The sequence below is a fragment of the Arctopsyche grandis genome, chromosome 11, assembly GCF_051622035.1.
Source record: "Arctopsyche grandis isolate Sample6627 chromosome 11, ASM5162203v2, whole genome shotgun sequence".
NCBI lineage: Eukaryota > Metazoa > Arthropoda > Insecta > Trichoptera > Hydropsychidae > Arctopsyche > Arctopsyche grandis.
This window is the reverse complement of record NC_135365.1, coordinates 18,882,696-18,954,784: the sequence shown is the minus strand read 5'-3', so window position 1 is coordinate 18,954,784 and position 72,089 is coordinate 18,882,696. Positions and strand designations below refer to the sequence as shown.

The following is a 72,089-nucleotide window of genomic DNA, read 5'->3' as shown; positions in this document are numbered from 1 at the left end:
TTTTAGATTGAGTCTCTTTTTTTTAAACACTATGCATATTTTTAAATACTATGCAAGGAGTTAATCGTCATACATAATAAAAAAATATTCTGAAATTTGTTTTATTTTAAACGACGCATTTTCCGATTTTCCACCTGTTTAACCCCAATATACATAAGTACATATTATATAACTTGTCGATTAGTATATAGTCAAAATTCACAGACAGCGAGTATATTTTTAACATATTCCTTAAAACTTGTCTAATAATATACAGGTGATGTGGTCGCCTTTGAAATTTGAGATATTGCGGTAAATTCGGGCGTAAGTAAGTTTGTCTACGGAGGTTTCGCTATTCCGTTGGATTAATTTGGCAAACTGTGTAGAATTATGGGTCTGGCATAGTGTAAGTAGTCGGTTGAAAGATGACCCGCTTCCACAGCTGCTGGTTGTTGAAGTGAGAAAACGGGGAGCAGGAAGCAGGTGGACAGGAAGTAAGGTGGCCTGAAATGGACCCTCGTCATCCGCCAACTCTGATTCGCTAATTCTACAACTTTAAATATACTGTCCACGAATCTACGACGAGGGATTGGATACCCACTCCAAAAATATATTTTCATATCCTCTAAAACAATCAACAACTTTGTTTGTTACATATTTTATGAATTATATGTATTATATGTACATTCGTATATAATATTGATAAAAAAAATAAGTATCAGTTTGATCTTTATAATATTGCAGATAAATTTGCTCTACAGATTAATAATTATTTATCAATTATTTGAACCCATTAATTTAACGACATCTATGGTCAAACGATTAACAGCCACAGAGACATACATACATAAATATATGGACAATTTTTTGCGGCATTTTCAAATCAGCGACAATTTAAATGATGTTGAATATGTAAACTTTTTGCGAACGGGACAGGATAGGGTTGTCAATTTGTTAGAACCGTTTCAATAAAATCAGATATATTGGCAAACTGATAAGAAACGATTGATCTTGGAATCACATATTCAAGGTCTGGCCAGCAGCAGACCCGTGACCACACAATTAAATTACATGCTAACCATTGATTTACATATGCTATGGTATGATTCCTATAATTTTTTGGTAGCGAACAAACAAACACTAGTCAAACATATGTAGTAGATACACATTCCCATAACTTTTGTCCTTTACATATAGGGTTGCCAGATATCCCTATTTGAGCGGGACTGTCCCGAGTTCAACAGAAAAATCCCGAGTCCCGCATTGCCTCTGAAAATCCCGACTTCACAAAATTTGAATATGTACAAAAATGTACGTAAATTGAAATGGTTCGACTTCAAAAGTAACAAATTTCAATTCATTAAAGTCTTGTCCTTAAACCAAACATGAAAATCGAATTTATTTCAATTGAAGAATTAACAAACTTATTTAATATTATTTGAAATGTTGACCTTCTATATGAAGATGTCTGTTTATTAAACAAATTTTTACTGAAGCAAACGAGAAAAAAAACAGAATGAGAAATGGATAATATTTTTTTAAGATCATTGCGCTTGCAATAATTTGTATAAAATTGTGGCCCACATCCTCTCAATTCAACTTCCATTGCAATTTGCGAAAGAATTTTTAGTCTAATGAGTGCAACCTGAAGAAAGGAGAGAAACATTATTATTAAAAACCGTAGAAGCTGAATTAATGCGGTTGTAATGACTTTTTATATCAAGTAAAGTTGGCGAACATATTTTAAAACAAGCTTAAAAGCTAGGAAAAAAAACATTTAGTAAAACTATTATTATTGTATTAAGTTTTGCATTTAAAACAAAATGCAATTCCTGTAATTGTATTTAATATATTTTAATAACTGATTCCTGTGGATTATTAACTATTTTTTTATGTTCTCATCTACATAGATTTTTATGTACACATATTATACACATATTTTTTTCATAATTTCTTCATTAATTCTTAAACTTTTTTTTTTGATCATTCGAAATAGTGAATGTCCCGATCTGTGATTTTGGAAATCTGGCAACCCTGTTTACATGACACTTCTTGTCCTTTAAATGTGCAAAGATCATGTAAGGCTGGTACTTTCAATATAGCTTCATAGGTCAGTGGTCAGTGGTCAGTGGAATCACGGACTTGAGCCCTGATCCAGTGTTGCTGGCCAGACCTTGGATATGTGACTCCAAGTAAATCGTTTCCTACAAGATTTTACCAATTTATCTGATTTCATCATTGATGTATAATACACTAGATGAGCCCTGACGTGTGATTTTGGTCGGAGATCTTGTCTTCACTAACTGAGGGGTGCGGGGGGTTTAACTAGCGGGGAAGTTGGGAAAAAAATGTTTTTTTTCCCTACGACGCAGCGGTACCTACCTACCTACTGAGAGAAACTGTGCATGCGCCATGTATTTTGCATGCGCCAAAAGGGAGACCAGTATAAAGCGTGAGGGCGGATCTAGTGTATTATACATCAATGGATTTCATTGTTGAAACCGTACCTACCAAATTAGCCACCTACCTTCATTTTCACCATTATTTATGTATATTACAAATGTACAAAGTTGACCATTGGCGTCGCCTTCAAGCAATCCCGTAATGATACCATGGTAAAAATATGACAGTTTTATCTTACAAAAAAAATAATACTAAAAATAAAAGATTTTGTGTATGTACATACATATGTACATAACGTATGACGACCATCATTATCATATTTCAGAACAATCTTGATTTACTAGGAACGGGTGAGCAACCAAAAGACGTTATGTATCGCATTATTATATTTCGTGAATCTAATAATAATTCTAAAAAGGTGAAAGCTACTTAAAGTTAGATGATATATGAATTCAGCAAAAACCCGTAAGGATAATGGGTATGTGCGTTGAATAAATTTCTGATATTCTCTTTTATATTCCATGTAAATTTCACCTGTGCCTAAGTATACATATATAATAGTGTATATCCAATATCTATCAGATATCTACTTACAGCCAGTCTAATACGATAGTTTCCACTATTTTCACAGCAGAAGCGAAATTCAGGGATTCGTTAAATAGCGCAGGATTAACAATTTGAGGACGGCCAATGAGCCAACCGACATTTTTTTTCCGTCGAAAATTCATTTTACTCTTCTTCTGAAAGTGGCTGAAAGTGGCCACAGATGGCCCAGATTTATTTTCCCACTGAAATTTAATAAGAAACTCGTCCACAGCGACTCAGGGGGCCTTCCTGCGCAGCTGAAAGTTGAGACGTCTTCTGATTATGGTTTTATGATACTTCCGGTCGAGTTTACCCGACACGCAATGCGAAAATTAGAGCAGATGGCAATTGGCGGTCCCGTCACGGACGACATTGTTTATTGGGCGTGCACGGGTGAAAACGTTTAATTGTTTTAGGCCTACATATATACACGGGTATCAGATATTAATTTATATGTGTACATAGATAAATACCATATCTTAAATACCAGAATACGAATATCGATATATAAATTCGAATCTCAACCATTTTTCATTTGAAAACTAAGTAAAGTTGGGACTTGTTAGATGCTTCACTTGAACGCTTATCTATATCTTTCAATATCGATTGCAAATATACTTTTGTACATGTGTGTGTAATTTAATCTATTTTGTGTATGTAAATATTTCTATATCGCACCTCAACAATAAAAAAACACGATAAAAATTTTTGTGAACCGAAAATGACAATAAATTATATTTGATGTGTTTCTGAAGACACAATCTGATAAATCAATAGTTTTTGGTCAAGTTAAAAATTTAAACTCAATTATGTTAAATAAAAGATTTCATACCACTTTCTCCACTTGATTGGAAAAGTTCGTTTTAACTCTTTGAGTGCTGACGTCTTTTCTGTTGAGAGCCCGCCACGCTGAAAAATTCCCCAACTAGAAATATTTATAAATCCAATAGAAAGCAAGTATGAAAATTGTAGATAATCCAAACAAACCCTAGATAACTACCGCTGAGGATTTCGAGTTTTGTAAAGGTGTGTTAAGTAAGACTCTTTTATATATCTTGCAACAATATTAAATAAACAAAAGAAGTCTATTAATGAATGTATTTTTCTAGTTTCAATATTCTTCATTGTTTTTAAAAATGAATGCTCACAATCTAAATGCCAAGCCAGAATCTAAAATACTCGGCAGTTTGGGTTTCGTGAAATTCAGCTATTGTTATAAATTCAGAAATTCCTGAGTAAACCAATATTTATAAACGTTGACAAATAAATGACACGGATTCAACTCATTTTTTTTTTCAATGCTACCTGGAAAGGCTTAGCGGGCAGTTTTCTTGTTTACTTTGTACATGCTCAAAATACAACGCCTATCGGCGTTTTTCAGACCCATGGACTTGTTGGCAAAACGCCGATCGGTGTTGGTCAGCATTCAAAGGGTTAACGTTACATAAATTTTCTTGACGGGGTGCAATATGTGACAATATTTGATCTTCGTCTTCAAATACATATGTACATACATACACAGTGGCGGATCAAGTAAATGGAGGGCCCAAGCCGCATTTGAAATTTAAAGCCCCTTCAGTAAAAAAAAATGCTATCATCATTTTTTACCATGCTTTTCAGTATATGGTTTTTCATTAGGATTTTACAAAATCCTATTTTACTTATTTATTCACTATATGTACTTGAAACACTAGCAGTTTTTGGAATAAAATAGATACTATTTTAAAAAACTATTTAAAATGGGTATTAATTTCGCTTACGAATTTGGCTTACGAACGTATTGTGGACAATGATAATATTTTTTAAGTTGCAACTTTTGGTAGCAAAGGCCCATATCATGGCCCCTAAGAATCGGCAGCCCTAAAGCGCAAGCTTATTTTCAATGTATGATAAACCGCCGCTATACACACTTATGTATCTACATACATTGTATGTATAACGATAATCGATAAGATAAGGAAGTAAAAATGACGAAAATTGCAAAATATTCAATATATGTATGTACATATGTGCATACATATATACGTACATAAGTAATAATTATAGCGACGTAAAAATGAATTTTTCAAATAAATGAATTTTTCATTTACTTAATAAATATTGTCTTTCTATTAAACATGTTATATCTATGTTTGTATGTGTGTACAAAATGGTAATATGTATATATACTGAAACTTTGAGTCCCACAAATTTAATTTGAATTTATTGTATTGTAAATAAAATATTGTATGTACATAAAATAAAAGACCAAAATTTCATTTTCAATTTTTTTTAATCAATCAAATTAAATTTTTATTTAAAAAAAAATAATAGATCATAGTTTTTCAAATACATATATACAATGCATACAGAATAAATTTGAAAAAAAATCATAAATTTAAATTATCCCTGTCGAGGATTATCTGTATTTAAGGCAATCCACTCATCATCACTTGCAATATCAAAAATCAAACTAAAATTTTACCTTAACAATAAATATACTGTCTGTACATACTATTAGTAATAATTACACAAAACGAATCATCTTTCAAAATTTGTGGCTTTTCCATTCTCCGCTAGTCAAATAATCTGCACTTGCGTATTCTGTAGTTTTTTTATCAATATAAATGCCATGCAGTCTCTCCAAATGTCTTCCTAATCCACTGGTATTAGAATACTTACATAAAATGTCTTTTTTACAATATCCACACTGAGCTGACAATTTGTCTAAGGACTTTGTGAAATGCTTCCACACTTCAGAACGTTGTCCACCATGTGCTAAAATGTTTAACAAAATGTTAGAAAGTCAATTAGCATTGGATATACATACATATAATACAAACAACATTCATTATTTAGATACCCATTGATATTCAAGATTAGATGATTGATAGAAAAACTTCATAATGCATCAAAATAATGATTCAATTATAACATTATTAATACAATAGTTTACATTTTACATACTGGTAGATGTACATACATATGTACACACATAGATGTTCCCAATGGAGTTGACCCACATGTGTAGTTGTTTTATTGCACTATCAAAGCATGTTATTAAATTTAGTAAAGTGTCAACAGAAGTAAATTTATGTACTTATTTGTATTTGTTTATTTATATTATACTAGTGGCCTGTGTGAACTCGGTAAAATATCGCAATTCGGATCAACGGAATTAATAATTTAAAATTTAATTCATTTTTTTGAAAAAAAAATCGCATTTTTAATTTATTCTTTCGTTTTTGTCGGCCGATCATGTGAATGAAGTGATATGCCGCGTCCCTTTCCACGATATACGATTCCATGGGGAGAAAGAGAGATGGAGCATGGTGAGTGAGTACTTCGTAAACACTCACCAAGCTTCATCTCTTTCTATGATATACGATTGCAAGGGGAGAAAGAGAGACGGAGCGTGTAAACGAACACACGCATTAGGCTATTATTATATATACGATTATATTATACAAAAAGTATCATGTGGGGTAGTTCTAAAACTACATTCATACATATGTATGTCAAAATGGGGTCTACCTCACGGACCCGAATGTGAAACGCCGGAAAACGCAAATATCGGAAGGCAAAGATCGAAAATCGAAAGATCTTAAGTCGAAAGATAAAAAAGGGTGCATGGTAAACGGTACATACTCACGTACATGCTCACTTAATTTGCGCGAGCAGGATACAACAGGAACAAGAGGAACAGGCTTTTCCTCCCGTATTCTGCGCGCGCATATTAATACGGGAGAAAAAGCCTGTTCCTCTTGTTCCTGTTGTATCCCGCTCGCGCAAATTAAGTGAGTATGTACCATTTACCATGCACCCTTTTTTTTGATCTTTCGACTTAAGGTATTTCGATTTTCGATCTTTGCCTTGCGATATTTGCGTTTTCCGGCGTTTCACATTCGGACTATACACTAATTTAAATCAAAAAGTGACTTAAACGATTGGTGGCATGGACATCCAGTTGTTAACTCAAATATTTAATCTCAAATCGTACTGGTGGAGTTAATGACGCTGACTACAATCTAGCTCCAATTGGATTTGTAAACCAACCCATTAATTCGAATAAAAGCCTCCCAATTTCAAAGTTACTTCCCCGGCTATACATCCACGTCTATTTTACAATGCGACCATAACCACCCTATTAAAGGTGAAAATGGCGTATAGTTGTATCAGGCGGCGCAGATTAGCGGTATTCGGTTAGCGTCGCAACAATGGATCAAATGAAGTGAAAATACCCTGGGTATTACGTACGTGCTCTGAACTAATCTGCTAGGAGCATTACGGGCCACAATGGCGCGGCCTCGCCGAAACAAATATTTCGGCAGTCACCCTTAAAGCCTTACGAGGATCCAACAAGGAACAAAGGAGCTTAAGCTTCGACGGATCGTTCCGGTTCATTTTGGAGCCCGTTTTGAAATTAAGATTAATTTCGCACAGCAACATCTCCCTCCACCTTCGTTTCGCTCTTCCGGTGCCGGACATTGTAATATTTCCGAGCGAAAGCTCCCTTGTGTAAATTTGCGTTTTGTTGTACCCCAATATTATTCACCTATCGACCATTGTGCCCCCCCCCCCCCAGTGACGTTGATTGATTCGTTCTTTGCGTTGACTTTCTTTTTAAAAGTCAAATTCTTTTGCTATTAGCTTATAATCAACGTTGTGCGTGATGACTCAGGCTAATTTAAAAATAATTGACCTTCAATTATAATTGGGTTAAACTTCAGTCATTTCCCATACAAATCAGTGTAAAAATACATAGTGTAACCCCACGTTTGTCAAATTATAACCATTGTGAAAATAAACGAATTTTCCGACAGGTCACAAAAGAAAACGTGTTCGATACATAGAATTTTTTCTTTAACATTTGTTGTGTACTGAAGATTTACGTTCATTCGCCCATTGAAGGAATAGAATAAAATTTGATTTACGACAAATCCTAATGATTTGATTCAAATGAAGGTATAATATAATACATTCTAAGCACAATGTGCTACTAAAAAAGTGGTACAAAGGTAAACAACAAAAATTATGAAATCACACACATCATCAAAGAAAAAAGTTAAGGACGCGTGAAGTTCGTGAAATTGGTCAATGTGTGAAATAGGCAAAAATATTATTCTCCTGTGAGAGGTCTGGTAAATCGTAGAATATATGTAGTTTTTATTGAACTATTTCTAAAATGAATTTGGATAAAATAAAAGTGGACAAGTTCAAATTCTCAATATATATGAAATGTGAAAAAAAATATAGATATAAAACATAAGTATACCTAGTATTATATATACATATGTATCTTTAATTAGTTATATTTACAAGTTTTCATTGTGAAGATTGTGAATTTTCTCCTTCACTTAGGAAATTATATTTTTTACCGGTCTCCCTCACGGGACCGAAAGTGAAACACTCGAAAACGCAAATTTCGGAAGGCAAAGATCGAAAACCGAAAGATCTTAAGTCCAAAGATAAAAAAAGGGTGCATGGTAAACGGTACTATGTACATATATATATAATATATATGAGTGGCATGCGGTGAAATTATCTCTCTTTTTGTCATACAGCCTTGTTTAATGCGTGCGCGCAGAATACGGGAGGAAAAGTCTGTTCCTCTTGTTCCTGTTCTATCCTGCTCGCGCAAATTAAGTGAGGATGTACGGCGGGGGGAGAGACCCTTTTTTTATATTTCGACTTAAGATCTTTCGATTTTCGATCTTTGCCTTTCGATGTTTGCGTTTTCGGGCGTTTCACTTTCGGTCCCGTGAGGTAGACCCATTTTTTACATATAATCGTATGTAACATGTAACCATTACAGACAATGCAATAGAAACTATAACAGGAAATTGAAGGGATTATTGACGAATATACTAACTGCACTACACAAACTGTAAAACATATTTTTGTACTGATGCACATTGTACATATCCACACATACATACATAAAGTATCTCTTTAAAACATTAATATAATATAATAATTTGGTATAATACACAAAAATTATAAAGTACAATCTATATATAAGTTTAACAATATTTAAAATAATATTAACAGAAATCAGCAACAATAACGCGTTAAGAGTAGTAAAATAAAACTATATCTCAGTAAACGTTAAGTATCAAATCCTTCTTATACGACTACTCAAAATGTGACAAATATAACAAAAGATTATTGAAAGACGCCCGAGGCCATACCTGAGCCGTATGCCCTTCGCAGCCGAGTTGTTTGTAGTTTGTTCAAAGCCGGTGGGATCGCATAATCCGGGGGCGAAATTGAAAAACAATCTGGCGTTGTGTACGCACCCCTAGGTACCGGCTGTATCCCTGGGTATTTTCGAGAAGGGGAGATTCGTAGGCAAATGGCGAGGAACGTTCACGCTTTTAAACTTGAGTAGACAAATAGATGGCTTTAGCGGATATACATATGTATATACAATATAATAGAGGCCTAGCTTGCAAAACCCAGCTTTCAACTTCCGCATTCTCTCGGCAACAGAAAATTACCCAATGTCAAAGGTAAGTAACCTTTGGGGCATTTATTCTACATACATAGATGTCTACACATACATATGTACTTGAAGGCTTATACATATGTAAACACATATACAACAGAAAATGTATTAATATGTATATTTAAATCAATTTGGCATTATTGTCTATGCCTAAAGAAACGGGAATCCATAAATGTCAGGTTTTTCTTATAACAACATATAATGGAAAAAAACACCAGAAAATATGACTATTATTTTTAATACAAAAGTATTATATGATATTTTTATAACCTATAAAAATATTAAACCTCATTGTCATTAGAGTAATGGAATTGACCTATTCGAAAGAGCGTCTGTAAAATTATTTCAGTAGTTTTATATAAACCAGTGGAATAAAACATATTTTTGATTGTTGAGATGTTTTCATATAAAACTACCAAATATGAAGCTATTATTTATTTGAATTATTATTCCAAAAGGCTACGAAAAACCAATGAAGAGTACATAATAAAAATACTCGATATAAAAAATTAATAACACGTAAAATTTGTCTAGCTATATACAAATGTATGGTGACATTTGATAAAAATACTAAATTCAAACATTTTGCAGTCTATTCTAACAATTCTATTAACTTTCTAAATTACTTTATTGCTTTATTTTTTCAGTCAAATTAGTTAATTGTTAAATCTTATTTATGGTTTCTTATATCAAAAAAATGATACAAAAGAAACAAATGAAAAATTGAAAAAATATATACAATAACAATTAAATTGTACGTTTTTTTCTGAAACTAAGTATTAATACATATTGATATTGCAAGTGCAAATAATTCATATTTGGGGTGCTTAAATTTTATAAAGTTTTCCAAATTTAACTTTTCAACATACTAATCAAACTTATGATACATACATAAATACGTACATATGTAATTTTATCTCTGCCAAATATATCTAAGAACATATAAAGTATAAGATATAAAAGGTGTTTATAGAGATAAATTTAGATATAAAATAAATCACCCATACAAAGTGACTTTGTATGGGTGATTTGAAAGTTGTTTTGAAATAACAAGTAAATTCTAAATATTACAATAAGACATGGTTGATTTCAAAAATGTTTTTTGACAAAACATAACACTATCAATAACAGTTATTAAAATTTGTATTTATAAGAAAACTATGGAATAGTATGAAACCTTTTGATTGAAGAACTTCCACAATGATTAACATAAATTCAATTAATATCCAATTTAGAACAGTGGTCGCCAACTGAAACCCGTAAGTATGGAGTAAGTGTGCCCCTAGGAACGTTAATTTAATTTTAACATATTTTATTCTATAGATGTACCAAATGTTCTCTCATCTTTCTCGAATCATTAAATTATAATAAAACCATGTAGTATATACAAACATACATGCATATGAATGCATTAGCAATTGATGAACACAAATAATAACACATCATATCACTGAAGACAGAAACAGAAGTGTCATTAGCTCATATCGATGAAGCAATGTTGAACTTCCACCCCTTTAGTTGGTTTCCAATGGCATAAGATGATAACACCATTAGACAAATTGTCTCTAAGAGTCTGAAATGGGCCTAATTTAATTTTCAAATCATTACAATACATCTAAAAGCAAAATTTCGTTAAAAATTAAACAAATTTCGAACTAAAATAAAATGAAAGATATCCATAGAAAATGGTTGATACCTATTTGCATTGACATGAAAGAGCCTAAAAGGAAAAATGGACAGAATTGATTTAAATTGACTAACGAAAATGCAATCGGAAATGAATCCATTGCTAGTTAATATGAAAAGTAATGAAGTGTAACTTATGTACCTTATCTATCAAACACATTCACTGAAAGAAAGACAGCCTTGATTCCTATCACAAATGTACAATCAGATAAAATATCAGAAGTTATAAAAATAAAACTGAATTGATGTGTTCGCTAGAATGGTGGATTGATACTCCAAGCCATTTATCAGCTTTGCATAACGTAAGCATTCAAAGTATACATAACATTGTGAAGAATACTTCCTGTTTGAATTTGATATTGAATATAATACTGGAATTTCGTATCCAGTATTACAGTTTAGGACGAAAAACTTTCAATCCTCCAAAGACACATTAACATACATTAGATTCAAATGTATAACCATAAAACAGCACATAAATATACTAAATAAATAATATAAATACGAGCAAAACCAATGTGAATTGTTATCATGAGCATATCAGTAATCATATAAATTAACAAGATATACATGTTAAAAAATGCTTATCATACGACAGCGAATGTAAAAAGTGTGCAAAATAAATTATAACATCAATTAAAATTAATTTCCATTATGTTTTAAATGTTTATTAATAAATCAAAATCATATGTCAGAACAAAATGAAACTAAAATTATATAGTAATATATACATGTAGCACGATTATCCACAAAAAATAAAACAACTATATCAGGCTCATATTCATAGTGCACAAGTTGGAAATCTCATCAAATTTAAAAGTAGTCAAAACCGTTACCACTATAAATGTGAACGTTAATCAAATGAGATAGTAGTTATAGATTAAGGGATATAATAGATGATACAAAATGAGAATATTGTATTTTATATATATATAACAAAATAGAATTGAAGAATATAACATGAAAGATTACAGACTTATTATAATTTTAAAAAATCCAAATTAACAAACTCCATACCAACCAAGTCGCACTTTATAATTTTCAACAAATTGTGAAATAGTAACACAAATTAATGATGAGTAAATCCACCTTAACATAAAAGTACAGAAATACGAAACAAAAAAGAAACCAATGACCTAAATTTGAAGATAGGAATTACGAAAGAGTTTTACATATAGATAAAATTTGATAATTTCTACTACGCTCTATGTTCTCAGTGAAATTTACAACTTGAAAAAATTGCATTTTGTGATTACTCCAACCTGGCAAAGATATAAAAAGCAGTACATTTTTATAGCCAATATACACAAATTTTATGGACAATAAAGTGCAAATGTGTGAACTCCTTTACAAAGACAATATATATTATATTTTGAGAAATAATTTAATTGACAATTGATATCTCCACAAAACAGTTACGAATATTTCAAATTAGGGGGAGGGGGTAAAAATGTTTTCGATTATTTTTAACATAACAATACCACATAACTTGAAATATCAATAAGAAATATTAAATTATATATTTATAGAATTTATGCAAAAAATGTGAGTATGCGTGTGTACTTTCGGTAATCTATATAAATCTTGCGTTTTTATTCATTTAAATTTTTACTTATTGAATGTGTGTTGATATTTGCATGCACAACAGTACGAGAAACATCCACACGCATCATGTAAACTCGTTAATAATAAATACAATATGTATAATATTATAAATGTATTGTATCTACTATAAACTCATACACTTTTTAATACATATTAATCGTTGCATATATACATAGATACATACATACATACACGCGCCCACAAACATACACATGTCTGTGTCTGCATGCTAAAGTATTTTGTATAGTAGAATTCACACGCAAAATCACAAACATCAATAATTGTTTCGTTTTGAAAGTAACAGAAGAGTCAAAGGAACTAGACATTCAAAAGAAGACTGATCACATCATCATACTTTCATATTAATAGAGTTGAGATTTAAAATCAAATTTCATTAAAAAGATATCTTAAAACTTTATTCCAAAGTAAAAGCGCAACCCGTAAATGAAATAAGGTGGATACAGATCAGTCTTGATTTGAAAGAGTGACATAAATATATAGACATACGCGCACCACAAATTAAAACTTGCGTAAAAAAAATGGCTTGTAAAAAATATACTACCGAGTGACATGCACTATTTTCATTTAGCCGATTTCAAGACAGACTATGTACAAAACAAGACATACGAAGTACATTATAAAGTGCATGTCATTAGCTCATTATAATACTCAAAATTAATTTTCAACATTTAAAAGGAAAATATCTATAAGCTTTTCCAAAAAGAAAATTTACATTTTTGGCATTGGCGGCAAAAAATGCCAATTGATGAGGCAAATGTATTGCTTAACATGCAAAAGTTACAGTCTTTGATTGCACAATAACCTGTCTTCAAATATGTTTGTCTTTTGTAGGACGGCGTCCAATCAATTGTTGAATTCTACCAAAAATAGTTATTTTTATAACACTTCACCAAACAAAAACTAAAATATTGGCATAGCTAAAACTATACAAATATAATTTTAATAATGGTTTAGTTAATATAAATATATTGAATAAGCTTTGTTTCTAGAAAAGTGTGACGGCAAAATAGGTTAGGTTTATTAACGGTGACAAAACCTTGGCAAATGGTGTTTTATAATACAATATATGTGTATGTAATACAACACCATATAATGTATTCCTATTGTAAGCACAAGTCTTCCTTTCTAGAAACACGCCATTAAAATTTATAATAATTGTTTAATTAAACATGTTCAGATAATTTCTAAAAATGTATTGACTTGTTAAAAACAAAAGCAATATAATGAAATCGAATTTAGAATCAGTCCATGTTTGTAGTTCAGCCTGAAAATGAAGACACCAAATTGTCTTTCCCAGTCTCATCCAAATACTTATTATTGTTATCGCACAAAGATGATATTAGTCTCACATATTTTCATCAATTTTAATATTTTAGGCTAATTATAACACTCACTTCGTCATTGTTTATTATTTTCATTTTATCAGTTTATATAACACATATTGGTATAAGATCAACCCTGAAGAATGGTGGCCCACACGAAGACTGAGTCAGTTATTAGTTCTATATAACTGAAGAGACAATTTTAGATAGATATTATATATGACAAAAAATTATCTCGTTCCAAGAATTTACACACACTGTACACTTCACCTTTTTTTACTATTAACATTTATACTAGTGTTACATGTAGTCCAACGCAGTACTTGTGTATAATATTTGTTTAAAAATATATTGATTAAAAAAAATATACATAGTTTTGATAGTACGTCTAACAAAAATTCGCTAAAAAAACCCATCTAAACATTATTAATATATTATGATGTAGTGGAAGAGCTTCAACTCATATTGGCAATAAATAAACTAAAAGATACAAGCAATTTGTCAAATTTACAACCTTCCTAACGCAAATATATACATTTATGTATATATTTTCTTTAAGCTAATTGCTCAAAGATGGCACTATGTTTTTCAATTTTTCAAATATATTACTTAAAATATGCAAAAATATGTACGTATATATGCATTTAGTCATGTGCAAATAGGTTTGTTTAAGTATTCTCTGTATTTAGAGTATAATTGGTAAATATTAATGAGTAATTCACAAATAATATTCCAGCAGAACAAACTCGATTTACAGTATTGGAATCATTCTAAAATAAAATAAAATCTTTTTGAGCATATTTACAATAAATTATTTGATTATATTTTATTATATATTAGAAAAATATTATTTATTTATTTTGAAAAATTACTCGACAAAATCGCGATGTGTAAATAAGTTAAGCATAGAAGAAACATGAAATGAAATATACTATATAATAAAAAAAAAAGAAACTACTTCAACAGTCGGAACAAAAAACTGTCTTTTTCAATTGCTTCTACGAATAAAGCATTTGTGAAATAGCAAACTCATATATGCAACAAAAACACTTAAATTTAAGGACATTTAAATAAACAGTAAATCTATATACTTCAAGCCAATATGAATTTCACAATTTACAAAATTTTGAAATTGATTATATAGGGTAGAATACTAAATTTTAACATAATATTCAAAATAATCAATACAAATACTTCTATCATTGGAGCGTTTTTAAACAAGGAATTATGTAAAAGCTAGTGTGGGCACACCGTTAAATGTTTCCCTAAACATCTGACACTACACACGAAGTGCAACGCTGTCAGTTGCTCAGATCTTCTGAATCTTCTCTCCTACCACGACAGGGTTGTTACGACGAATTTCCTGGGCACCTAGCTCTCGATAATCAAATGTACAATCGTGTTTATCTGAATATCGATGCACTGAACAAAATAAGCCATCACATCTGCATTCAAATCCTGAAACGAATACCAAAAAAACCCATTATAGCAAGTGAAACAACTCAAAATATCGCGTATCCTGAATACAATACTGAGACTAACCTGTAAGACCAACTTTTTTGCGGCATACTGCACACCGATTTTTCTTTTTCTTGTCTTTACCGGGGTCTTTATCTGAGGAATCTGCCTCCTCTTGTTCACCAGAGGACGTCGCCCCACTGGTACTTCCACTATCTCTTTCTCTTTCTTCTAGTAATTTCTGTGAAATTCAAATTGAAAAATTAGTTGCATTTTTGGATAAGCATAATAAAATAATCATGTATACCACACTTGTCAGCATTTTGATAAATCTACTTGAACTACAAATTGAAATATTTTGATACATTAGTAATAGTTTTTGAAATAAATTAAAAAATGTAATATGTTCCTTGTATATGTATGTATTTAAGGAAGTTAGCAGAGAAATAGAATAACCGCCAATGTTTCAAATTCATCCATACAAGACTAATGATGTTTGGAAACATAAGCTAAGCTGGCAAAAAAATGTATTTTGTCGTATTAAACAAATTATTAATTTTTTAAGGAGTTGTGTGGGAAATGGAATTACACCACATATAAACAGCCCCCTTACAAAAAGTATCTTTTCATCTCATAACGAAAAATTTAATTTATAAAATTAGCACATAACACAACAAAGCAAACCTTAGTGACTCAGGTCAAAAAGTTATTTGAAAGATATTAGCAGTAATGCAAAATCAACTAAACAAATCACAATTTGTAATGAATACTTGAAATGTAATGCCATACCCCTTAAACTCATTATAAGTCATTCATCTGTATAACTTAAGCATCGAAATTCTTTAAGTTATTTTTAAAAAATTGCCATTTCAGATTTTCATAATATTTTTATACTTTCACTCATTGCAAGCCATTAACTTCAAAAATTATGAAGTTAAGATTTTCATAAAACAATACAAACTTGCATACAATTAGTTTCTTTAATAAAAAAAAAATGAAAGAAATAATCAAGCGTGCTTACTTCAGCATTTAACTGTGTATCTGGTTGAGCTGTAGTGGAATTAGGAGATAGGTTAGGCAGGCGGGTAGGAGGTACGGCCGACATTGGTGCCGGCACTGGTGTCGGATTATATGAACTCGCAGACGCCGGTGCTGACACAGGTGGTTGTTGTTTCTTTTTCAGTGCTTCCTGGAATACATACCAAATACAACTGGTCACTATCATATTGTATAATATTAAAGAATTACAATTAGCAGACATAACGTGGAACCTATTGAATTAAATTAAACTAGTCGTTAAACCATAACAATTCGAGAAATTCAATTTTGGAAATATACAATTCCTACTTTACATTAATGGAATATCAATTCCTTATGCAAATTTTGAATTCCCATTTTTAGACATACATGTATTCCGCAAACGTTAAACCAAATTAAAATGTTAAAAAAAATGAATAGGGTTACCTTGAAGCAAACTGAACACAAGCCATCTGTAGCGGGATTCCCGTAGAATCCGCAGCCCGACCGACACAAGGCCTCCATGGGATTTGATTCTCTCTCCATTTTGTATATTTTTTAATTAAACTAAATCACTCGATTTATTTTCAAAAGCAATTGCTTTCGATAGTCAATTTTACACGTGATGTTCACCGATATTGCACTTCACCATTTATTTAACAATAAACTCAAGAAAACACTATGCACGTTAAAAAGAAGCTAAATACAAACAACTATAAAGTTGCTAAAATAGGAAAACCATATACAGTCTGCTAATATATATAATATGTATATATTCACAAAAGTCTATCACTTTTCCACTTCAAATCAGCAACTACTTTCCCAAATAATTAAGAAATAAATTCACTGATCCCGCTAGATGTGTCAGGAGTGAAATGTCACCTGAAAACAAAAACAGAAACTAATTATTATAGAGCAAAAATATCAAACAAATATTAAAAAATCATATTACGAGTATTTTACATATATCTAGGATAGGTCATAAGGACTCTTAGAAGACCTAATTCTAAACAATTGTATTATATTAGTTAAAAAAAAAATGCCAAAATAAAGTGATCTGAAAGGCAGATAAAAAATTACTAAGAGGTTCTCCTATATTTTACTACAATTACAATAAAATATCTCGGAAGATAGCTATGCACATACTCGTCAAAGTTTCTAATCTTTAAACATACATATTTGTACCTCAAAGTTCACAGATTTGTTTATCGCTACTAAACACACTTTAAAGACTGTTCTTTCTATAAACGTTTAGAGATCATTTCTAATTAGTGTATCTACATGTATATAAAGTTATGAATGTATAATAAATTTTGGTGTACAAAAAAAAACTGGAGCCACCGGGCACCCTTTCGAAGGGTGCACCCTATTTACCAAATCTAAAGATCAACTCGAATCTGAAGGCACTAACACTCATATACTGCCATACATATACTACCAGCTTAACGAACTAGGTCCATAACATCAATTAACAAGGTCCATAATTGAATATAAAATAATAAACAAAAAAAAAGGGAAGCGAAAAATTAAATTCAAACATGGTTCAGACCAGATCACTTCGAACGCACAGAGAATTTTCTTTATTATCATACACTGGTGTACCAAAATATATGTACACACGAACGGCAATGAACAGCTGGGCGGCACAAGGTCACACCGCCTGCGCCAGTGGCGTGCGACCTCCGCACACACAAAGTCTGCAAAATTAATGCATAATATAAGCGGACTCTTGCCACTCTCAGGAAATACGTGTATATATCACACGCAAACACCCAGTACCGTCCAGTGCAAAACACATCGGAACACATTCTGAGAAGCGTGATCAGAGCGTTAGAAGCACATTTAATATGTATATATATAAGTGCATAATGTGCATACTCCAATCGCATCGGTCAGTTCAATGATAGAGCGCCATTCTGATCACATCACGCTCGCGAGTTTCGCGACCTTCGCCTATCCGACTAATTTGAATGCGTGTTATGAAAACGATTCAACCCTCAACAATTTTCAATCGCCATTACACAAGAAAATCTTACAAAAATTACACAATGTCGAACGAAGGCCGCTTTCTCTTTCGGCGAGAAAACTTTCGTCTACTTTTATAATATAATGCATATTACCGAAACGAACATACATGTATATATATATATATATATTTTCATAATTTTAAATGGAGTGTGAGCGTTCGTGACAGCGTCGGCTGACGGGTATACGAAATTTCCCAACTTTTGAACAATATCAGTGCCATATAGACCTAGCCTACGGTGATTATCGACGAAATAATCGCAATTTAATCGATGCATTCTCGGCCAGGCTACGTGGACACACACCACATAAGTATAATTTGAGTATAAGTTTATATAAATATACTCAAATAGGTCAGTAGGTGACGTGTGATAATCAGACACACATACACACAGTTGGCGCAATCGGTCCGTTTGCAACTGCGCACGCGCGGACCTACCTCTACCTCTACCTCTACTCCACTGCTTGAATGGACCGCGATTTTGAACACGTTTACTTCCAACATTTTCTCTTTCGATCTTACAATACGCAAACAATGCTCGCCAATTTACAATATACATGTGACGAAGTTCGAATCGGACGGTTGGGCAGTCGACTGCGCGCGTCGTTTGGTTATCGCTCTCGGTCGCAAGCGGCGCGAAACAAATAATAATAAAAAGGCGAGATTGATAAGCGCGCGCGCTGGTTTGTTTCGCGTTATAAAATTATATGCCAGTTACAAAAGAGTTGCAAATATCGTAGCTAGTGAACGGATAGAGCCGAGTGAATTGTACGCAATAATAAAACGTCACAATGCATATTCGAGTCGAGGTTTGGCACAGCGTTGACGCGCAATAGTGCGTGAGTGATGTGTTCGAAAATTACGATGAACAAAGACTTCGCCAATTAACAACTGTGCCCGATGTCTGAAATATCAAATGTAAAAAAAAAAAATATATATATATATATATATATATATATATATATATATATATATATATATATATATATATATATATATATATATATATATATAAGAGATTTACAGATGTCAATTCTACGAAGACTCTAGTGACGTACTGATAAATAAAAAACAATGAATGTGAATACAATGAATCGGCCGAACAATAACAAAATATATTCTAACAGTGAATCGAATCGAACCTAACCAAAGGACCGTAACCATACAGGGGGAGAACCATATGGTCCCCTAAAATGTTACCACTTCCATAATTTTTTTAATCCGATCACATTTGTATTATAATAAAAACCAGCGCAGGGGTGGAGTCGCTTCAAAATTTACTCCAACTTTATCTTATGGGTACCATTTATCGGCCCGGCAAATAAAAAGAATGCCCCTCTATAAAATAGCTCGCACGACAGATTCGGTTTTCGCCCGGCAAATCAAACATCAAATGGGTTGCCAGTAACAAAAAATAAAATTTGACAAAAAAAAACGACCCTAACAACCCAACCTTAATTCTTAAATGAATAGGGACCCTAACTTAACCCTTAAATAAGTGTTGGCTGCCAAGATATTAAAATTACCCAGTGGAAATGTAACTAGTTATGATTTAACTGAAACGTCAAATTTTATTTTTGTTACTGGCAACCCGTCTGACGTTTGATTTGCCGGGCGAACGCCGATTCTGTCGTGCGAGCTATTTTAGAAATGTTAATTTGACATTAAATGTCGTTTTGACATTTGTCGTGTAATAATTTATTTTTCAGCCGTGCCAAAAATATTTTCCCTTATCTTATGAATCGACTTTAACTCACGACTCCAGCTTGCAACGATTTTGGTAAGATCGAATTTTCTTGCCAACGTATAAAATTGTTGGTAATAAAAATAAAAGGGATTTCTAAAATATAAAAAATATGCTATTCAAAAATACTAATTACTTAAAATTGATATGTAACCTAATTTATTGTATTATTGGTAATAAAATAGGTACAAATAAAATGTCAGGACATTCGGTATGAATGTGTAAATTTCATATACAAACAAATCAATTTAATAAAAAAAAGGATGAAACAGAGGGAAAACAATCTGTTTTGGACACAACACCGTATTGGCAATCCAATGATTTTATTTAGTATGCAATTTAAATTCATGGTTTTTATAAAGAAATTATTACGTTTCAATTTATGAGTGGGTAATAAATAATATTAATTATTAAAGAAAATAACAAAATAAAACAGAAAAGCCGTGTGAAAAAGAGTTGGAGTGGTTGATTTTTTTTACAAATCTCTTTTATGTTTCACTTATTGTTATTACGACTTTGACTACGCTTGAAAAGCTACGACTCCACAGCCCTGACAAAAATTGAATAACTTCGTTAGTCGTGATTTAACCACCCCCCCCCCCCCCCCAAAACCAAAATAAATTTAACAAACGACAGAATATATCATTTGAAAAAAGTGATATTTGGTAGGAAACTTGGCATATAATTGAATCGAAACAGCCCGACTATGTATATTATTTGTTAAATAGTGCTTCCCACCAAGAAAAAAATCACTCATTGGCACCAATACTAGCACTTTAATACAAAAATGTATAATTTGAATAATCAACTGCGTACAAAACAAACCAACCTTCCTTCCATATGTACAACGTTCAACCTTCGTCGCATCAAAACGTGTTCAGCTCTCAGTACCCTCATTTCCTGCAATAACTTGACTCATAACACCAATCGCATACTACCTTCTTTGTTTGCAAAACGCGAAATGGCACGTTTACCTACGAATTCATAGAATAATCTAGTATGTACTCCGACACCACACATAAGGTGGAAAAAAAACGGAACGATAAATTAAATCATAGCACCCTGACCCCTGATCATACTCGATTGAATCAATAGCGCTAACAATAAATATATACACACACACACACAGACAATACGAATGTCCTTCAGAAAAGCAACTATCGCGAGAGAAGAGACACGCTCACTACGGGACTAGAGAATTACGTGTTGACACACGCATGACGTATTACACACACATACGTCACGGTGATGTCACGGAACCAATCAACTGCATTATTCGAGAACAACGTCTGCAGGAGTCGTGAATTCGACACCAAAAACGATGAGTATCAAAAAGGGGGTGGGTTGGTGGGTGGTTTGAACCCAGAGGGGCGGCCAGCTCGGTGGATACGATTATGGAGTCGGGGGGTGTTAAATAAAACAGCGGGAGTCTGGCCGAGGAGAGACGGGGGAGGGGAGGGGAGGGGTGGTGGTCCCGGTTGCAGTCCCGGTGGTGGGGCGCATCCCTCCGAGGGCAATGCACCCGGTCTGGGGGGGTCAACAGCCCCGCCGCCACACCACGCACATGCTGCATGCACGCACACGAACAAAGTCCCCGCAATACAGACAGACAGACACACGCACACATAGACTCGCGGTCGAGTGCACACATTTTGGCACAACGAACCCCCTTCGATGGCGACGGGACACCCTTCTCCCGCTCCTCCACCTCCTCCTCGAAGGCATTGCACTCGCGGATTGTCCATTACATTCGCCTGTACAAGTTCAAATACTCCACGTATCGAGTGCCTATGTGCCATAGAAATATTATATTTAATTTGTATGTATAGGATGTGTGTGTGTGTGTGTGTGTGTGTGTGTGTGTGTGTGCGCGCGCGCGTTCCTATGAATGTACGTTGCCGTTATGCATATACCTATCGCAAATTCAACTAAATTGGGGATCTGCGTAGAAGACGAACGCGTATGACGCGCTTCACGTGTGTGTTTGTTTCTCTTTGTTTAGAATATTTTCGACCTTTGTTCAACATTGGACAGTTTATGTAGACGCACGTCAAGCCCCCCATAAAATAATCCGAATATACCGTTTTTGGAGGTGGCTGAACTAATATTTTCTAAGAATTTGTTTCAAAAATGTCAAGAATGAGTTAAAATTTTACAAAATTAGTATCTGTAATCGTATAAATTGCATTTTAGCTATAATCTTACGACGATAATAATCTTCTAAAATAGCTAATAACCACACTACTGGCAGTTCTGAATTATTGAATAGTATTCTTCGCCATCGACTGTTATTAATCTCCTATTGATAACAGTTCGAAGTTTCACAATCACAAACATATTTTTAAACTGTACAATCGATATTGTTACATCCAAGCATTTCTAAACGTCTTCAACCCCTAATTATTGCAGTACAAAAAAGTCGTATTGATATTGACATGACAAAAAAAATAAGTCTCACCTCCCCAAATGAATAAAGGGCAGTGCTATCATGAATCCTCGCTGATCTCCGGGTTTCTTCGATCTGGAAAACAAACAAACAATTAGCGTTAGAGAGCTGTATTTTTTAAAAACGATAAATAAATTAAGAAAACGTCAACATTGTTTTGGACACGCAAATACGGAAGGAAACAAAACGTTATCTTATTTACGACAAGTGGTAGTGGTGGTGGTAGTGGTCGGTCGTAAACACGAAATGTATGCAAACAAGGACACGCGGATACTTTGAATTTTTGCCAGACAGTCAACATAGTTTGTCAATTAAACATTTTCAACACACGCAAAATCATGCCGATGGATTGAAGTAGCATTTTTTTTTACCTACGCATTAGAATCTATTGTACAAAGAGCTAATACAAACCCTTGACATCCAAATTTTGGACTCGATATATTGGAAAGAGGTCAAGTATTCGTAATAATAAATGTCGAAGCAAAAACGATCGGCGAACCAACAATATGGAAACTCATATTGAGTAAACTCGCTTTCTAATGAAGTAAAATTGGAGAAGACCTTATCGGCGGAAAAGCAATAGGATTTTGACGTTGACGTTAAATAATGTAAGTAGAAGCGATAACGATAACATTTAAAGATACGTAGGACAACCGTTTCGAAAAAACAATAAAAATAATGATTCACAGAATATTATTACTACACATGAACATATTAAATAAAATAATGTCTCATCAACTTAAAGTTTTTAAATAAAATTTTGATATGTATACATCAGATAGACGCACAAACTATGGAAGTGAAGCCAAATGCGCCAATATTCGGAACATTTACATGCGATGGGCTTATCAAGTCATCCTACACGTGTATAAAATGTAAGACGCAGCTATTTTAATTGCATATAATAAAATTAATAATAAATTATCAGCCGTCACTTAGCCTTAATTTTTTTTCTATATTCAAATTTGAGGAACGTCATGGGCATTGTCTTATGACTATCATCGACATCAACGCTTTTGTAACAAAAATTGAAAACTTCAACGAACAAGCTTGTCCAGTTTGGCAAATCATACTTAAAAAACCATTTAGAATTGATAAGGCATTGATTGACAATTTAATGTTACTGCAGTAAAACACGTTAACTGCTACTTATGTAGCAAAGCAATAATGCTACAGGCGAAGCTTTTCTATATTATACAATAAGGTTTTCCAGGTTTCAAAACACAAACATTACAATACATTGGCTAAATAAAACCCAATTGACAACATTTGACCTGACAGATCGTCCTGCACATTCATTCAAATGCTCTCTAAAACAAACATGATCTGAACCATTTTCACTATTTAAGCAAATTGCCCAACCATATCAACCCTGTCCACCAACATAATGTTACCACTATTACAAGGAACAAAACTTCAAAATAGCTCATACCTCACTATGCACACACTTTCAATGTCCATATTTGGTAGACGCGAAGGACCATTTTCCAATATAATTAAAGTGAAGACACAGAATCGTACGCGGCGTGTTTTTTTTTTTGGTACGGTGATTATTCCGCAAAAACCGATCTCGCGCACTTCACTAAAATCTCGTTCACGGAACATCTGGCACCCAAAAACTCCCACCAATCCTCAAATATTGTACTAATGAGAACTCGAGTGTGAGATATTCCGTATTCGCGATTTTTGTGGCAACGATTGTCGTGCACGCGATCGCAATTTGCGCAATAATCCATGTTTATACACATGCAAAAAAAACGCTGGCATTCTTTTTGTGTCGTCACGATCTTCCCAAAAATCACTCAATGAAATATTTTCGGTGATATTTTATCCTTGTGTTGTCAGTGATAACGATTTTCACATTTGAAGAAATGTAGGAGAAATTTGTCGAAATTAAAGGATCGTACGAATTAGCAATGTTATGAAGATACGCCGATCGGCGTTTTCCCAAAAAGTCGATGCGTCTGAAATACGCCAATAGGCGTTGTATTTTGATTATGTAAAAAATAAACAAGAATACCCAAGTCTTTTCAGGTAGCATTGAACATGGGTCGTGTATAAAGTTTATAAAGACTGGTTTACACCAGAATTTCTGAATTTATAACCATAGCAGAGTAAACCGATGGATATCCTTAACTGCCGAGTATTTTAGATTGTGGCTTGGCATTTAGATTTGTGAGCATTACATTTCAACAACAATGAAGAAGATGGAACTAGTTATGGAAACATACATTCATTAATAGGCCGCTTTTGTTTATTTTATATTGTTGCAAGATATATTAGAGAGTCTAAAACACACCTTTACAAAAGTCGAAATCCTTGGCGGTAGTTATCTAGGGTTTGTTTGGATTAGCTACAATTTTCCTACCCGCTTTCTATCGGATTTCAAAATAATTCTAGTTGGAAATGTTGGCAAAATTTTCAAGCGTTGCAGGCTTTCAACAGAAAAGACGCCAGCACTCAAAGGGTTAAACATCGAAAAGCTCTCCAAATTAAACTAATCCTATACCGTGTGGCTGAAGACTCCGCGGCCCTGAATCATTGACGATCCACCCAAGTTTTGAACCCGACTCTTGGTAAAAATAAATCGGTCTACGGGTACGACTTCGACGAGCCCTGGTCGAGAGCATCGTCGGTGATTGGTGATTCTGATTACAGGCGCATGGTGGTCGTCGGAGTGTGGCCCATAGTGCGTTTCGTTTTCGCGGCTAGGCGGTCGAATCGAAAGTTAACCGAGAGCCGAGAGGCGGGAGCGAGCGGCCAACACAAACACCGTGTCCACGACGAGACAAAACAAAGTTCGGAAAGGCAAGCAAACGAGTGAGCGAGCGAGCAGTGACGTAACGGAGAGCCGGGCAGCTCGTTGCAAAAGCGAATTAATTTCGATAGCGGCGACAATAAAAATAAAACCAAGCGAGAAAAGAAAGCGGCTAACGGGAGCCTCGGCCAGGGTCCGTTACTTGCGGACCCGCACCAACCCAGCCCGACCCACCCAACCCGACCCGCCCAGACCAGACCACACCACACCACAACAGACCGCATTTGACCCAACAGCTTCCTCTGCTCTGCTAAACCGACGAACGACTCTTATCTCCGACGTGTGTGTGTGTGTGCTCGTCGGGTCACACTCGACACGTGTCGCAACACGGCCTTTCCGAGTGCCGCAATCGCGGGTGGTAGTGAACGTGTTAATATAGAAATGTGCTGAAACTCAGCCAAGTCGAACGACATCATATATGCACGTGCACTTGATTTAATGTTTCAAATAATAATAAAAAAAAAGGACCCACTGTAATCCGTAGTGATGTACATATTCGAAAGGAGACTAGGTCTAGTTGGGTTACATTACGAAAAAAAACGCATTTTGAAATATACCACATGTTGCATATCGCACCGTTTCTAAAATAACGCGTCGAGAGCAACAGATGACGATTTTAAAATCAACCCTCGGTTTCTTATCTGTGAAAACTCTAGCATCATTTACGTAAACTCGGTTTCTTATCTGTGAAAACTCTAGCATAACGATCGGTTTGCATCCACGTCCGTTTGAGAAAATCGAATACATTATTAATTATCGAAACGCTGCAGGTTTTTCCAAGTAATTTGTATTCACGATCCGATACAACACATTGTTTCTTTCGTTTGCGTTAAATGTCACTCGGTGGTAGAATTGAATCGAAACGAGGCGATACTCCTATACGCCAAAATCCTTCGCAATGTTTTCACAAAAGTGCGCAGAAGCGCTTTCTAGCTGTCAAAGAGTACTGTCATAACAGCAACAGGTTAAACAGCACAGAACAACAAAGCACGATATGTTTACTCAACACTTTTTTTGTTATCTGTTTTGAAATATAAAATCTTTGATAATGAAACGGAATCGATAATTAGTCGTGGAACGAGTGCAGAAAATAAGGTGCATACATGCATGCACGAGAGCAACTGCCAGGCGTAACTGGTACGAGAGGAGAGTAGCACTGTTGTAAATGCAGTTCAGTGTCAACATTGCGAAAGAAAGGAAAGAAAAGAAAAGAAAAAAAAACAAACGAACGGAGGACGGCTAGAAAAATAGCAATAATGAGCGAGTGGAGCATTGCGCAATATATCCGAGTGTGTCGCAATTCGTCGAACGGTGACCTAAAAACGCTTCGCGTCGAAAGCGCGTCGAGGGTCAATGTCAACGCATTGAAAACGGAAAATATGCAGTGCAAGTGCGAGAGCGTTGCAGTCATTTCGCGAGCGCGTGATCGTACCGAAATTCGCGGATATGAAAACAGAAACGCGTACGTCAACCCGTGTTCGACCAAATGAGGCAATGGCGGAACAAACCGCTCACCATAGATTATTAAAAACAAAGTAACAAACAAAGCTTCCTCCGCGGACAAAGCGCACGACGCGGTCACCTTGTGGCAGACCTCCGATCGACTCGCCGGAGGTCGTCTCCGGCTCCAGCTCTACTCTAGCTCTAAGCTTCCTGCTTCTAAGCCACCTACCTCCTCGACTTTCTACCACCAACGATTATTGTCAATTTCACCGAATGCCGTTTGCGAAACGTTTCATCACGGCCACTTCGCAAAATTACACGTGAGTCACGGGCGAAACTCGGAATCCGCCAATCTTCGACGAACACCCGACTGAACACCGAACTATCCGACGCTCGAGAGTGGCCACCAACTGAATAAAAACGCACGTAAAAGCTTCTCACGACGACGTCAGTTTATTTTTAAGTCAAACGCAAAAAACAAATATTCCGCCGCAGAAAAAAACAAGTTGATAAATAAACAACAGGATAATGAGTTGTTCGGCGATAAAAATACACAAACAAGTCAACAATCGTTCGCGACAATTTCATTAGGATAATAAGTGAGCGTCGTACGATGCGAGATACCGTTCGAGGAAAATATGCAGGGCGACATCCGGACACTCGGAACTTTGGTTAGCGATCGTTTCGAGATACCCTCGCGGGAAACGTTAAATTTAGTATGCGCGCGATAAATGCAAATTTCACGAGACTTTAAACCTCAAACAACACTCGGTAAGCAATAAACATCCCGTCGAACGCGTCAACACGTAGATGTTTTCCCTTCGGTGTCGGTTTTTCTGCTTTTTTTTATCACTCACTTTCCACAGAGCATCGCCTATTCATCGAATTCTATGAATCATTAGATGTTTTTTTTACGTTATCAAAAAGTTTGACTCACCACACACACACAAACATACAATCGGGCGTAAATTCACCACCGAGCGTGAGTCACGCACGCCCTGGATAAATACATATGTAATCCTAATTTAACGTCCCAATCGTCCGACTCTGGAGACTGCAAGTACATAGATATATATATATATATATATATATATATATATATATATATATATATATATATATATATATATATATATATATATATATATATATATATATATATATATATATATATATATATATATATATATATACATATATGCATACCGCATATAGGAATAACTGAAAACGAAACGAGGTCAGAGTACACGACCGAACATAGGGCACACGTATGTTTATAACGAAGCGAGAGCGAGAACGACAACGAGAGCGCGAGAGAGAGAAGAGACGGGGGGCGCATCGCAAACCAGGTCAACCGCCCCCCGGCCCCCGAGAGCCGACACTCTCGGTTTCACCGCACGCCACTGGACCGTTCTAATTGCTCGCGCGTTGCACCACCACCGCCACCACCACCGTCGTCGTCTTACATAAATCGCGCACTCTTATCTACGGACGGACGGGACGGGACGGGGCGAGGCGATAACGACGCAATATATGCATGTAGAGACTGTTGTAGACTATGTACGTGCAATCGATCGTCGTCTTCGTGTCCCGAAGGAAAGGGGAATAGTCGCAGGAGAGACAAAGGCGAGGCAGCAGGCAGGCAGGGCAGAGCGCGCAGGGCGTTGACGTGCGGCAGGTGCGCCGCTCGCTCGCCCGCATACATACGCGCGCACGCACGAACACGAACACTCGCATGCACACACCACACCACACCACACTTTTCACTAATAAGCGCGCACACACGCATACGCTAACGCACACGCACACGAGCAAGCTGGTGGTGCAAATCCAGGAGCACGGATTCGGACGATCAAAACAAAAGCGCACCAATGCAAGGTGGAAGGGTGGGGAGGAAGAGTGGCAGTGACGTCACACAGTCGTCAGCTGAGCGTCGCACGTGACATCCATCCTCAGCGTTGTAGAAGGAAGAAGGGACAATGGAGTGACGGGAGACGGGAGAGACGGAGCCGAGAGGACACGTCCCCAAGTCCACGTTCGCGTGACAATAAGTGGGGGGGAGGGGTGAGGTGAGGTGCGAGTCGAGTGAGTACAAGTACCGTGGCAGAGAAGAGTGATTGCGCGGCGATGGAGGCCGACGCCAGCGCCTCGGTCAGCTGGTGAGCGGAGATCGAGAAGAGGTGGAGTGTAGAGGTGGTGCTGCCGCCGCGCCCCCCACCGCTGCCGCACCGCACATATAGCGGCGAGCTGACTCTGGCGACCGACACCCGCGCTCGCCGACACCGCCTCGGCTCGACTGCTCCACTCGACTGGCGACTAGCGACTACTGCCACTGCTGCCACTCGCACGGCGCGACGGTGGCCACACTGCGCCCCTCTCCTTCAACGCTGACACACTAATAAACCCCCCCCCTCCCCTCCCCTCCCCGTCTCCGTGCCCCCGTCGACGCAGTCACTTCCTGGAGCGGCTGGATTCGAACTCTCCTGACTCACCGGACATTTCCCTGGCGGCCGTGACGTCACGATGACGATGACGTACGCCAGCCGCGACATCTCGCGTCCGTCTTTTCGAAACTCGGGTGCGTGCGTAGTGTGTAGTGTGGAGAGATATGGCCGTATAGTGGCCGACTCGAGACGCACAAAACGCAAGTCACCGTTAGTGCGCAATGGCGCTGCTTTTCGTTCGACGCTGGCGGCCGAGCTGCGCAACCGCCAGACGTCAACACTTCGCCCCGGGGATGACGCTCCCGCTTCCACTCCCGCTCCTGTCAAATGTCGCCGAAACCAAAATGTTTAGCGAACGACTCTCCGAAATTCAGAGAGAGAGAGAGAGAGAGTGAACACACAATAAACACAAAACTTTTAAAATCGATCGAAACCAACTACGAAAACATACAAGACGTTCCCTTTTGCACAATTAAGATTCACCATTTCGTTTAAAACCGATGAAGGAATAATTAGACATCGGATAGTCATCGGGGCAATTGCAAAAGACAATACTTCCAACAGTGTTTCACAAACAAGAGAGCAAACAAAGTAGCCTTGTAAAAAAAACACGAAAAATGATTTTTCAACGATATAAACACTAGCAAAACCCTATTTTTCTTTATCTGGCTTCTTGTAAGAATTCAGCCTTAATTTAAAAATATATAACCATTTTCGGTCCATATCCACCACCTGATTGATACCACCTACTTAAAAATAAAATTTTGAGCGAACCCTTGCAAAAACAATTCACAAAAAACCCTATTTACTCATGGTTGTCTTAATTTTCCAACCAAAACTCGAAAACTGTAAATACTTCCATTTTCCCAAATAACAATCATATTTTAATACAAATTCAAAATCAAATCTAAGATCATAGCGTGTTATGAAATCTAGTAGCCAAATGTCGTTTCAATAACGTTCACAGCTATTCCCGAATCGAAAAATGGGACAAAAGCCATTGTGCTCGAGGCGGAACCGCGAGAGCGAGGAATCGTCACATTCGCAGTGACGGGCAAATATCGGCTCGGCACCGAGATACGCACATACACACACACTATAGGTGCATAAGACGAATGCACCGAACAATGCACTTTATGCGGGAGTGCGTCGAGATGCGCAGTTAGGTGCAACAACACGCGCTCCGGGAAAACAAACAGGTGTCGACCTTTCGAATCGGGTTTAACAACACCGGGGGCGGCGGCAAACGAGCGCGAAAACGTCACGCGAATTATGTTTCCTGGATTCGCCAGCTAGCGGCTCGCCAAACGACGACTCTTTGTACCGAGTCGTTGACCACGGCCGGTCGACTCCCCGAACTCTCTTCCCTATTTACGAATGCGTCCCAACATTTTTCGCGCTCTGCGAACGAACTTCCTTTTTAGATAAGGAAAAACCTGAAGAGAAGTAATTTAGGCAATATTGCCGGCATATCACGCGTTCAATTATCGGAACGTAAATAAAAATGCACTAGCGTAGAAAAAAGTATTAAGAGCGACACAAAGAAGAGTGAGACGGCAATAGCGAAGTAGAAGTGCGAGCGAGAGGGGATAGACGAGAGGGTTTGCGGGGTGAGTGTGGGGGGGGGGGGAAGGAGAGGTGCGCGGCCGCGCAAGGTTACAGTGAACGGCCTACAAAGGTCGCCACCCCTCCACTCCACTCCACTCCACTCCACTCCTCTCCTCTCCTCTCTACTGAAAAACGTTCCCAAATGACACTTGCACGAGATCGTCTCTCTCTCGCTGTCACTCGGCCGCATCTCACCTGCTCTGCCTGTCATTATTAAAAAAAAAAAAAAACATTCAACCTTACAGTTGGGAGGACACACTGCTCGCGCCTCCCCCTTGCGGAACGCACTTCTTCGAATGTTTTAAAAAATTTATTTCAAAAAAATATTCTATATTGACATACAAACTAAGCTCTTTTGTTTTTCAAAAATTTAAATCGATTAATTTGTTTTAAACAAACTAAGCAGAAGTTAAAATATCTTCACTCTCTAACAGTGTAAAGTAAATTTTCAATCTATCAAACAAATGTTAAAAAAAAAATACACCAATAAAATAAACTATACAGTATAACCAGGGCCACCGAGAGGGGGGGGGGGAACCGGGGTAAAGTTACAGGGCCCGAGCTACTCTAGGGGCCCCATGTCGGAAATCGAACCTGTTAATCATTACCTTTCTTATTCGATCATTTTTAAAAATAACAAACAACATACAGGTATTTTCTAATAGTTCTGATAGATTTTTCGCATATGAAAAATATATCTATAAGATATTTTTTGAAATTTGTTATAGGGCCCGAAATTATTTTTCCCAGTTAGGATTCCTCTTGGCAGCCCTAAGTATAACAAATAAATATTTAATAAGAAATATATCTATAAGATATTTTTTGAAATTTGTTATAGGGCCCGAAATTATCTTTCCCAGCTAGGATTCCTCTTGGCGGCCCTAAGTATAACAAATAAATATTTAATCAGAAACCAATCATAATATTAATTATGATCATTCAACTAGTTATCGTTAGGTAATTCAATAAGATACGAATACAACCATTGATGTATAATATAATAGATCCGCCCTCACGTGCTATACTTGTCTCCCTTTTGGGGCATACAAAATACATGGCGCATGCACAGTTTCTCTTAGTAGGTAGGTAGGTACCGCCGCGTCGTAGGGAAAAAAACCCAACGTCCCCGGTAGTTAAACCCCCCCGCACCCCTCAGTTAGTGAAGACAAGATCTCCGACCAAAATAACACGTCTGGGCCGATCTAGTGTATTATACATCAATGAATACAACGTAAAAACTGAATAACAAATGTTTTCAAAGATTATAAAGCGAATGCTAACACAAAGGTTCTGGGGAATGAGCTGCGGTTCAACTAAATTTTTCAATTAAAACCATTCAATCGTTAAAATCAGTCGTTCAACAAATGACATACCTCATTTAAAAATAGCCTAGACAGATTTTCAATTAAAACGATTAAACAATTACACATGGAGCAAGCAGACCGTTCAAAATGACAAGGCAGCGAGCGAGTGGTTATATTAAAACTTTTAAACTGGGAGAATAAAAACAAAGCCATAGTTCTAGCTGAATATTATAATTAAATTTGGCATAGATCCAGCGATGGGTAAACATGAAAATATATTATCCTTTGTTGGATATCACAAACTGTATAGAAACAGTGACCAATTAGAACGATTTCAACACAATGAAGGAGAAAAATACGTACATCCACATCCTATGATGAAAAAGATAAAGTAAATGAGATTGCGCAGTGGCAGAATTGTCAAAATAATATCATACTGAGAAATCGAAATTAGACCCTCATAACGTATGGCGTGAGAATTAATATACGTGGTTATAAGCTTATCGCACAAATAAAATACGCATAGTTTACTATTTGACGTTCAATATCGCACACATATGATATGTACATATGTATACCAGTGATACACAAAGAAAACATGTAATTTCAATTCATATATGTATGTATGTATAAACTCAATATGACAATAAACAATAAAAAGTTACCTTTCAAATATACATACATACACTACATCAAAAAACATATTTTTAGCCATTAGAAAATGAAATCAAAGTAAAACAATGTAAATTTAGCCAACAAACAAAGTAATAAATGGAAATCGTTCTCACCTTGCGAATTATATATGGTCTCTGGAGAAAATTATTATTCAGAACAGAGTGATAATCCAACTGCACAGCATCAAAATTTAGCACAACATAAACAGTCATCACAGAAAAATGGGATTAAATTCCTACAACAATAAAAAAATTTATATTAGAAAATTAAAATAAACACAAATGTAAAATTTCAAATAAAAAAAAAGTATAAACAGAAGATATCGTCAGTTTGTAGGACATCAAATCATTATAATTTATATCAACCATTATCAAATTATTCAAAGTTCAAATTTCAATATGTATTTATTTAGATGTACTTCCCAAAATAATATTTGTAAATTTACACAAAGTTTAACACGAAGGTCACAATAGTTTAGCAAAAAAAAAAAAATCACCAAAATGATAAGCCCGACAACTTGAAACGAAACAGCCTTGTGCTACCAAAGTCTAAATTTAATACTCAAAAGAAACTAGAGAAAAAAGTGACAACAATATAACAGTAGAAAAAAAAAGTAAAACTTTAAACATTAGCTTAAAGTTAGTAAAAACAACCTAAACACCATTTAAAAGTAACAAAAGAGCAATTTCGATATAGCATCGTGCCAATCCGGTCGTAAAGTGCATCTCTACTAATTTACTTGTTACATATTGAAGCCAAATATGTACATTGAGCAAATATCTTTGATTGGATTACACATACACAATTGAGTAAATGTCAATGTCTCCCAAATATCATTAAAAACCCAAAAGTTAAAACACTAAAAACAAAATTTATACATCTTAATCAGAAATATTAGTGAAGGTGCACCTCTGGACTCTTAAAATACACATACATATGTAATGGTTTATCTATCTTCTTTCACTAAACACCTCAGATCTGCATAAATAATGAACTAATGCAACTTGTGCAACGACTTTATTAAATTAAAAACACAAACGTAGCTGAATTGTAAAGCAAGGCACCTTTTGAACTATTCGAGTGAACTTTAGCTGCTATTCAAATCAGTATTGTTACGTATATTGTACTTTTATTAATAAACCCACATAAACTTACATTATCAAATATTCTCCGACTGAAAAACATTTATTTTCAATCAAGTATTATAATGTATATTCGATACGTTAAATTATAAATACATGAAGTTGTTATTGATAGCTCGGTTTGGGTACAAAATGCACATGCTTTACACACAATACAGTACAACAATGTAAATTCTACCAAATGGATTGATCCTATTACTATTACCTGAACTCAAAACAATATAAGTTAAACAACGTATAGCAGAGTAAGAAAAAAAATTGTATACAAGAAAATAAGTCTGCATATGTAATTTCAATTGAACTCTAAAATCATAAACAAAATAAAACAATTCCAGATTATAAATGCGACATATAAATCCAAACTTCATTAAATTAAGATACTAAGCAATTATGTACGACTCTTTCGAGTCTCACAATCTAAATAGTGTGATTTGACACATACACTATATTTTATTACTGATGCAAAGCGACAAATTAACTAAGGTGAATATTACAATAGCTATGAGAGCTATCAACAAAACTGTCAGTCATTCACTATTTTCTACCGGACAAAAACCTCTTCCATTCCTGCTTTTATCCATCGTATTCACACGTTTTCCTCAGTTCACACATCCATCATCCACTAGGCCTTATTTTCCGTCATCTTGGAAACCACGTGAGCATTAATTCCGTGAGTTCTTTTAGCCAATGTCTACATATTGCCAATTTGCATTCATATGACACCTTAGTCATGTCCACTATACATGTATCTCTCTTTAGATCCTTATTTATTTTAAATCCAAGCTTAAATCTTTCCACATTTATCTTTGTTAACATGCTTCTAAAGCAAGGATCCAGAGGGTGCCGCGTATTGTTCGATTGTTGTAAATGCCTTGTTAAAGGTTCGCAGAACATTTTTTTTTTGGCCTCTAGCTTTATAAATAGAGCTAAACCGCCATCCAAGTTTTATATACATACATCACAACTGGCAAAACGCCTCAGTTAAAGGCGTTTATATTTTATTTTTTTAATATATATATATATACAACTTTACAACATTTTGTCTACTTCAAGTGATTTTCCATGGACATTTCCCAAATTGTGATGCACATTGTCATTTATTGAATGATTGACATTGCCACGACTCATTTTCGCGACACGGTGAATACTCGTCAATTTTATTAACATACAGTATGATTATACTTTAATAAATGCAATACCATAACAATAAAGTCGTATTAATTATACTGTAATCTACCCGAACAAATTCATGAATATTTTTAATACAATACAAATGTGGTAATAGCGAGTGAGGACATTGTATTATTGTTAATCGTCGTTAAGTTTATTTAGCAACATTGTGGATTGATTTTTTGACAGATTTACGTCAAGTCGTAGCGTGGCAATGCCCACATTTCATATTAGTGACAGCATTGCGATTAGTACTATCATGTTATACAATGATTCACTTCATATATTTTCAAGAGATAGCCAAACGGTCGAAAAAATTAGCACATGTGATCACATACACACATCTGACAAAAGGTTCACAGCTTCTGCGAACACAACACGATAAGATTGTGCGTCAACTTGTCAATTAATAACTGGCAAGAGCAGGTTTAGCCAAACGTTCCAAACACACACACACACACACACACACACACATGTGCACACACACGTGCATAGACAAAGTTGAAACGAGCATTGGCAAGCGTACACCGAAAGAATGCGAGATGGAGGCAGATCGAGGATTCGGAGACCAGAATGAGGCGGCCCGAGACGAAACGGAACGATCTTCAGCACGAGCGTGCATGTTTATAGAAAATTAAAAAGCGTGACGTCAAAGTGCGACGCCATGTTTGACGAGTGCCAAGTGGAAGAAGGGGGGCGGAACTCGAGGTCGGGGGGGTTCAAGGGGGCAGAGGGGTGGGGGCGCGGCCCCTAATCGTGATGCATTACGTAAGGCGCCCCACTGGCTGTCAAAACACGAGGTAGTCCGGGGGGGGAGGGGGGCGCGAAAGGGGGCGAGGTCGGGCGAGCGCAGTCTCTTCACCGCAGTCAGCCGTCCGCGCGACGATGACGATGACGATACGATACGATACGATGCGATGACGCCACAACACGACACAATAAAAATGGTGGCAGACGTCAGTGTGGAGGTGGAGGTGGAGGTGGAGGTGGTGGTGGCGGTGATGGTGGCGGCGGTGAGGCGGGCCGAGGGGCGAGCGGGTGGTCCGGGCGGGGCGCGCGCCCTCCTCACCTGGCGAGAGGTGCGCGGGGCGGGGCGGGGCGGGGAGGGGGCGCGGAGGCCGACGGGGCGAAGGAGTACCTGGCCGGGCGGGCGCCGCGGCCGCCTGCCTCCTGGGACCGCGCCGCCTTTACGACCATTGCCTACACAACGATGGCCTCTGAGCATTTTCAGCCATCTTATCGTTTTCGCTGGCGTTCCAAGCACTCGGAAATCATCGCGATGCTGCTATTACGTCCCTGATCATATTACAGATAATTTCATCGCGTAAGGGTGGTTTCAGACTAGCGTATTTTTCTGCGCGTATATCGTCGTTTCGGCATACGCGCTTACACGCGCGCTACATTTCGCGCTTCAAAAAACCGGACCCGCGTACACGGGCTTATTCCAGCGTGTTCGCTCCAACCGGTAGTGGTGATTTAGTATCAACATGGACAATACGAGCTTATAAGCGCGTCCACGCTCGTACGAGTTGTGCGTATGGAAAACGACGAGCCTATACGCGCCTACATGCACTTCAAAAAACGAGATTATACGCGCCTATAAAACGTTAGTCTGAAACCGTCCTTAGCCGTTGCCATTTCATAATAATGGAGTATTATATCCGCTCTTCACGTTGGCCAACTCCGTGATGCTGCGTACGGACCAAACCAATGACGATTTTGGTCCAACGTTTTAACCAGCAGGATGAAACCAGTAGCGTACAAAATATCGAAATAAAAATTAAATTTAAAAATTGAAATCAAATATCAAAATTAAAAATATTATTATTATATTAAAATTAAATTCAAATATCGAAATAAAATTATAATCAATATATTAAATTTAAAATAAAATATTGAAAGTTAAAACAGAACATGCCCAATTAAAATAAATTTTCGAGATTGACCTAAAATTAGATAATCAACAATCACATACAGGTAATCCTCGACTTTTGTTTGTCGAAGATGTTTTGACTTACGTAGATACGCACTAAGATCGAAAAAAAAATCAAAGAATTGTTATTTTTACTTCCCCGTAATGCGCAGTTACTGAGAATATATCATGTGTTAGTATGGGTGACCGAGTGATGGTCCCAACCCGACATGTTGTCGGTTTATCAAACGAAATTTTTTTAGTCTTCAATTGTTTCTCTCATCGAAATAAATCAATTAATTAAATCATTTCAGAGGTAAATTTTATCGGATAATGTCTTCAATTGTTTCTCTCGTCGAAATAAATCAAATAATTAAATCCATCTCAGAGGTAAAATTTATCGGATAATGTGTGATTATTAATTTTATTTCGACGAAAGAAAAAAAAACCCTTTGACAAATCACCGACATTTTTTTTGTTAAATATTTCATTCGACGGCGAAACAGTAGTGTATCGTGACGACCTATAAGAAACAATAACAAGGTTTTTTTCGCTCGTAATTATAATATTTCTCTGTTTGTAATGCGTTTCGTCGTAATTCAAAACATTGTTGTAATTCAAAACATCAACGATGATCTAATTTTAGCTCAATCTCGCTCGTTAGCTAAATTTTGATGTTTAATTTCAATTTTTTTATTTCGATATTTTGTACGCTACTGGTTTTAAAAGTTGGCCCAAAATCGTCGTTGGTTAAATATTTCCGAAGGGGGAAACACAGTAGTATATCGTGACGACTTATAAGAAACAATAACAAGGTTTTTTTCGCTCGTAATTATAATATTTCTCTGGTTGTAGTGCGTTTCGTCGTAATTCAAAACATTGTTGTAATTCAAAACATCAACGATGATCTAATTTTAGCTCAATCTCGCTCATTAGCTTAATTTTGATATTTAATTTCAATTTTTTTATTTAATTTTTATTTTGATATTTTGTACGCTACTGGTTTTAAAAGTTGGCCCAAAATCGTCGTTGGTTTGGTGCGTACGGACCATGATAAAAACTTCGTGTGTGGGAGCCATTGATGTATAATACGGTAATTGGACTATTCGTCACATTGAGGTGGTCACAAAGACAATTTTTGCCATGAAAATCACGAATACACAATATTTGGCACTCAAGTTCTCGTTAGTATGATGGACTTTTCGGCTGCCAGATGTTCCGTTATAGAGATTTTAGTGACTTTGTGACGAGTAATTTGTGACCAGTAATCACCGAACCGTATAATACACTAGATCCGTCCTCACGTCTTATACTGGTCTCCCTTTTGGCGCATGCAAAATACATGGCGCATGCACAGTTTATCTCAGTAGGTAGGTAGGTACCGCTGCGTCGTAGGGAAAAAATGTTTTTTTCCCTACGACTTCCCCGCTTGTTAAAACCCCGCACCCCTCGGTTAGTGAAGACAAGATCTCCGACCAAAATCACACGTCAGGGCCCATCCATGTGTATTATACATCAATGGTGGGAGCACGTGTAATTGTGGTTCGGTGATTACTAGTCAAATGTATGAACCGGTCACAGGATAACTGTTCGCTCTAGATCGGTCACACGTGATCACCCGTCACACTAAAACTGGTCACGAGAAAATTGGTCACTCCCTAAAATCGGTCAATCAGTTTTCTCGTGATCGATTTTAGGGTGTGACCAGTTTTAGTGTGACGGGTGATCACGTGTGACCGATCTAGAGCAACCGGTTATCCTGTGACTGGCTCACATATGACTAGTAGTCCGTTTACCGTAATTGTGTGGCTAAAAGCGGGATGCAGAAACGTAGCTAAGGGGGAAAGACGCCTCCGCGTGTCCCGACTAGGGAGGGCGCCAAAACAGGATTTGAAATTTTTCGAAACAATTTGATTTTTACTCGCATATAATAAAAACTTCAGAAAAAATATTTTGAGATAAACATAGTTTTTATACTAGAAATAAGGACACACTAAATGTAAGTAGAGTAAGAAAAATAAGACAGCTGGGGGTGTCTTTCACAGGGGTGTGCTAATGTATAACGCCCTCCCTGAGTGCATCAGGTAAGACCATGGATGCATTCTTGCGAGGAGTGAAGAGACACCTCTGTGAGTGACAGTACATATAAGTTAAATATAGAATTTTAGATTTAAGTTATTAAGATGTAGTTTTTTTTAATTAGCTAATAGCTAAAATTATATATAAATAAATAAAATATATAATTGACCATTTTGCTAATGTAACTGAATTAAAATGAAACTGTTCCATAAATTCTATGGTTGTATATATTTTAAAGGTGAGTTAATAGCTTAAAAATTTATGAATGATCACAATAGTAAACGAATTATTCCGCAAAAAGCGATCTCACGCACGTCACTAAAATCTCGATCACGGAATATCTGGCACTCAAAAAACTCCATTAAATATTGTACTAACGAGAACTCGAGGGCCAGATATTCCGTATTCGCGATTTTTGTGGCAACGATTGTCGTGCGCGCGATCTCAATTTGCGCAATAATCCGTTTACCATTATTTTTATGTGCGACATATCTTACTCGATAAATAAATACTTCAAAAGTATAAACTTTTTAAAATATGATGTTTACAGTCTTAACTTGTAAAATTGAAAAGAAAAAACTGTAGATTTTCCTATTAAATAAATAAATATATACTGAAGACGCCAGTTGGATAAATCGCCCCTAGACGCTAAATATTTTATCTAATTCGCACCATCTCCACGTTTATTCGCACATCACAACAGTATTCATCGCTACTAAACCAATTTGAAGAACGGGCATAATCCTCAAATGTCTCTTCTTGATGGGCTAATTTCGTGATAAAAGATTTTTAAATACATAAAAAAAACTGGATATGGTAGTAGTGAATTATGTGTATGTATGGTTCGGTGATTACTAGTCAAATGTGAACCGGTCACAGGACAACCGATCGCTCTATATCGGTCACACGGGATCACCCGTCACACTAAAACTGGTTACGAGAAAACTGGTCACACCCTAAAATCGGTTACGAGAAAACTGGTTGACCAATTTTAGGGTGTGACCAGTTTTCTCGTGACCAGTTTTAGTGTGACGGGTGATCACGTGTGACCGATCTAGAGCGACCGGTTGTCCTGTGACTGATTTACATATGACTAGTAGTCCGTTTACCGTATGGATGCAGGAAGCCCACCCTCTACACTTTTTTGACGAAGTTTTTGTCACGAAGTTGATCCAACGTCAAGAGCGATATTAATTCAAATTTTAGCTAAATAGATCAACTTTACACTGTGATTAATAATAAATAAAGTAGGCTTTAAACATTATGAGTGAAACGAGGGGCCAATAACTGTTAATATTTTGAGTTTACAATGGTCGGTTACCCCATAAAAAAAATACATGTTTCCTAACGTATGTTATTTAAATCGAGAAGCAAAAATTGTCACTATTATCTGCCAGCTTTGCTATTATTTTGATTATTTACAAATTCCACCATCGATCACTTTTGATTACATTTAACGTAAGTTAATTAGCAATTTTCCTGCGACCACTTTCACAGTACTTTTTAAGCAAATATGTAAATCGACTTTTCAACCATAAATATACATCGTAAGAATCAATAGATATAGTATTTCAATTGACACCCGAACTATTTTTTTAAATAGTGAACTTCGCCTGAAGTTTTATGTAAACAATGAGTCACGTCATTCTACTGGCATTTTACGCATGACGTCTATAGCGGTCATCCTCGAACAAAAGTAAAGTAATTATTTTATACCAAGTTGCCAAAAACTATCATATGAGCAACCACTGTAATATTTCCCCTGTTAATTTCCACGGAAAAGAAACGACGGCTACAAATTATTAAAATGTTCAAAGCTTAATTACCATGATATTGAAATTTCATTTCATCATTTTTTTCTAACATAATAGAAATTTATAAATAAGTAGAAACTCGTTTAACTTTAAAAATAAAAATAAAAAAACCAAAATGATAAGCGTTGTATTGTAAATTATTGCGTCAGCAGTTTCGGTGACGGCAGCACGTGTTCACGTCAAAATGCCGACACTCTCTGTCAAAAGGGATCTTCTATTCAAAGCCTTGGGGAAAATATATAGTTTGAATTTTTATACCTCATTTATAGTTGGAAATTTAAGTTTTTAGTATTTGTTATTCTAAATCCATTTTATTTATAGTACTATCGAAATTTCAACCTTTCACTTCCTATAATATTTTTTATTTCGATCCTTTTTTCCGTCGTTTATATACTAATGTTTGATTCTTTATTATTTACAGCCGATGACGAATTTCAAAATCTGTGTTTTGAATTTGGATTGGAGTTGGATGAAGTGGTAATTTAATTAAAAAAAATATTAATCAATTAATAACGGTTAAATTGGTTCTATCAAATGATAAATCAGAACTCAAATCCTCAATTAAGATCCTGTTCTTGTTTAAAAAATATATGAAAATATGGTGAAAATTTTTGCACAATATGACATATTCCTTTTACACATATTGTTAGCGTTTTGAGGATGTTTGTAATTTTTTTGTTTTATTGCATCATCGTTAAAATCTGTTTTCGACATTATTGCTGAAGAAAATATTTAATAATTTCATTTATTATACATACTAACATTCTAGACAACTGAGAAGCAAATGGTTGCCAAAGAACAAGGTTCACAAGCAGCCGAAGGTGGTTCTGAAGATATTTTGTATCGAATAGATATACCGGCAAATCGTTATGATTTATTATGCTTAGAAGGATTGTCTACGGGCCTTTTAGTCTTCCAAGGAAAGCAAGTATACTTAATTAAAAACTGTAACCTATTGAATATCTTATCGTTATATTTAATACATTTATTTTTTGTAGGATAAAACCTCCTCGGTACACGCTAAAAAACTCTGAAGATGTCAATTCACTTCATCTAACTCCATCAACAGCCTTAATAAGACCGTTTGCTGTTGCTGCTATTTTGAGAAATGTAACATTTACTCAAGACTCCTATAATAGTTTCATTGATCTCCAGGTTTTTTATTTTGCGCAGTAATTTCGAGTAATATTTCACTGTAATACATGTTTTATATCGAAATTGCACTTACAGGATAAACTTCATCAGAATATATGTCGCAAACGTTCCTTGGTCGCCATTGGCACACATGATTTGGATACTATACAAGGTCCTTTCATATATGATGCTTTGCCGCCAGGTGAAATAAAATTCAAACCTTTGAATCAAGAAAAAGAAATGACTGGCGTAGAATTGATGGACTTTTATGCTGTTAGTGTGTTAAAATTTTATCATTTTCTTGACAGATTCTTTACTTTCTAAACATAATTATATAATATTTACAACTACTTGCAGAACCATGCTCAACTTAAACAATATTTAGGAATAATCAAAGACAGTCCGGTTTATCCAGTTATTAAGGATCGTAACAATGTAGTTCTCTCTCTTCCTCCAATAATTAATGGGGATCGTTCTAAAATAACAACAAAAACCAAGAATGTTTTCATTGAATGTACTGCTACAGATCTCACAAAAGTATGATTTTTTTATACCTGATAATATTATATGTATGTTGTAATTAAGTCTCAAAAATTTTATACTGACTTAATTTATCAGGCTGCTGTTGTATTAGATACATTGGTTTGTATGTTTTCTCAATATTGCTCAGAAAAGTTCTCCGTACAACAATGCAAAGTTTATTCACCTGAAGGTTCTTTCAATTTGTATCCAGAGCTGAAATATAGGAAAGAAATCATAAATCCTAATAAAGCAAATATGTACATTGGCATAAGGTTAATAATTCAATGCTGTACTTGTTAAATATTAGATTTAACATTGTTGTTTTTTTTATTTTATATTTTTCTTTTGTACTATAGTGAATCTGGAAAGTCTTTGGCTGAACTTCTGTCTCGTATGTGTCTGGTCTCTGAATGTATTGGTGATAAGTTGAATGTTGAAATACCTCCATCAAGGCACGATATTATTCACGCATGTGATGTTTATGAGGATGTTGCAATATCTTATGGGTAAATTGTAATATACTACTTTCTTTAATTAATTTATCTTGAAATTTTGTACTAAAATTATTTTTAAACCATTTTTAGGTACAACAGAGTACTCAGCGAACAATCAAAAAAGAGAAATATCGGCGCAGGAACCGCTTCTCAAGTACCCATAAACAAACTATCAGAACAACTAAGAATTTCTGCATCACAAGCTGGCTTTACTGAAGCTCTCACATTTTGTTTGGTATGATTTTTTACGCACATGCTACGTGTCCCGAAAGTCACTTTGGGATTTGAAAAACGTTTTTTAATTATTCATAAATATTTTTGTACTTAAAAAATTCTCATTTACTTATAAAAAACTGTTAAAGTCCTCCATTTTTATTTCACATAAATAAATGCCCCCTTTTTATAGCGTTTTCCTTGATAGTGGTCAATAACTCTGGTTGCCTCAAATTTCTACACAGGTATTATCCATGAGTTGTCGGGGTTTATTTATCTATGCATGCTCCATTTTATATCTCCAAAGAAAATAATTGGTAGGCGTCGAGATCAGAAGAATGTAGTCGCTACGAAGTTTTGAAATTTCTTAGTGGCCAAAATATTTGCTTCAGAAAATCTTTTAATTTCTCTTTTCTTATATGTAGATGCAGATGCAAATCTGTTTTGCGATGCAAGAAAATGATTATTTAGGAATCGTTCCTAATAACTATCAAACGAAATATTAGAACAATTCCACGATTTTGTATATTCATTCAATTGCAAATTCTTCTGTGGGCTATTTCTCAATCTTAATAATCTTTTTGAAGACAAAATTATTAAAAATGTTGGAAAATTTCATAACATTTTTAAATTACTGTGACTTTTGGGCAACTATAAATCTCTCTATTATTTATTATGTATGTAATCGCATTCTAAAAATATTTATTTTAATTTAAGTGTTCGCGTGATGACATTTCGACTAAACTGGGCCGAACAATTGAGTCTGTACCAGCAGTCCATATAAGCAATCCTAAAACTCTTGAATTTCAAGTAGCGAGGACGACTTTGTTACCTGGATTACTGAAAACATGTGCGGCAAATAAGAAAATGCCATTGCCTTTGAAAATATTTGAAATTAGTGATGTCGTTATTAAAGATAGCGAAACAGGTTTGTTAATATCTCAATTTTATAATTTTATTAATCCATATTATTATATCTGCATGTGTAAAAAATCACATAAATATGTATGTATTTCTCAAAATATAGAAGTTGGCGCATACAACTCTAGAATGTTTTGTGCAGTATATTCTGCTCGCTCGGCAGCTTTCCAAGCTGTGCATGGTTTGTTGGACCATATAATGAAACTTCTAAATGTTGTCTGGGATCGTAAATCAGGATATTACTTAAATCAAACTGAAGGTATTATTATAAGTTGCCTATTAGCATGTAAAAATTATGTTGACATACATGTATTTAATTAACAAAAAAATTGTTTAAATTTCCAGATCCAGCATATTTCTCTGGTAGATGTGCAGAAATATTGCTAAAAGGCAAAGCTATAGGGAAGATCGGAGTTTTGCATCCAACGGTGCTTTCCAAATTTGAATTGAACAATCCATGCTCTGTTGTAGAGTTAGTTTTAGATTCTTTCGTTTAATGTCTTTCTAAGATTATTTTAATACATCAAATATTTATTGCTTCTGATTCTCATTCATAATTTTTTCTATACTGTGTCTTGTTTATAAAAATAAAGCTTTTATTCAAATTTTCTTACGTTTTAAATCTTCAATTAAAAATTATTAAATAAACCTTAAATATTATATATGCAAGTAAGTAAGATGAAACTTAATGCGTATCAAAAATATGAATTAATAAAGAGCCTTGTCATGTTCTTGGTATTAGGGATAAACAACATGTAAACTGAAATGTTTCACACAATAAAAAACTTATTGTACGAAGTAAACATTTACTATTAAAAAAATTCATTTGTGCCCAACCCATGACTCTATATATGCATTTGAGAAACATACATATGTACATACAAGCTTATTTTAATATACAGAAAAAAAATTTCGTCGTGTCGATAAGAATTTCAGTAACCGATAGGACTAACGGTGTTCAAAAAATCCCCAAAATACACATACATACACACACACATTTTTTTCTAGATCATGAAAACGTGATCAGTAATCGATTCTGAGTTCGAATCAGTCAAAATCTCAAGTTCAAATTTTCGCATGATCACAAAACTTCATCTACTATATACATAGATAAAGTAAAAATATTCAATGATATCGTCTTCGTAGAAACTTTGATTTGTTTTCGATGCTTCCACCCAAACCTTTAAACCTTACATACATACAAGGTCTCTTTCGAAATTATATATTAGATATACTTATTCCATAAATAAATTAATAATATCAACAACTTACGTATATTTTTATATTAAAATTTTATTATTTCAACATACTAAAAACTAACAAAAAATAATAGTCAAATTATACGTACGAACAATGTATATCTTGACCAAAATGCAATGCGAAACTGAAACGAAATGTAATTGGACATTGCGGATCGGGCGGAAGGTGAATGCGATAGCGTGTACATTTTAGGTAGGTCTCACGCTAGATTGGTTCGACCATACCAACTTATAGTTGAACTGTATTTTTAGTTGTAATATATTTTGACCAATTAGAATATAATAGCCAGCAGCATAGCTCGGTTGTTAAGCTTCTGCTTAGCGTCGTGATGTGCCGGGTTCGATCCCAGGTCGGGCCTCGAGTGAAAATGAATTTTTCGGAGTATGCTGCTGGTTAGACCTGAATTTGTGACTCCAGGTTGATCGTTTCCTATCAGAGTTTGCCAATTTTCTCTGATTTCATTGTTGAAACGGTTCCCGGTAAAAATCCTTCCTATATATATATATATAATATATCACCAATAATTTGTGTGTTGATTAATGTGCAATAAATAAGTTTGTGTACGATTTGATAGATGTCTCATTGATTTGCGAGTTTTTCAGTGTCTCGTAATTCAGTTACTTCAGTTAATTCAATGTATTTGTAATTAGCCAGGAAGACGCATTGAGGTTGCCTGTAATGCCTCCCTGGTATGTGTTGTCATAAAAAATAAAATAAAAATAATTCGCCATATGAATCAACTTGGGTTGGACGAAATACATTCAACTATTCAAAATATATTACAACTGAAAATACACTTCCAATATAATAGTAGTTGATACCAAGTTAGATGGAAAATAGTCAAAATATATTACAACTGGAAGATCCACTTCAATTGTAACATGTAAAAACTATTGTTTAAGTAGACGAGAGATTTAGAAAATCCGTTTCGGTCAAACAGAGTAGACCTAATAGATGGATGAGATTTTTAGAGTAGTTCAATTAGTATTTGACTATCGTGAGAAATTAAAAAGTGCTAAAGATATATGAACGTACAAAATAAAAAGTTGTGTAACAAATACAGAATTGTTATAAACCTACTTAATTAAAACAAAAATTATGTTTTCAAAGTTTATTATTTACTATAAATAAATACATAATAAAATATTTAAAATCTGTTAGTATTATATATGAGGTAAATCGAGATATGTTCATAAAACAAAACATACATACATATGTATGTATCACAAATTCTAATATTGAAAGCAACAAGATTATCACAAATATAACACGTCATAAAATATTAGTTAAATTCAAGTAGAAATATTTTTCTCTTAATACTTTGTTAAAAAATACATGTGCACACACTTGTGTACGTACAACTATAAAAATAGATAATTTTGATGTATAAATATATTCTCGCTAATGACTAGATGTCGCGTGATAATTTTAAATTATAAATTAATTACAATTTAATACCATGTCACACGTAGAACAAGATAAGTTTTCAACGTTCAGATAGATAATTTTTAAAAATTAAATAATACATGAGATTTTTCGAGATTCATCATATAAATGTCTCAATTCAATAAATAAATAACTAAATAAAAAGGTACTAATCCAAAAGGAGAGAAATACTAAACAGTTTCTGCAGTTCAGATCTATCGAAAGCTTTATCTATGACAAAAGGACAAAGATAAAATGATAATTCTTGAAGTTTGGGAGCGTTAGTTTGAATAGCCTTAGCAACCTCCATGGTGACATGCATACATCTAGATAGACTCAAAAATGTCAGTCTTTGAAATACATTGTTGGAAAAAAAAGTCATCAAGGCACTTGTGGAAAAATACCCATGCCGCAGTTTCAAAGATTTCAACCCTTTTAATTTAGCGAGATGAAATAAACTAGAGTCAAATAAACTTTTACATGTAGTGATATGCAGAGTGCAAAGACGGGTGCACTGAGATAGTAGTTTAACAATGTCATCGGTCAGAGTGTCACCGTAAATACACAAATCCCTCAGGACGTGCAACTTAGACGAGATGAGACACTCCAAGAAACGACTCGGAATATTTTTCATTTTTTCAATATTGATGTCCCGTAAATAGTAGCAGGTTAACATGTCGTCAAGACTGGTAGACGTGAGTGCGAAATTTGAAAGTATCAACGTTTCCAACTTCTTCAAATGGCGAAACGGCACATTGAATGTATAGTTGTTGTCGCTTTCGTCCGAATTCCGCATTATGAGTGAATTTCTAAAACTCAAAAACTTCAATTTCGGCCAACATTTCAAATCCTCGAAAATGCCGACATTCACTTGTGATATTGATATTTCTAAATGTGTTATATTAGGGCACAATGTCGTCAAAGGCACTCTTATTTCTAAATATAATTTAAAATACTGTAATTTAACTAATTTCAAATGTGATGCAACTCTTGGAAGTATACCATCACGAATTTGTAGATAATTTTTCATGCAAAGTACGAGACGCATGTTGCTCCAAACGGTGGGTGCCGGAACGAGCGCACGCCATCGAGAGCACACTTGCTCAACAACTTGGATGCTTTCGTAATCTACCAAGGAAAATATCAAAATCAACAATTCGTTTGGCAAATCGTTGATATTGACATCTTTGGAAAAACTATTGTAAATTTCGACATTATTGTCACAGGCCACCAGGACTCCATTAAAATTTTCTAGCGAAGGCATGATTTTTAAATTTCATCTCAAAATCATTTACTCTGTAAAATAGGAATCATTCTGTAAAAATATAAACAAAATATATATTATATATGTACTATAAATTAATTTAGACGATTATTCTAAAGATTAAAATGTTTACATCAGTATTTGATGAAGTGGTTTTTGGAATTTTCATATAATTAAGGCTAACCCTTTGATTGCTGACCTCTTTTCTGTTGAAAGCTCGCCTCGCTGAAAATTTCGCCAACATTTCCAACTAGAATTTTTTAGAAATCCAATAGAAAGCCTAGATCACTATCCTAGATAACTACCGCCGAGGATTTCGAATTTTGTAAAGGCGTGTTTAAACTCAAAATATACAAAAGAATTCGGTGCTACTTTAGTATGCGGTCTACCTTAGCATGCGATTTACCTTTGAATCGCAGTCGACTATTTTTATTATTACAAACCTCTTTTACGTTTCACATTAAGACGTCATTTTATATATATTTACAAATATAGAAATATACCACGAAGGCTTAACAGGTAAACCCCAAATGCGCCTTCCTGGTCCACATAATTATTACATAGATACATGTAAATCTAAACAATATCTGACATCTATGGTCAGATATTACAAACGTCGTATTAATACGATAAATAACGATGAATAACTTTCATGTAACAATAAGAATTTTTATATTCGATAAACAACCACAGAGACATCTATGGTGAGCAATATGGCGAAACTTAAGATATAACAATAACTTAAGGTTCGCAACAGAAAATTGGGAAGGAAACGCCAATTTTACAGGAATCGTTTCAATGAAAATCAGAAAAATTGGCAAATTCTGATAAGAAACGATCGACCTCGACAAACCAAAGTCTGACCAATAGCGAGACTTAGCGGGAATCGAACTCGTAACATCAAGTACGAAATAATTCAACATTCACCACTAGACCACGCTGCTGGTTAATATCTCTTATCCGATCGTTTTCATACTTTGCTATATTGCTCATTTTGGTCATCAATATACGTTAATGTATCGTCTGCCATTACGTTGGAGATAAAATATCGTATACAACGCGTTTCTAATTTCAACATTTTCGGGTTATTTGACGTTTTTACTTTATCTGTATGTATGTAGTAACAATTAGATGAAGTATTTTTATTTGTATCGTAGCAACAACCTGTTTATTATAATCTTTGGTTTTTCCTGACGCCCCATAATGTTGTCGAAGCATTTCTATCAAAATATCGTCAGCAGCGAAGAAAATACTGACCCAAACAACCTAATCTTAAATGAATAGGGCCAACCCTTACTTAGCCTAACCTAGCCTGACCCTTAAATAAATAAGCTAAAAAGTAGATTTGTGAAGGTAGACCGCATACTAATGTGGCACCAAGAAGTCTATTAATAAATGTATTTTTCCAAAAATAGTTCCATCTTCTACATTGCTGTTAAAATGAAATGCTCACAATCTAAATGCCAATCCACAATCTAAAATACTTGGCAGATAGGGATTTCCATCGAGAAATTCTGATATGATTATAAATTCAGAAATTCCGGTGTAAACCAGTCTTTATAAGCATTGACACGGATACACGACCCATGTTCAATACATTTTTTTTCAATGCTACCTGGAAAGGCTTAGCGGGTAGTATTCTTGTTTATTTTTTATATACTCAAGAAACAAAGCCTATTCGGCGTATTTCAGGCTCATGGACTTGTTGGCAAAACGTTGATCGGCGTTAGTCAGCATTCAAAGGGTTAAGGCTCAAACTACATTTTGGGTAAAAGATTGTCTGTGCTCAAGTTATATGATTTTTTTTAGTCATTCATTTTAACATGTTAATGTAAAGTAAAATTAACGATATTTCTTACATTTTAAAACGAATGCTCATTCATTTAACTGAATACTACAAATTAATTATATAAAACAACGTGTAATAATTCAGTAAATTTTTGATATATTTATTTTGAGAGACAATTTAAATCAATCTTCAGACTTATTTCCTTAATAAGAAAATAACAAAAATTCGAAATTATTGATCTACTGATATAGTGGGTAAACAATTAAATGAAGCAACTGTAGTGCATTCCAATCAACACAGCATTGATTATATATTAATTCTTATTTGTAATAAATGTGTTATGTTGTATGTTACTTGTAATTATTGCGTTTAAAGTGTATTTTAATAAAATTATAGATTTTTAAACAAAATTTTCGATACTTAAATAGAGACGCTGGTTAAGTTAGCGACTTTGAATTCTACATAATTTGGTCAAGAAAAAAAATCACTTATACAGTTACCTTAAAAAAATCTAAGCCCTGCATTGAGGCCCAACACCTAAATTATGCGAAAAATGTGGGCCAAGGCCCCAACAGCTGTCAAAGCAGGACCGAAACACCGCATCTTTTGACCATTGATGTAAACATTTTTTTCAATGTATGTACCAAATTCGGGATCTCGGAACTCGCAAAATATATTTGTTTATTTCAGCGATATTATCGTCTCAATTTAAAGAAATATTTTTTCCTAAATTTTACAGATTGTAGAAACACAAAGACCATTTATAACTCAAAATTTTTATAGAATCTACAAATTTGTATGAAAGATACAGCCATAAATATGAATAGTATCTATATGTACATAATTCAATGAGTTTGGGATCTCAATACCTACAAGATTTTTACTCACTTTTATACTATAAAATTGAGTAAAAATCGTATTTTATACTATAAAAAAAGGGTGCATGGTAAACGGTACATACCCACTTAATTTGCGCGAGCAGGATACAACAGGAACAAGAGGGACAGACTTTTCCTCCCGTATTCTGCGCGCGCACATTAATACGGGAGGAAAAGCCTATCCCTCTTGTTCCCGTTGTATCCTGCTCGCGCAAATTAAGTGAGTATGTACCGTTTAACATGCACCCTTTTTTTTGATATTTCGACTAAAGATCTTTCGATTTTCGATCTTTGCCTTCCGATATTTGCGTTTTCGGGCGTTTCATATTCGGGCCCGTCACGGAGACCGATCTATGATATACGCAGTGGCAGATCAAGTAAATGGGGAGTCCCAAACGCATTTTAAATTTGAAGCCCCCACTTCAATAAAAAAATCATCGTTTTTTTACCATGCTTTTCAGTACATGGTTTTTCATAAGGATTTTACAAAACCATATTTTTTTATTTATTTTATATGTACTTGAAACACTAGCAGTTTTTTTTTAATAAAATAGGTATTAATTTCATTCATTCTTGTCTTACGAAAGTATTGTGGACAATGATAATAATTTCTAAGTTATAAATTTTGGTAGCAAAGGACCATAGGGGACCCCAAGATTCGGGGGCCCCATCGCGCGCTTATTTTTAATGTACCTATATAATAAACCGCCGCTGGATATATATATATATATATATATATATATATATATATATATATATATATATATATATATATATATACATATATGCCTTCCATGTGCATATGTAGAGTAAAACACTATTTTTTCATTATTCGTAGAAACGTTGACAGCAGTGAAACTGCAATAATACTTAATGTAAGAACTTCATAATAGTTAGGAAATCGTGCAGCTTATTACCAGTGTGGTTACATCGAAATTATATTATAAAATGAAACTCATAATTTCAAGCGAAGTCGCTTTTTCTTTTATGAAACTATTTAAAGAAGCATCGCTAACATTTTCATTACTGTCTATCGTATATCTTCAACGAGTTTAATACCAAGACACTCTTATATACTCTCAACAGACCAGTAATATTTAGAATAATTAAGAAAAACATTTTTAATAATTCCAATTAATAAGATATATATTTCATATTTAAACTTTTCAGGTCATGAAATATCTGTGTTTATTAATAATAACTGCTATATTCCCTGTGTATGGATATCCTGCAAGAAAAATTCACAGGCAACGTATACAGTTCTTTAATTCTTTGGATCCGGTATTTACGGCAAAATACTATTCTGGTGTAGAAAATATCATAAGGGTACGTAGACAAGGTGGATATAAATATGAAAAACCATCCATTTCATTTGACTTACCTTCTAAAAATGAAGTGACTAAGCAAACATCGTCTGGTCAATCTGGTTATCCAAGTAATGAGTCAAATTTCAATGCATCTCCTGTACAGCCTTCAAATCTGTATGCTGCACCAGAAACATCACAACGAGAATCTGTAAATACTGTTGGAGGCTATGATCAAAACGTTCCCTCGAGACCGCAGCCACAACCATCGCAACCCACTGGTGATGGGTATCCATCTAATAACAATGATGATTCGTATGATTATTCAGAACCAGAAAAAATGAAAGATATTGATCCTGTAAATGTACCAGTTGTTGCAGAACCACAATATGACTATCCAAATCCTGAAACTTCGACCCCTGGTAAACCATATTTACCTCCGAAGGTAGAACAGAATTCGGTTCAAACAAACAATCCTCCTATTTCACAAAACGCTCCATCAAATCTATATACTCCATCAAAGTCAGTTGATACACGGTCCCAGAATAAGCAATCTAGTGATTTAGGAAGTAAGTATATACCGCCAGATACTCTAGGGTCGACAACTCAAAATAAATCACCACAAAACATTGGTAATGAATATGGACCACCATCAATCTCTCCAAGTTCTGGTTATGCACCAGCTTCAAACTCTCCTACATCCGGTAATGCCCCAACATCAAACTCTCAGAACTCTGGTTATGCACCAGCATCAAACTCTCCGAGTTCCGGCTATGCACCACCATCAAACTCTCCAAGTTCCGGCTATGCACCACCATCAAACTCTCCAGATTCTGGCTATGCACCACCATCAAACTCTCCAAATTCCGGCTATTCGCCACCATCAAGCTCTCCTAGTTCTGGCAATGCCCCACCATCGAACTCTCCTCCGTCTGGCTATGCACCGCCATCCAACTCTCCAGATTCTGGCTATGCACCACCATCAAACTCTCCAAATTCCGGCTATTTGCCACCATCAAACTCTCCTAGTTCTGGCAATGCCCCACCATCGAACTCTCCTCCGTCTGGCTATGCACCGCCATCCAACCCCCCTACATCTGGATACGCACCACCATCGAAAACTCCTACATCAGGATATGTACCACCATTGAAATCCCCAAATTCAGGATATCCACAGCCTGGTAAATCTCCACCTACAGGATTTGCACCACCGAGCAAATCTCCAGCTTCTGGATACGTGCCACCAGCAAGATCTTCAGCTTCTGGATATGCACCACCAGCCAAATCTCCAACTTCTGGAAATGTGTCTCCTCCAAGACAACCTGAAAAACCTAATAGCAAATATGTTCCACCTTCAAACAAATATATCCCACCTTCCAATGCTGCTCGTCCAACACCGGCTCCATTTGTACCTATATCCACTCCAGCCAGTACATATTTGCCTCCATACCAACAATAATTTTTATTTTTAAATTTATAATTCTTTTAAACAATAAATTTTTTTCGTTTAATGTATTTTTAAATTATTACCTAACAAAAACAAACACAACTATTTACATACATATGTTAAAACTTAACAATAAAAATATTGTATATGTACTACAGAGTGCAAAAAATACAACTTGATTAGTCATTGAATGATGAATCTCAATTTGACTACACAAACATCCGCTAGTTTTTTATGAAGTATGGTACATACATGTACACAATGATATGAGACCTTGTATTAAAAATTTAGAGGGTCTTCAATTGATAAATGACTCATTCTAATTTTTAGTACATCAGTTTTGCTAACAATTCCCTTGAAGGTGGACGTCAAAAAATCATTAATATTAAATTATTTTTGTTATGTAAGTATTTTAATTTAAAATGGTTTTATAGTATGTGCTGTGTTAAATTCAACTATAGTTATTGGAGACGATGAAAGTGATTAGGGCAAAATGTATATATTTTTTTCATTACCTTTATATTTGACATTGAACCAAGTCTTTTAAGTGGCTCAAAAAGAGGCTCTTAAAACACTTGGCCAAATGCCTTCGTGCGATAATATAATAATAAATCAGTTTATTACAAATTTGTCCGGAGATAGACGTTATCAAAGGTAAGACCTCTATTAGTTGTATCAAAAAATATTTAGTACATATTTGTCATTAGAATTATTCATGTAATTATATATTTAAAATTGAATATAAAAAAAAATAGGATTAGCAAATACATACTAGAATTTCTGGAAATTTTGCATTCCCCAACTTAACGATTATGTATGTATTAATAAAAATGTGTAAATCATTCAATACAGCTAAAAATATGTTTTCAGTTTATCTTTCCAACCTTGAAAATGATTAGATTGGTTGATAAAAGTGATATTTTCAAGTTTTATTGCACTATTTAAAATTAACGATTTAAAGCATATAATATTTTAATAATTTTTGTGTTTACAACTAAAGGGTATAGATATACATATTGTCATACTTACCGAGACTTTTCACAAGTTTATTGCTATGATTTCTAGTGTTTCTTTTTTCATAGAATCATCTGGTTAGTTTTATCTACGACAAACTTTTTTGAGGCCTCAATGAAAAAGATCAACATAAAATATAATTATAATACGCAGTGTGCGTGTATCAATATTTTTGGCTTACGTATATGTATTTAAGTACATATGTACATATGTATGTACTCACTAGCTTTTGTGTTCCTTGACTTTTTATCGATTTGAAGGTTGAACGTTAGTTTTTATTTTATTTTAAATGTAACCATAATAGTTGTAATAACGCAATTTGATTCCCAAATTTTAAAATTATGATACCTTTTATTTGTAGCAAAATGAAACTCTATTCGGTATCAGCTGGTGCACCGTCTTCAGCAGTTCGACAAGCTCTTAAGTGCTTGAACATCCCTTATGAACTCATAGATGTTAATTATGGCAGAGGAGATCATTTGACAGAAGAATATGCAAAAGTTTGTCTTTTAATTACACTGAGCAACCAAAAAAATTAACGGAGCGGAGACTATCAATCTTTACTAAATTTTACCCATTGAATTTGAATATGACAATAATAAAGTAACTAAAAAATACATTGTATGTGCATACATACATACATATTTAGTGTATTTGAATATTTCATTTTGTTTTAGCTTTAGTCATAAAAAATAAATTAACATTATATACATATTAATAAACATATCGATCATTATTTTAGGTTTTTACTGAAATTTGTTAATTTATTTGTTTATTTATTTAAAAAATATAATTACAGAAAAATCCCAAAAAGGAAATTCCTATAATTGATGATGACGGATTTATTTTGGGTGAAAGCAATGCCATTCTTCAATACATTTGTGATAAATTCAAACCAGATTCAAATTTATACCCCAGAGAACCACAAGCTCGGTATATTAAACACATTAAGATTTTTTTTCAGTTCAGATTAGCTTCAAATATATTTATTTTAAAAATTATACATTGGCGTCCATTTCAGAGCGATTATAAATCACCGATTGTGTTTTAATTTGGCAACATATTACAAATATATCTGTGAATATAGCGTAAGTATAAATATTTACTTGATTATTACGATTAAAAAAATGAAATTATTTTTATGCCACTGCATTTACAGATGGATCCCATATTTTATGATTATGAACGTACACCACTTGGCTTGAAAAAAATGCACGTTGCTTTGGATAACTTTGAAACATACCTAAAAACGTCGGGAACGAAATATGCAGCGGCGGATCACTTGACAATTGCTGACTTTCCTCTAATAACATCAACAATGTGCTTAGAAGCCATTGACTTTGATTTTTCTTCATATAAAATGGCAATGAACCATAAATTAAATCGATCAATGCTGGATCAATGAGGATGAATATTAATAATTATGTTCTCTTTTATTCTCCTTTAGATCTCCAATTGGTATGCCACATATAAGAGGGAATATCCCGAGTTGTGGGGAGAAGCAGCTGGTGATTTGAAAGATATGATTTCCTATGCAAAAAATCCACCAGATTTATCTCATTTGACTAATGCAATACATCCTAGCCGCAAAAGTGCTAAATGAAATTAAAAATGTTGTACCTGCTTATCAATGTAGTGCTTTTCATTTGATTTAATACATAATACAAAATAAAACACATGTTAAAATTATTTAAACCAGAAAAGAATCACAAAAATTTCACAAATTAAAACAAATATTACATGTTAAATGTATATGTATATATATATATATATATATATATATATACAGTGGCGGACTGGCCATACAAGCGAACATGCCTGATGGCATGTGGGCCCCACTATCTGTTAGAAAATATGGGCCCTCAGTAAAATTAAATAACTTTTTAACTATTTCAGTGTAAAAATGTACTCAGTTTGATGGTCGATTTTTGGAAAAAAAATTTCGCTTTTTACATTATATTTTTTCAAAAATAAGCTTATTTTTTCATATTTTAAAACGCAATAAGGTGTATGCAAAGAATATTTTCCATTTTTATTCCGATATAAACAAGATTTATTGAAAATTTTTCAATTTGACCAATCTTTGCCTGCCCCTCCCAAGAAAAAGCTGAAATGACGTTCCCGATTGTTTTCTACCGAAAGTAAAAGCCGCTTTTATGCCGCATTCTTTTATGATGCATTCTATTTACCTAGGACAAGGATTAAAACGAAATATACAATGTAATTTATGGATTTATTTTGCTTTTGTCATTTTTCTTGTACCTAAATTTGTTAATTCCCATTTTTTAAAATTTTATTTATTTTTTGCCCTTGATTTTTAGCGTGATGGAAATAAGAAAATGTTGTTATATGGGGGGGGGGGGACACATTTTTTTAACCCTGGTTGGGCCCTCTTTGACTCCTGGCATGTACTGATTTCAGTCCCAGTCCGCCACTGTATATATATATATATATATATATATATATATATATATATATATATATATATATATATATATATATATATATATATATATATATATATATATATATATATATATATATATATGTACTTGACTCGCATGTAAATATGTACATATTATATACAGTACACGAGTCTATTAATTTGGTATACAAGGTCAATTGTCAAAATCTTATATAACGAACAGAATTACAGAACTACAAGCCAATGACCTAGACATCTTGTAGAAAAAAGGTCGGTTTTCCGTGTGCTGGTTATTTTAAGTCACAAACTGGCGTTAGTGTAAACACAATATATAAAATACGAGGAATTTACATTATCTTCAGTTTGTATATATCATTATCTAAATTACCTTTCAATTGTTACACAACATTCCGCAAGTGATATCCCACGCCTTGAATAAAGTGAAAGGCGAGTCTGTACCAAAACCGCAAACGTCGTGTAATTAGTTTCACAAGGAATTCATAAGGTAGTGAACGTCATCGGAGTCTCCTCGACAAAGTAAGATAAAAATTTAAGTTTGTTTTATTTTAACAATATGCCATTGTCATTCAAATTATACCGTTTGTACAACCTCATCTTGTAATAATATATTGAAATTATAATTATGTGTGTACATATCAATATTGCGTGCCAAATATGTATATGCAAATGTACTTTCTCTATAGTATGATATGCAAAATCAACCTTTTACAAGTTTTATTTTACTACATGTATATATGATTAAACTACTGTAATATATGTACATACTTATGTATATATCATACAACTATCCAATATTTTTTTCAGTAGATGTATTGATCAGTAAAATAAAAGTGACACATCACTAAAGTGACCATACGTCCCGTTTTGAACGGGACCGTCCCGTTTTTAGGTAGCCTGTCCCGTTGTCCCCATGCACTGCTTCGGGACGTCGAAATGTCCCGTTTTCAAAAAGAGAGCAACACACGGTAACAATTTAAAAATTGTTTCCAGTCTTAATTCGCTTAGAAAGAGTCATTTCACAGATGAACAAGTTGTGAACGACCGAAAAAACGCAATTGCAAGTTGCAGTTCTTAAAGCTATGTTGTTAATTAAAATCAATTTTAAGAAATCCTGCCAAGAATTTCATTCTTATTTAAAAGTAAACCCAGTAAATACTTAAGAAAATTTGTTCATCAGAAAAATATAAAACAACATAATTTTTTTTATATTTATATTATTCATTCATGTTCTATTCTATTCCTCATCAACATTCCTGTTCTTTTTATTAATAAATAAAAACTGAAAAAATACGCGTTTTCTTGAATACACATACTATTACGTAAAAATTGGTAGAAGTCCCGTTTTGAGGACAAAAATGAATGGTCACATTACACATCACATACAAACATACAGTGACGGATCAAATAATGGGGGCCCCAGGCGCATTTGAAATTTGAGGCCCCCACTTCAGTAAAAAAATGCTATCATCGTTTTTTACCATGCTTGTATGATAAACCGTCACTGCATACATACATACGTATTTTAAAGTATTTTATACAAATAAATAAAAATACTTATTTAGGTTTTATACTCGTACTTATTTGGTTACTATTAGTATAAAATTCATTTCTTTGTTTGTTCATTTTCTTGTGTGTTTAAATAATACGAGTTACTACAGATTAATTTTGATTTTTTATGTAAAATTGTTCGTTTCAATACTCAAATGGAAAACAATGTAAGCCATTACCAATTGCAGTAATGGATATATATTAAACTATTTTCGTTTTTATAGATAAAAATGAAACTATACTCAGTATCCGATGGACCACCATCATTGGCAGTTCGCCAAGCACTGCAATTCTTGAATATTCCTTTTGAACTCATAAATGTTGATTTTGGAGCAGGAGATCACATGACGGATGAATATGCTCAGGTTTGCTATTCCGATGCTTAAATTATTTTGCAACCGAGTTCATTACAAGTGATAACAATATTTAAATAAAATTTTATAGAAAAATCCCCAGAAAGAAATTCCTGTTCTCGATGACAACGGATTTCTTTTGGGTGAAAGCAATGCTATTCTTCAATATATATGTGATAAATACAAACCAGATTCGGAACTCTATCCAAAAGACCCACAAGTTCGGTAAGCAAACAATTCATTTTTTATTTGCCTTGTTTTTAATAAATGGAGCATAAATTATCAATCAATCAATAATAAATTACAGATCAATCGTCAATCACAGATTGTGCTTTAATTTGTCAACATACTACAAATATATTTCTGAGTATACCGTAAGTCTCAATAATTAATCAAACAGTATATTTTAATTAGAATATTCTTAATATTTCAATACAACGTACATATGTATAAATAGATGGCTCCAATATTCTTTGACTACCAACGTACACCTCTTGGCCTGAAGAAAGTCCACATTGCTTTGGATGTATTCAATACTTATCTAACAAAACTGGGAAAGAAATATGCCGCTGCTGATAATTTGACTATTGCTGATTTTCCACTTATAACAGCAACAATGTGCTTGGAAGCTATTGCTTTTGATTTTTCTTCGTATAAAATGGTAATAAACAGTATATTCAATCAAAACTAATTTTATAAGTCTGCTAGCAAATATTTAATGAATCATTTATTTTATTTTTACTAAGGTATCCAAGTGGTATGCAACATTTAAAAGCGAATATCCCAAATTGTGGGAAATTGCAGCTGTTGGTATGAATGAAATTACTGCTTTTGAAAAAAATCCTCCTGATTTATCTCACATGGAACATCCAATTCATCCTGTGCGTAAAAATGTCAAATAAAATTGAAAGTGTGAAAATGTAAAACAACATGTAGTTTTGTATACAAATGTATGTATATGATAAAATAAAGAATAAATTGCTTCTTTATAAAAAATCAAACACTAGTTTTGTCAAACGATATAATATTATATTAAGGAATTATCACTTTAGATCCAATAAAACCAATACACATGTAGTATGTATTGGTTTTATTGGTATGCACACTAGTTGTACATACTATGTATGTGCCTACATATACAAAAATTCTACTGAATTATAGAAAATTTACGATATTTTGATTTTGTTTTCAAATAAGATGGCCTTGGAATTATATTAGTAATGTGTCCATCTTGATTTTTAGTATATACAATAATATTATTCATCCTAAACTCTAAAAAATAAAAACTTAAAATTAGAGAAAGAAACTTTGAAATAAAATAATAATCATTTCATTTGAAGCATACTTATCAATGCCGATAATGTATTAGCAGCCCTAATCGCCTTTTCATTATTTGGGGATAGCTTGTATATGTCCTCAAAGGTAACTTTCTTTTTTTCCAACCACAGTGTATTTAAATTTTTGAGTATATCAACATCTTTCCATTCACGTCTGTGAAAACAAAAATCAAATTATTTACATTTGTACGTATACAATTGATTGACAACAATGTTGAAATATAGTTAAATATAAAATAATAGCCATTTTTTTATCAATTTGGCAACAATGAATCAAATATGGTCTAACCACCTTTTAAAGTAAAAAACTTATTCAAAATTATCAATAATGATAATATGAATATCAACATTTAGCTTATTCATAATTAAAAAAATTCAACAGTTTGAAACATCAATTAGTTGATTGTACATATAGAAAATTACTAACCTCCAGTTGAATGGTCTTTCAATGATTTCATAATTCCACGTTTTGTTTTTAAGAGCATTATAACTCCTGCCAATTAACTGATCACTATTGAACTTAGAAGATATTATAGCATCTTCTAAGTGAAGGTCACATAAATACTTTGGGAAGTATATACACAACGTAGTATGATTTTTAGTTTGTTTAACATCTTGACTCATATTAATTTGAGATGTGACTATACCATCCGCTTCAAATTCCATAGTATCCCTGCATTCATTTAAATTTCTACCACCCGGATTTATATTGTCACCCAACCAATTCCCAGATATCTCATTCAATATATTATCATGAATAATATCTTCCTTGCCTTGTAACTTATCATCAATATTCCTTAATATGCTAATATCTCCATGAACTTGATATGTTAATCTCTTTTCATGTGAATCTGGTGAGATTCTCTTTTTTTTTATGTTAACAATATTTCTGACAAAATTATTCAAAATTTGTCTGTCAATGTTTTTGTCAGATTTTGACATTGACGGGAAAGAAAATAACTTTTTCCTTTTCAATATATTTATGGGCTGAGTTTTCTGAAATATTTTAATTTTATTGAACAATAAATTAAAACCCATTATATAATATTATCATCCATCAAATTCAAGATGACATTGATTGACCATGACGCTCAGCATTGAGCAAACGAGAAGATATAATATTAATAATTCGTATTTTAATGTTTTGTGAATCGTTTTCGTTCAATTTACATCTGTAAAAGCACAATATTTAATTTTAGAAAGCAAAATTGTCTGCTGTTACCAAATTTCAGACGTTTACTTTCACATTGTACAAAAAATATTAAATATAATAAAAAATAAAAACTTGCCATTGTCAAAATATTACTAATATTGGATGTATTTTTACTTTATCTATGTTTTTTTTTGTAAATCTATTATACAGCAAATTTTTTTTTTTCAATGTGATTGATTGATTCAAATAATATTTCTTTATTTGTTTTGAAATACTTTTTAAATATAATAATTGGTCAATATCTCAAACAATGCAATCGATTTTGTTTGAAAAACATGACAAATCATAATTAAATTCACAATATCATATCACTAATTTTGGATTGAATTAAATTTACTATATCATATCACAATTTTGCCTACTTTAGCTTGAAATTTTATTTCACCAGTTTTATATCGTAGCTGCACATAATTTGATGAAAAACTTTTATAACGGTCAATTGTCACTTTCTTTTTTCTATCTGGTATATCCTCTGCAAAATATTCTTCTAACTCCATTTCCTCCAAGAAATTCCCAAATGTTTCATTTGTGTTTATTGCAATTTCGTTACGTATTGATTCCTAATAAAATGTTTTATAAATTTTATAGTCTGTCAAATATTTTATTTAAATCAATGTATATGTATATATATATATATATATATATATATATATATATATATATATATATATATATATATATATATATATATATATATATATATATATATATGTGGTTAAATAAAGTTTTCCAAATCTCAATATCGCTAGATATAAAATTTGAAAGCAAAATATATATTATTATTTCAAGCATGCATTGTCACATGATATTATTTTAATTTCGTTTGAATGTATGTACATATGTGAATTTGCATATTTTATCTGGTAATAAATCTAAATATGAAAATAAATATTTACATGGGACATCATCTTTACAGGAGACATATGCTCCAATATGATATCTTCTTTTGATTGATCTCCAATATTAACTGAAATTTTTTTAAATTAATAAACTATTAATATTAACTTTGAATTGATGTCCTCAAAGTATTCATAACAAAATCACAAAGAATATCCGAGTCTACAGATGACAGATTATAAATAAGCAGTATATATTATAGACAGATTATAAATAAGCAATGTTGTATATATGTAAATTCATTAAAATTTAATTTTAGTATAACCTTCATTTATAAAGCTATCATGGTGTTGATCATCTCGTCGAACTGTTTCTATTTCATCATCAGATGGTATACTGATAAAATTCACACAAAATAAGGAAAGGTATGTATGTAAGATTAATAAATGATTATTTTCAATACAATACGAGCAAAATTTACCAATTCGATTCTTCGTTTATATTCAACATATCACCTAAAATTAATTTTAATTTATTTAATGTGAACAATCAGGTACTGTTTTATGAACATAGAAATTCATACATACGAAAAAGTTCTTCCACTTGCTTTTTGTATAAACAGCAAGTGCCATAAACTAGATTAGAAGAGTATCTAAGAGAAATTCTATGTTTCACATTATTTGATTTTGACACAATAACCTCTTTTAAATCATCACTAAAAAATAAATAAATTTTGATAATAAGCAGTTTATTATGACTATTAAAATTGTTTATTTGCTAAAAACAATGAATTCGACATTTAAAAAAACTGAACAATACTACTACATATTATTATATACTAGTTGTTTTACCCGGCTTCGCTCAGTATTTGTAATATAAACAACGTAAACATGGTGAATCTAATAGTAAATAATCATTTGTTTTGTTTTGTTGATTAAAAAAATCGACTCGTCGTCAGATAAATGTTGACTTGTTTACTATTCCCGACCAAAGTTACTTATAAACATATATATATGTATTTACAAAGTCTCTTTCGAAATTATATATTAGATGTACCATAGATATAGATACTATTTCTATGCTATCTAATATATAATTTCGAAAGAGACTTTGTAATTATGTATGTATGTAAGGTTTGTTGGGAACACCGAAAACAAATCAAAGTTTCTATGACGACGATATCGATATCGTTGAATATTATTTTTTTTCGATTCAAATCAAGTTAATAAAAAATAAATGAATGTTTACTATTACATTAGCCATTGTTTAAGCGGTTTATATTACAAATACCAAGCGAAGCCGGGTAAACCACTAGTATACTACATAATACTACTGATTACATATTAGGAATATTTCTAAAATTAAAAAAAAATGTTTTTATTCTACAACTACAAAATATACCCAGCCTTGTCCATCTAATATGTATCTAATTTCGAAAGAGACTTTGTATGTAAGTATGTAAGAAAATATGTAATGTTGGTTGGGAACTGTTGGGAAAGTTTCTATGACGACGATTCGATTTTTTTTTTTTTTTGATTCAAATAAATTTAATAAAAAAACAAATGAAAATTTACTGTTAGATTCGTCATGTTTAAGCTGTTTATATTACAAATACTGAGCGAAGCCGGGTAAAACAACTAGTATACAATAAATCTGTATGTAGTAATATTCTTCAAAGGTCATATTTGAAAAATATAAATCTAGTGAATTTTGTGATCAAAAGTCATCACAAACGTGCTAAATATACTTACGTAAAACTTTTTTAAAAAATCATCAAATATTTCAAAATCTAACGATATATGTTCCTATGTACATATAAACATATGTACATAGCCCTTTTTTATCTAACCAAGTAATAAAGAAATTTAGATAACAATCAAAAATTACCATATTTCTACAAAAGAAAAATACAAATTATATGTAAGTATATATGCTTAATACATTTTTTATTACGTTCCTTAATTTACGCCAACGTTTTATCACGCACAAAAATTCTTGAAATATTCGTCAACAAAGTCGATTACTAAGTATGTATTTATCAATTACCAAGTACTAAACTTAATAGGTATACATATATGTAGTAGCTAGATATTTGGTTTAACACGTGTTCATCAATAAAACAGGTAACTGACTGACCAAATGTGGGAAATGTTGCCGGAGAGGGTAGCACTATTATGAAGATCTCGTTTCCATGCCGCGATCCAGGGTGAATGAAGACGTTTCTGTGGTCCTATCCAACAATTTCGGTGAAACATTACGATACAATTTTAATAAAACTGCGACGTTATCACCATAGACAAAAGTTGCCAATCGCAATATTGTCTACCTACCCCAATATCTGGTAATAATAAACATCGTTCACCTATCATAAAAATTCTTACGTGCAGTGAGGATGTGCTACTAAATTGCTAAACGTTTCGTCTTTAAAAAAAATTAAGGGAACATTTAAAATGTCACAACCAGAGATCGGCGACTAGGATTCTTTCATGCACAAAAAATGGTTCACTATTTTCAAGCCTTTTTTTGCTCTCTTGCTTTGTAGGACAAAAGCAATAGATAATAGTTAACAATTTTTTGTGCATAAAATAATCCTGGCTGCCGATTCTGGTCATAACATTCCTATAATGGTCCGTACGCACCAAACCAACGACGATTTTGGGCCAACTTTTAAATTTAGCTCAATCTCGCTCGTTAGCTTAATTTTGATATTTAATTTCAATTTTTAAATTTAATTTTTATTTCGATATTTTGTACGCTACTGGTTTTATCCTGCTGGTTAAAACGTTGGACCAAAATCGTCGTTGGTTTGGTCCGTACGCAGCATAACACTGTTCGACATGAAAAATGGTTCAGAGACGAGATATGACTTTTCTTATAGATATATGCTCAGTGAACATGAATCTGGTAATAAAAAATGTTGATTGGCTCGAGATTCGGAGATATATGTGTTTTTTTAAATCGCGCGACTTTTCTATATCTTGGTGTTGTTCGGTCGATGTCTCAAAATCTGTCAATTTCCTGTTCAAAATGAATATTATAGAGAGCAAAAAAAAAAGGTTCACCATAAAAATGAACAGTTGTGCGCAGGGTCGCGCCACGCTATAGTTATAATTTCCTAGATATGTAAAATTCGGTGATATGAAATAAAATGTTAATTTCCTCCACTGTGAGGAGGTGCGCAACTTGAATCGCCGCTGCACACACGCAACCACATTCCTACCAAAAATGCATTTTTTAGTACCCGAGGTTTTTGTTACGTAGTGGAGCATTAGAAAATTAGTCACAAGAAAAACACGAACAACACAAAAAAATCATTAGATAATCAACAATTGTTGCCGTCGTATTTAATGATTTTAATCCAAGTGCCCTAAGACTAACAACTATATTATTTTCTATATTTATGTAAATGTACATGCACATCTCTATATAAATGTACATATTTATAATCTAAAGCAGTGGTTCTTAGCCTTGTTGGAGGTACTGAACCCCACCAGTTTCATATGCGCATTCACCGAACTCTTCTTAATTGGAATCCTTCTTAATTGGCACCAGAATCATATGATACGGGTGTGTGTCTTGACTTCCGCCGAACCCCTGAGACTGACTCACCGAACCCCTGGGGTTCGATCGAACCAGGTTAAGAACTACTGATCTAAAGAAAATTAAATGTGTGACAAGTGCTAACCTTTAAATTTTAAATATAAAAAAAACATGTGAATGATTTTTTAATATAAAATACAAAATGACAATTATTTATGAAATATCAGAGAATGCAAAAAATTAATCACATATGTATATATTCATGTACACATGTATGTACCTACATATAAATTATACATACGATATGTACATATAGCCACATAATATTATATCTTACTCACCATCTAAGTATTAAATATGTATGATGTGTGTTATTGTATGTATGTACATTATAAACTTCAAACCGCATCGTACATAAAACTCAACTTCCTGTTTTGAGAGTGATATATATTATATGTAAATAAGATGTTTTATGTCCTTCTGCTATTTTTTACATGCTCTTTGCGGTTATCCTTGAGATAAGAACGAAACAAGTCACAATTTATACGTTACCTAATAAAAATCAACTTGAAAAATAAAATAAAACACATATTCCATTTTTTTTTCTCAACTTTAATCCACCAGTATAAGCCTTCTTGGTACAAAATATGCGTTCTAACGACAATCGTCAAAAACGTATACATATTTAATTTACGTAAAATATATAAAAACCGAAATTAGCGTGATACACAACGCGCCAAATAAGTGAGACAGGCGAAGGAACAGCAATCTTCATGATAAACACACTGAAAATAAAATCAAAATTTCATAATGACATAATGTTTTCTAATAAAAAATATTCAATAATAATTATTTATAATTAAAAAAAAGAGATTTGAATAATATGTATATATTATATGTATATGAAGGACATTGAGGAAAATACCAGAAATTGGGGAAAATTCGTATTTAAATTGAATCATATGTATGACTAACTGGCATTTAACTACATAATATTAATGCTTATTCGATTTTACATAAAACAATACGATTTATTTTGAACAGAATTTTAAAGGAAACGTATTTAACTAATCTTACCGGCTCTCCAACTTTTTTACAATCTTCTTTAACAAATGGTTTCACCGCTTGGGTCGTTTGCACCGGAACTTGGTTGTATCCATAGTAGTTATTATATTTGTTGTAATTAGCCAACAAATTCGCTAGCTCTGCGTATCTTATGGCAAGCAGATATCTGTTCCAAAAATCACCATTGTTGTAAGCAGCTATGTTAACGTCAACAGCATTATTTACTTCATTGTCAGGAGAGGCATTTCCGGCACTAGTAATGCCAAGAAACGCGAACATCAAAACAATTAAGAAACGCATCTTGAATTGATTTTACAGAAGAATCCGAACAGTGAAGATACGAAGAAACTGGAGTACTGGTGACGACTGACTGTTTGTCGCCCCGGGTGAGCAACTTATATGAGTTGAACATGATAATGAATGTTGTTGCAACTTACGACTAAAAAGCAACGAGAGTCATCAAACCAACATTGTCACATACGATTGGTGACGCCTTTGTTATCGCATGTCTGTACATATGTATTTACATACATACATACATATGAATGTGTGTATGTATGTACATGAAATCACACACACACACATCATCGGCTGCAGTTATTTTACACATTTTGCTTCAGGTGATAAACCTAGAGAGATGTTCATATGCATTGTATTTTTTTTTACTTTATCTATTTGAATGTATGCGGTGCGCCCAGTTCGACCAATTCGCGTTTTCTAATTTTCTAAGCAAACGAGAATTTCTAAATTTCTCGTCTGCTTAGTATAGGAATGGAGAGAGCACTAGGGATAAAAACATAAACTTAAACAAAAATGTTTTACATAGTTAAATACTTAATTTACAAGGTAAACACTATCAATTAAAAATGTATGGTAATAATTGATTTTCATACGTTAATAAGGTGTGTCAATAGTTTAAAAATCTATGAATGATCACAATATTTATTGTATATTTAAGGTATTACATACATGCAGGCAGCACCGCAGCTACCATATGTTCAAATGTGTGCAACGCACACAGGCAGCCGAAATATAAAGGTGGCCGAAATAAATAAGAGCTAAAAAATTATATTTCTTAAAAATACGAAACAAAACACCGTACTTTTTAAAATTCATTTATGTGGTCTTGTTGTATATTTGTGAATTACTGTAACACACCCGAACTATATGTAATTCGGGGAAATAGCGGGATAGCAGGTATAGCTTTGGTTTGGGTTTTATTATCTTTGTGACTACCAGATATATTTCTTCAAGGATGTTGAATATTGGTCATCGAAAGAACAATGTGGGATTGGGGGTAAAAACACTATATTTTCATGAATGAACTTGAAAACGCACAGTCTCTCTTGTCATCTGGTCCTTTTCAGAACTAAATTTTTTGGTTTTCTTGGATAATTTTTATTATGATTAAAATTTTCAAAATTATATTTCTCACAAGGTAAAATTTTTTGATTTTTACTTATTGTACTACTCGCATGCACTTTATGCATGGTTTTTTGTCAAATGTTTTTTTTACCGATCATCGACGGCCGAAATTGTGTATGAACACAGTAGCGGTGATCTATGAGGAAGTAAAAATAATAATTCTTTGTTTTTTTTTCAATCTTAGTGCGTATCTTCGTAAGTCAAAACATCTTAAGTCGGGGTCTACCTGTTGATGATCTAATTTTAGCTCAATCTAGAAAATTTATTTAAATTGTGTATGTTCTTTTTTACTTTCAATATTTTATTTTCATTTTAATATAATGATTATAATTTTATTTTGATATTTGAATTTAATTTTAATATAATAATGATAGTTTTAATTTTGATATTTAATTTCAATTTTTGAATTTAATTTTTATTTCGCTATTTTGTACGCTTCTGGTTTTAAAAGTTGGCCTGGGGGCCGTTCGTTGGCTTGGTGCGTACGCAGCATAAAGCGATGGAACGCCGTTCTGGCACCTTTTCTTCACGGAATTTTCAATTTTTCAAAAGCAACTAGACAAAACAACGTTTGCATGTACATAATGACAATCCAGAATTATATAATTCGTCAAAATAGCAAAATTCGGCATAGGAAAAGTAATTTCAAATTTTATTTAAATGATATTTGAATCCTCCTGTTCAAGCGACGAGAAATTTAAAAATTTCGAGAGTCGAGAAAACGAGAATCAATCGAACGAAGTAGACCCATATTAAAGTCTGTACAACCAGTGGTGTCACCTTAATGGTTTCGATGGGTTTCCGGTAACCCGTTGTTAAAAATCAAAGGTTTCCGAAACCCCGTTATTTAATCTAAAAATTCATATAATTTTTGTCAATAATAATTATACAAATCTCGAAAATTTAATGAACTTTCATTTAAAAGTGCCTTGGACAAAAAAAATGTATATATTTTCAAAATAATTTTGTTGAAAAAAAATTTGGAAACCCATTGTTCCAAAATTGAGGTGACAACACTGTGTACAAAGTAACTATAGATGACATATTGCGTCGTGAGAAAATTCGACCACCATATATTGATTAATTTGTATCTACCTATGTAGTATCTGATCGCAATAGTACCTGATCACACTAGATATTGTGTGTATTGGATTTGATTTCGATATTCAATTAAAAATCTTAATACTTTATACTTATAATCTTTTCAGCGATATTCGATAATAAGAAAACTTCAAAAAATCAACGGATAATCGACAGTAAAACTTTTATCTCATTAAAAATCCTACATGTATTGATTTCTGTTTCTGTTTTTGAAAATACTACTAAACTATGTACTTATATACAGTGGCGGACTGGGACTGAAATCAGTGCATGCCAGGAGTCAAAGGGGCCACACCAGGGTTAAAAAAATTTGTCCCCCCCCCATATTACAAAATTTTCTTCTTTCCATCACGCTAAAAATCAAGGGAAAAAGTAAATAAATCTAAAGTCGATTTTTCCGTGCTTTGACGTTATCAAAATCTGTTATTATGTTATCAATCTTTATATTAATTGCTAATTCATATTCTATTGTTAATATGATTAAATTAAATTTTAAAAAATAATAATAGGCGAGGGGCGCCAACGTCACCTCTCGGATCCGACGCCCTTGGAAACCGCCCCGTTGCCAATGCGTTGCTACGGCACTGTGTGTATGTGCATACACAGTTTTATATTATAACTCAAGGCTAGCAAATTTGGTATACTATTTAGGTACCCTCAATAAGCTTGATTAATCCTAATCAGGACCGCCGAGAAGAATCCCGGGCCCTGGGAAAAATAATTGTGGGTCCTATGACAACCTAAAATAAAAAAAGATCTTATTGACGTATTTTAAATTTGCAAAAAAAATAGCAGTACTCTTAGACAAATACCTATATGTTGGTTGTTATTTTTTGAACGTATGATTTCACATGGACACAAAGAATGCGTGGATCTAAATATAATAAACATTTAGCCTTAAATAAATACGTGTATTTTTATGTAGAATAATATAAAATATTAATATGGGTCAGTCGAACGCGACGTCCCGTTACCGGGCCCTTCGAGTAGCTCGGGCCCTGGATCTTTACCCCCCCCCCTCTCATAGGCCCTGAGCCTAATTTAGGGACCGGCGGACTAGATTCTCGACGGCTTAAAAAAATGATTCACTATTGTTAATTTCTATTGTCAACCATTTTTTTGCACTCCTGCCATCTCGGACAATGGAGAAGTCTATTGTTATTTTATGTCAGCAACTTGACCGCCGATCTCCAGCCTAATTAAGATGGGATCAAAAAGTTCCGATACAAAAACGCTCGGACACGCTCGACTTTTTCGGACAACGCCGGCCAGTAATACATAAATATAAAATAATTACATAACCATGTAGCTAAAATAGTAAAAAGTAATTAAAAACATCGATTTTTTACACTCGAACACATATGTATTTTTAATTCTCAATTACTGCCACCATAATGATTACAAAAAAGTATGTAATGTAAAAACAATGCCTCTCGTCAAACGTATCTTTATCAAATTGGAGCAAGGCGTTACTCAATATTTACATAAAAAGCCCGCACATAAAATACATAAAACCTGAATCAACAAAAAGGTCTATTGACGTCAAAATTTACAAGATGCATTTCAAAAAATCAAGTAGCAAGATGCAAACAAAATAAATAAGTACATAGTTCATACTAGGTGTGAGTATGTATGTACATATGTACATAGCAAATTGGTTGACAACGTCTGGCCGAATATTCACATCCATATACGGATATGCCATAAATGCACCGAGTAATTTTAAGAATATATTTGAATAATGAAACTTTGTATTATTCTTTGTTTATTTTTTTAAATGTTTAAGAAATAGATTGACAAATATTTTTAGCTGAAAATGACTATAATATTAATAATATTAATTTTTATTCCAGATGATAGGGAGAATGCAATTCCTATAGTCCATATATATTATATATACATATAAGGATAATACAAATGATATGATAATAATGATAATCGTAATATAATTATAATAAATAAATAATTTAAATAACTAATAGAACACAGTATATACTTACATACACATGTATATATATATATATATATATATATATATATATATATATATATATATATATATATATATATATTATCTAATATAATATTCATATTAAGGTCATATAAAAGATTGAAACAGGTCCTCATCAAATTGATAAAAACCATCTTACCCATTATGTCACCTCTATTTGAATATGATTTCAAAATTTATAATCTATAAATTTATTCAGGGTGTTATGAAGCTAAGTGCAAAGCCTGAAAGGGTTGATATCTCATATCATTTAGAACATTTTAAAAAGTCTAAAGGTTTTGTTTTTCATTTTTAAAGATTTTTAGTAAAAACACCAATTAATTGCCAATACTGCCCAAACTGAAAGTGGTATGCTAGTCA

At 33.6% G+C, this 72,089-nt stretch overlaps 7 protein-coding genes across 13 annotated transcripts; 3 read left to right on the top strand and 4 right to left on the bottom strand.

Moving 5' to 3' along the window:
• Nucleotides 1–14,950: 14,950 nt before the first annotated feature.
• Nucleotides 14,951–36,696, bottom strand: drn (zinc finger AN1-type doctor no). Of its 5 annotated transcripts, none has more exons than XM_077441526.1 (7): nucleotides 36,522–36,696; nucleotides 33,185–33,306; nucleotides 22,792–22,854; nucleotides 17,011–17,445; nucleotides 16,568–16,735; nucleotides 15,631–15,787; nucleotides 14,951–15,546 (listed from the first exon to the last, which is right to left on the bottom strand). In XM_077441526.1, the coding sequence occupies exons 4-7, from the start codon at nucleotides 17,107–17,109 to the stop codon at nucleotides 15,398–15,400; spliced, it is 573 nt and encodes a 190-aa protein (XP_077297652.1). In that variant the 5' UTR covers nucleotides 17,110–17,445; nucleotides 22,792–22,854; nucleotides 33,185–33,306; nucleotides 36,522–36,696; the 3' UTR covers nucleotides 14,951–15,397. The 5 variants fall into 5 exon arrangements, with proteins under 5 accessions (XP_077297652.1, XP_077297654.1, XP_077297655.1 ...); XM_077441528.1 differs by having other exon boundaries at nucleotides 36,453–36,595; XM_077441529.1 differs by lacking the exon at nucleotides 36,522–36,696 and adding an exon at nucleotides 34,006–34,418.
• Nucleotides 36,697–41,315: 4,619 nt separating this feature from the next.
• Nucleotides 41,316–45,374, top strand: beta-PheRS (phenylalanine--tRNA ligase beta subunit). Its single transcript, XM_077441524.1, has 12 exons — nucleotides 41,316–41,430; nucleotides 41,610–41,665; nucleotides 41,958–42,112; nucleotides 42,187–42,343; nucleotides 42,419–42,595; nucleotides 42,680–42,859; nucleotides 42,941–43,116; nucleotides 43,201–43,350; nucleotides 43,429–43,573; nucleotides 44,269–44,479; nucleotides 44,579–44,731; nucleotides 44,818–45,374. The coding sequence occupies exons 1-12, from the start codon at nucleotides 41,373–41,375 to the stop codon at nucleotides 44,967–44,969; spliced, it is 1,770 nt and encodes a 589-aa protein (XP_077297650.1). The 5' UTR covers nucleotides 41,316–41,372; the 3' UTR covers nucleotides 44,970–45,374.
• A 1,851-nt stretch (nucleotides 45,375–47,225) lies between these two features.
• Nucleotides 47,226–50,806, bottom strand: LOC143919285 (uncharacterized). Its single transcript, XM_077441523.1, has 2 exons — nucleotides 50,711–50,806; nucleotides 47,226–48,472 (listed from the first exon to the last, which is right to left on the bottom strand). Exon 2 carries the CDS (start codon nucleotides 48,419–48,421, stop codon nucleotides 47,327–47,329), a length of 1,095 nt encoding a protein of 364 aa, XP_077297649.1. The 5' UTR covers nucleotides 48,422–48,472; nucleotides 50,711–50,806; the 3' UTR covers nucleotides 47,226–47,326.
• A 3,632-nt stretch (nucleotides 50,807–54,438) lies between these two features.
• On the top strand, nucleotides 54,439–56,535 carry LOC143919283 (glutathione S-transferase 1-like). 2 transcript variants are annotated; one of them, XM_077441521.1, is made up of 6 exons: nucleotides 54,439–54,493; nucleotides 55,215–55,353; nucleotides 55,653–55,786; nucleotides 55,875–55,941; nucleotides 56,013–56,216; nucleotides 56,301–56,535. In XM_077441521.1, the coding sequence occupies exons 2-6, from the start codon at nucleotides 55,219–55,221 to the stop codon at nucleotides 56,454–56,456; spliced, it is 696 nt and encodes a 231-aa protein (XP_077297647.1). In that variant the 5' UTR covers nucleotides 54,439–54,493; nucleotides 55,215–55,218; the 3' UTR covers nucleotides 56,457–56,535. The 2 variants fall into 2 exon arrangements, with proteins under 2 accessions (XP_077297647.1, XP_077297648.1); XM_077441522.1 differs by lacking the exon at nucleotides 54,439–54,493 and adding an exon at nucleotides 54,776–55,120 and having other exon boundaries at nucleotides 56,301–56,518.
• An 891-nt stretch (nucleotides 56,536–57,426) lies between these two features.
• Nucleotides 57,427–60,467, top strand: LOC143919282 (glutathione S-transferase 1-like). The gene is made up of 6 exons (XM_077441520.1): nucleotides 57,427–57,815; nucleotides 59,072–59,212; nucleotides 59,292–59,425; nucleotides 59,508–59,574; nucleotides 59,658–59,861; nucleotides 59,947–60,467. Exons 2-6 carry the CDS (start codon nucleotides 59,078–59,080, stop codon nucleotides 60,100–60,102), a joined length of 696 nt encoding a protein of 231 aa, XP_077297646.1. The 5' UTR covers nucleotides 57,427–57,815; nucleotides 59,072–59,077; the 3' UTR covers nucleotides 60,103–60,467.
• LOC143919281 (uncharacterized) lies at nucleotides 60,212–64,849 on the bottom strand. Of its 2 annotated transcripts, XM_077441518.1 has the most exons (9): nucleotides 64,724–64,849; nucleotides 63,175–63,302; nucleotides 63,069–63,102; nucleotides 62,913–62,983; nucleotides 62,647–62,717; nucleotides 62,113–62,310; nucleotides 60,965–61,533; nucleotides 60,546–60,691; nucleotides 60,212–60,472 (listed from the first exon to the last, which is right to left on the bottom strand). In XM_077441518.1, exons 1-9 carry the CDS (start codon nucleotides 64,840–64,842, stop codon nucleotides 60,348–60,350), a joined length of 1,461 nt encoding a protein of 486 aa, XP_077297644.1. In that variant the 5' UTR covers nucleotides 64,843–64,849; the 3' UTR covers nucleotides 60,212–60,347. The 2 variants fall into 2 exon arrangements, with proteins under 2 accessions (XP_077297644.1, XP_077297645.1); XM_077441519.1 differs by lacking the exons at nucleotides 63,069–63,102; nucleotides 63,175–63,302.
• A 1,883-nt stretch (nucleotides 64,850–66,732) lies between these two features.
• LOC143918958 (uncharacterized) lies at nucleotides 66,733–68,538 on the bottom strand. The gene is made up of 2 exons (XM_077441085.1): nucleotides 67,205–68,538; nucleotides 66,733–66,912 (listed from the first exon to the last, which is right to left on the bottom strand). The coding sequence occupies exons 1-2, from the start codon at nucleotides 67,490–67,492 to the stop codon at nucleotides 66,844–66,846; spliced, it is 357 nt and encodes a 118-aa protein (XP_077297211.1). The 5' UTR covers nucleotides 67,493–68,538; the 3' UTR covers nucleotides 66,733–66,843.
• Between the last annotated feature and the right edge of the window lie 3,551 nt (nucleotides 68,539–72,089).

What these genes read in the sequence shown, in the direction of transcription:
- beta-PheRS (XM_077441524.1), top strand. Translation starts at nt 41,373, where the DNA reads ATGCCGACACTCTCTGTCAAAAGGGATCTTCTATTCAAAGCCTTGGGG. An exon ending in GATTGGAGTTGGATGAAGTG is followed by an intron (nt 41,666 to 41,957) that starts GTAATTTAATTA and finishes CTAACATTCTAG; the next exon opens with ACAACTGAGAAGCAAATGGT. An exon ending in CTGCTACAGATCTCACAAAA is followed by an intron (nt 42,860 to 42,940) that starts GTATGATTTTTT and finishes TTAATTTATCAG; the next exon opens with GCTGCTGTTGTATTAGATAC.
- LOC143919283 (XM_077441521.1), top strand. Translation starts at nt 55,219, where the DNA reads ATGAAACTCTATTCGGTATCAGCTGGTGCACCGTCTTCAGCAGTTCGA. An exon ending in AATATATCTGTGAATATAGC is followed by an intron (nt 55,942 to 56,012) that starts GTAAGTATAAAT and finishes CTGCATTTACAG; the next exon opens with ATGGATCCCATATTTTATGA. An exon ending in ATTTTTCTTCATATAAAATG is followed by an intron (nt 56,217 to 56,300) that starts GCAATGAACCAT and finishes ATTCTCCTTTAG; the next exon opens with ATCTCCAATTGGTATGCCAC.
- LOC143918958 (XM_077441085.1), bottom strand. Translation starts at nt 67,492, where the DNA reads ATGCGTTTCTTAATTGTTTTGATGTTCGCGTTTCTTGGCATTACTAGT. An exon ending in GTAAAAAAGTTGGAGAGCCG is followed by an intron (nt 66,913 to 67,204) that starts GTAAGATTAGTT and finishes TTTTATTTTCAG; the next exon opens with TGTGTTTATCATGAAGATTG.
- LOC143919281 (XM_077441518.1), bottom strand. Translation starts at nt 64,842, where the DNA reads ATGTTTCACCGAAATTGTTGGATAGGACCACAGAAACGTCTTCATTCA. An exon ending in GGCAACATTTCCCACATTTG is followed by an intron (nt 63,303 to 64,723) that starts GTCAGTCAGTTA and finishes TTTATTTTTTAG; the next exon opens with TGATGATTTAAAAGAGGTTA. An exon ending in CTGTAAAGATGATGTCCCAT is followed by an intron (nt 62,311 to 62,646) that starts GTAAATATTTAT and finishes ACATTTTATTAG; the next exon opens with GAATCAATACGTAACGAAAT.
- LOC143919282 (XM_077441520.1), top strand. Translation starts at nt 59,078, where the DNA reads ATGAAACTATACTCAGTATCCGATGGACCACCATCATTGGCAGTTCGC. An exon ending in CCAAAAGACCCACAAGTTCG is followed by an intron (nt 59,426 to 59,507) that starts GTAAGCAAACAA and finishes AATAAATTACAG; the next exon opens with ATCAATCGTCAATCACAGAT. An exon ending in AATATATTTCTGAGTATACC is followed by an intron (nt 59,575 to 59,657) that starts GTAAGTCTCAAT and finishes ATGTATAAATAG; the next exon opens with ATGGCTCCAATATTCTTTGA.
- drn (XM_077441526.1), bottom strand. Translation starts at nt 17,109, where the DNA reads ATGGAGAGAGAATCAAATCCCATGGAGGCCTTGTGTCGGTCGGGCTGC. An exon ending in TGTGTTCAGTTTGCTTCAAG is followed by an intron (nt 16,736 to 17,010) that starts GTAACCCTATTC and finishes TATGTATTCCAG; the next exon opens with GAAGCACTGAAAAAGAAACA. An exon ending in ATACACAGTTAAATGCTGAA is followed by an intron (nt 15,788 to 16,567) that starts GTAAGCACGCTT and finishes TGAATTTCACAG; the next exon opens with AAATTACTAGAAGAAAGAGA.
- LOC143919285 (XM_077441523.1), bottom strand. Translation starts at nt 48,421, where the DNA reads ATGCCTTCGCTAGAAAATTTTAATGGAGTCCTGGTGGCCTGTGACAAT.